The sequence below is a fragment of the Silene latifolia genome, chromosome 9 (genome assembly GCF_048544455.1).
Source record: "Silene latifolia isolate original U9 population chromosome 9, ASM4854445v1, whole genome shotgun sequence".
Taxonomy (NCBI): Eukaryota; Viridiplantae; Streptophyta; class Magnoliopsida; order Caryophyllales; family Caryophyllaceae; genus Silene; species Silene latifolia.
In genome coordinates, this window is record NC_133534.1 from 158833673 (window position 1) to 158905761 (window position 72089).

Consider the following 72089-nt stretch of genomic DNA (forward strand, 5'->3'; position numbering starts at 1 on the left):
GCAAGGAAAAGGAATTAAGACCGCATAATCGACAAAAGGCAAAACTGTCTTGCAAACTTATTCAATTACGATTTCAATTGTTTAAGTCGTGTATAAAGACCACCGTGGACCACCGTATGACCAATGGTGTGGTCGTGTCCTTGACCGTAGTTGCTCCTAGGATCATCCCCTTACTCGCCTGACTTTCCTTGACCGTCGACGACCTTCCTGTTGGAATAAGTGTCCTCCGACAATAATGCAATCACAACTATCGATCATGTAGGTCACACGTTTAAAGTCTCATTTTAAGAATACATGTGGGATGTAATATTTTACAGTCAACTGGTCCACACATATCGGTAATGATTGGCTGACTAGAGTTTGATAATACTGTCGTGCGACGGTGGTGATCAGTTGATCCCCTTAGGTCATACCTATAGGAAAATACTCTTAATTGATTATTTAATTAATCGTATGCCGATACGAGTTAATTAAATTGCTTAAATTTTTTTTTTTTTTTTGCAAAAAAGTTATCATTTCATTTCTTAAAAAGAAAGGAAATTACAATTTGCAAACTATCCACTAGAGAAGTACAAAACAAAAGGAAGCAACCATTTAGAGAGCCTGAATTCTAGCTACAAAAAGCTCAGAATGGCGCATATACATTCGAACCGCAATCTGAAACTTTATCTTACTTAGGAGAGCAGATTGGGAGAGTTTTCCATGAGCAAAGATCCTACTATTTCGTTCAGTCCAGATAGAGTGCACTACTGCAGCAATGGAGATGAGATACCAATGCTTCCTCCATCGTGGCAATGTTACCTGATGAGAAAGTTCCTGATGCAAGGACAGAGCAGGCCTGGTTATATGCATCCATTGAAGGATAGACGACCAAAGTTGATTAGAAAACGGGCAAGAAAAGAAGAGATGAGCATGATCCTCAGCATGACACTCACACAAACAACATCTATTAGCAAGGGAAAACCCTCTTCGTTGAAGATTATCCACAGTGGCAAGCTGACCTTGAACGGCCATTGAAACAATAATTTTATGGCTAGGTAGAATCCCAGAGTTAGTAAGATTAAGGGCCCAGTCCTTAACAGGAGTAGGCTGCCTAAAGAACAAGTAGGGAAGATGTGCAGGGATTTGGGAGCCTGTACACCAAGCACTAATCTGATGCTGAGCTTGCTGAACAGAGCCAGAAAGAGTGATGAAAAGGTCCCTGACTTTGAGGATATCTCTGAAACTAGAAGGGAATTGCCCTTTACTGGTGACTGTCCAAATGGAGTCCTGTTTCAGGACATAATTTTTGATCCAGAGAGCCCATAAACCAGTGGCAGGAAAGGAAAGCTTCCAAACCCATTTCAGTAATAAGGCATGATTCCAGGAGAGAAGATCCTTTATATTGAAGCCGCCATTTTGCCAAGGAGTACAAATAGCAGACCAACTTTTAAACACTAGTCTTCTAGTACCCACAGGGATATTCCAAAAGAAATCCTTACTGATTTTATTAATATGATGAATGATCTCCTTTGGAAGAAGGAGACTAGAACACCAGTAGTTGTCTAACCCAAATAGCACAGAATTCAGGAGCTGAATTCTACCAGCATAAGAGAGAACATGTGAAGACCAATGATGAATACAATTCTGAATCTTAGTAATAAGGGAGTCATACATAGACAATTTAAGCTTAGAAGTTGCAAGAGGAAGCCCAAGATATCTGAAAGGAAATTCTCCAAGAGAAAAACCAGTAGCAGCAAGGATCTCAGTCTCTATAGATGGAGCAACTCCACCAAAGTAGAGATTAGTCTTATCAATATTAGCATGCAATCCAGAAAAAAGAGCAAATTCAGAAAGAGCATTTTTTGCAGCGAAAAGAATGAAGGCACATCTCCCCTAACAAATATCATTAAATCATCTGCAAATATCAAATGAGTGAGATGGAGTCTACTACATTTAGGATGGTAGGAGACCTGAGTTTTAGTGCAAATCCTTCTGAGAGATCGTGAGAGAATTTCCATACTTAGGACAAAAAGGTAGGGAGAAAGAGGATCTCCCTGTCTTATTCCACTTTTACCAGGAAAAAACCCAGATATAGTGCCATTAATCTTGAAAGAGTACCAGGTATTAGTTATGCAACCCATAATCCACTTTGAAAATAAAGGGGGAAACCCTAGAACCTGGAGCATTTGAGAGATAAAGTCCCATTGGAGAGTGTCAAAAGCTTTCTTAATATCCACCTTTATTAAGCATCTGGGTGAAATATTTCTCCTATTATAACCTTGAACAAGGGCCTGAGAGAGCATGATGTTTTCAAAAATACTTCTACCTTTCACAAATGCTGCCTGCTCAGGTCCAACAATTGAGGGTAAAACATGCTGGATTCGATTAGCCAAGATTTTACTTACAGCTTTATAGAAAACTGTACAACAAGAAATTGCTTAAAATTGACGGATAATTTTGTGAGTAAATTTAACGTGTCTTATTCTAATTCGATTAAATTGGATATGGTCAAAGTAATCGAATTATTTTATTACTTAGATAAAATTATTGTTTACGAAACAATTGAAATTGAATGAATAATTTATTATAAATACAAGACGTTGTAATTTATAATTGATAAACCGTTTTGGTACAAGTAATTACGAATTACTAATCGATTTTGTATATGACATATTTTATGAGTATGTTGATTTTTAATATGTTAAAAATACATTACAATTTCATATGTCAAGTAACATGTCACATATGTTACAATTGACAAATGACAAAAATAAAATGGACCTCCCATTTTATTTAAGGGTGCCGAAATATAGAGGGAACATTGGGTTAATGGTGTGTTTTTGATCTTAGTGGAAAACATAATGATAAAAGATTACCTCTAGCCATGCATGCCTACTCTTACCTTGAGAAGACAAAGACCATGCATTGGCTCCCCAATTAGACCCCCCCTCCAACCGGTTTTCATATGGTGTGTGCAACCATATGGATCTCTTGAATTCATTCATTCTTTTTACCTAATTTTTCTAGTGTAAGAAATTGCTATCAAACTCTCTACAATTTATGATAATTCTAGAGAAATAAACTCACAAAACTCTATCTCTTGAACCGAAATTTCAAGAGCAAAATTAATATTTTTGTGTCAAATTTTAAGTAGACTAATCTTAATACTAGATCATATTATTTTAGTCTTTAAGATGTATTCCTTGAGTATTCACTTTTGGGAGAGATTCTATACTTGAATCTATGTTCATCCATTTTAGGAGTGCTCAAGAACAAGTAAGAAGGAGATCTTACTCGTGCCCAATAATCCGAAATCTTCAATGTAAGATGATGATTTCTTCCTTATCCTTTTATTGTTTGCATGCATAAGATTTGTAATTAATTTTATGACTAAATTAATTTGTAACATATAATAATATGTTAAGAAATGAGATATAGGTTTCAAACAAGCGGTATCATGTGCACATGGTTGTTTGCATGCAAATCGGTTATAGTTTTTTCGAGTTATACGATTAACATATAAAACTTGTAAATTTGTGTTATTATGATATATCACGAAAATAGTTTATGCATGTTAAAGTTTCTGATCCTAAAATGTATTTTGGATATTTTGGTTAATTTATGGATTTTTATTGTTCATTTTATTTAATATTGGCATTAAAATGTGATTTTTATGATAAAAATGTCATTTTTGGACGAAAATTAGCTAAACTTCGAATTTTCCAGTGGTTTTTGGATATGTTTTCACATATATTATTATTAGATGATCTGGAAAGTTTCAGAATGTTTGGAGTTTTTATGCTCGAAATATGGATTTTTCATGATAAAAATCGGATTTAGATGAAAAATAGGTTAATATGAGATAAATTTCGAATCTGATCATAGAAATTTAGTATGTTGTCACATGAAATTTTAAGAAATGTGTGTAAAATAATAGGCTATAATGAAGTCTTCACGCATGATTTATGAATTTTTGATGAAAAATAGCATAAATAGTGACTTAATTAGTGAATAATTGCTAAAACATACTTCATGTCTAAGGAAAAACGTCACATGTTACATTTTATTATCTTTTTCAGATCTAAAATTGAAAAGTTGATGAATATAATTTTTTTCATGTTTTTATGATTATAATTGATAAATCCGATAATCCGCAACACAGACCTCTCCACAGACCATGGGGTGCTGGCTTGGTATGGCAACCCACCCTTTAAACGAAAACCTTCTAAAAGCACTCAGCATACCTTTATAATGCCCATGTTTGTGTTCATAACTTGTATGTTATCACCTTTTATAAACAAAACTCTTACGAAATTTTCAAAATAAAAAAAAAAACTTTTCCAAAAATAAAAAACTTTCAAAATGGCTGAAAATCAACAAAGTCAAGTCGAAACCCTGTCAAAATTTCAAAAATATGTGAACCATTTCAAAAAGAAAATATATCAAACTTCAAAATCAACACTCCTACAATCACACACAATGATTGTTTTGGACAACATTTCAAAGTCAAACTTTCTTCTAATTCACATGACACACACGTGTCTTCTTTTTTTCTTATCCTCTTTTTTAGTCAAGGCACGAGTCTTGTTTGAGTAAATGTGCAAATAGTCGAATGTGTCTTGATTCATCGTCGGTTCTTATACTCAGCCCAAGATGGTCGGAACCAACAAAAGTGCAGCAAGCGTCCATGGTCCCGGAGGAAATGGTAATAGTCAAATCCTGGTCGCACTACTCCGTCTACACACTAGTCAGGATGTCCCTTATGCTCGCCTCCAAACGATCGAGAATTGCATAGTGGCTGTAGAAGCCAAACTCCCACCTACAGAGGAACCCATTCTCAACAATGATGACTCTCCACCCTTCATAAACGACTCTTCACCAATCCTCACTGAAGCTGAAAAGCGTCTCCAATACCTAGAAGAGAAACTGATGTATCTCAAAGGAGACGATATTTATAGGGAAAATAGCCGAAAGTATGAAGCAGTAAATGCCCAATTACCAACAAACTTCAACATAACTGATATCCCTAAATTCAGGGGGCACAAAAACCCTCTAAATCATATTAGTGCCTTCAAGGATAACATATCCATCAAAGGCATTAAGGCAGAGATGTTCTTAAGGATCTTTCCTTCATCTCTTGACATTATTCCCAAACAATGGTTCTACTCTCTATACCACAAGAAGATCTCTACCTAGGATGATGTTGCCATCGAATTCACCAAGCAATACGCGGATAATGCCAAAATCCAAGTCAACATGCGCACCTTAGAGGTTCTTACCCAAAATGAAAAGCAAGGATTCACCGACTTCCTAAGTAGGTGGAGGAAGACTAGCACCCAATTAGTAGAGCATCTATATGAAGCCACTCTTGTGGAAAAGTTCGTGGACAATCTAAGGCCTATCTACGCAAATCATTTGAGGTACCAAAACATCATTTCTAATACTACGGTTTTATGAGTCTCTGGGTACTCTATCGAGTAGGCCTTACTCTGTCGAGTAAGGGTGTTTTGCATTTTAAAATAGTTTCTGACCTGTAGGGTACTCTATCGAGTAGCCTTAGGTACTCGATAGAGTAGCCGGCACTCGATCGAGTAGGTTAGTTACTCGATCGAGTAGCCGGTTTACGGGTGATGTTTTGTCGGGTTTTGTTAATAACACGGATTAATATATATAAATCTTTCCGTCATCTTTACAATACACTTTTACAAACCTAATCACATTGAAAAGAGATTCAAGTTACGTTCTTCGCATTCATCCGTGTTACTGACAAATCCCGGAGCTTGAAGGGTCGGATTTCATCGTTCTTTGTATCATTGTGATCCTTGCGTCAAGGGTAAGTCCTACGTACCATTTTTATCGCATTTGGTTAAGGTTGTTTAAACCCTAATTTTGGGATTGGGGGTTTTCTATGTTTATGTTGATGTGGTAGTGATTGTATGATTATATGTATAGGAGAAGGGTTCGTAGAGGAAAAGTTTTGAGACAACTGCTAGATCGTCTGATGTATGCGTTGCATTCCAGGTAGGGTTTCCCTACTCAGTGTTAGCCCCATAATGTGTTGGTGATGATTTGTGATTGTTGATTGTTGTCATACGAGTATTGTCATACGAGTACTGAGTGGAGTCACTTGCGGGAGTGGCTTCACGCCCTAGTTTCGCCCTCCGTGGAACCCGCCACGGGAGGGGATGTGCACATTAATGGGACAGGGTTATCGCTCGGTATGATGAGCGGGGATTTGGTGGGTACGGCTGCGGTCCCCACATCGCGGGGCTGGTCCAGGTGGACAGTCGGTGACGGAGATTGATTGCAGTGGGTGTGATTGTGTGTGTGACCGTTTGAGCTGTGTTGTTTGTTGTGTTGTTGGATTATATAAATTGTGTGATTAGTACTGACCCCGGTTAAATGTTTTAAAAACTGTGGTGATCCATTCGGGAGTGGTCAGCAGTTATTGAGCAGGTATGATATGACGAGTATGGGATAGCTGGTATGAGTCATCACGTGGCAGTTAGAAGTCTTCCGCTGTGTCAGACGATGTTTTATAGCTTTGATAGTTTTAGAAGTAGACCGTCTGAGAGTCTTGTATTTCTTTTTATCGGTTTTGGAGTTGGTATGTAATCACTTTAAACATTATTTACTTTTAAGTATGTTTCGTTATTGTCTTATGATTATCATTGCCTCAGGAAATCGAGATGGTAGCACCTCCATGCCTTAAGTGGTCCTGGTAAGGCACTTGGAGTATGGGAGTGTTACAATCATGTCTTTCAAAGATTTAACAGTATTACGTACAAGGATCGAAGACGATATTCGCAAAGGCTCTTGTCCAAAATGGTAGGACGCGGATATCAAGGGTCAACATCGACTGAAAATCGTTCCTACGGTACCACTAGCAAGACCGACGATGTCAACCTTGTCGAGTCATCCAAGAAAAACATTACACCAAGAAAGTTCACCGACATCGGTGATACATACACAAATGCACTGAACAGGTTGATGAAGCAAGGAAGAATCCAACCAATAGGACCTACACCTGACCTGGAAAAAAAGACCAAGTACTGGGACGATAATGCCTATTGCGAATACAATAGGGGCAATGGACATGACACAGAAAACTATTACAGGCTGAAACATGCTCTTCAAGAGATGATTGAAGATGGACGTTTTCCTATACCTCCCGTAAGTAAGCCTAACAATCCAAAGAATCCTCTTAGAATTCTAACAATCTCAGATGAGGAATCCACCTTGGATTTCTCACACCTTATATCTCCACTAGAAAATGAGATCGACATGGTCGACCATGGGGAAGCCTATTCTACCATTACTCCAACTGTCGCTGGTTTTGTCGCATGGGTAAGGAGTGTGAGTAGACAGGTTGCTGAACTAGAAGATGTCGTGTTATCTTTGCAAAAGTCAAGAATACCATCATCAAGAGCCACGCAAATGGCCATCACCATGTCCTGTGAATCTACGATGCAAGAGGTCCTTACAATAGTTGATGATTTGGTTCGACGAGTCGCTATCTAGAATCTGAAATCATATACCTCGAAGAGCTCAATTCTTTCAATGGCGTTAGGGCTGACGATGATGAAGATGTCTGAAAGGATTCCTTAACCCTCAAATTAAACTCCTTTAATTTTAGATCTAAATAACTCTTTTAGATAGATGTGAATCTTATGCATGCATAACATTAATAAATCAAAGTTTACGAAGAATACTTCTTTCAAAGCGGAAATCGGATTAGGGCACAAGTAAGAACACCTTTCTATATTTGTTCTTGAGCTCCAAATAAATGGATGATGCCCTTAGTCTCAATAGTGTGAGAACCTCCTTTCAATTGCACCAAGACAACCGCTAAATCCAATAATATATGGACTAGATACTATTATTGAAAACCCTTAAAATATAATATAATATTATTTTGTATTACTACTTCTAGTAATTTATAAATTAGATTTTAGAACAATTATTTCTCAATCTTTATTTTAGAGAAAATGTGAAGAGTAAGAAGTAAGAAAATATAATAATGAATAAAGAAAAATAAGAACACTTCTTATTATGATGCAGGGGAAAAACCGGTGTCATGGAGGGGAGAGGAGAGCCAATGCATGTTCTTTTCCTTTTTGTATTTGTTCTTATTAAAGAGTATTAGGGTGTAGATTAGGTTAGAAAGATAATCATTGTGTTTTCCACTACACAAAAGAATTCAACCAAATCACCCCATTTCCTTGCAAAAATCGGTTGCCCCTTGTAATATTGAGTACATTTTATTTTTGTCAATTTGTCATTTTGTCATATAATGTGTTACATGTGACATGTAACATGTTATTAATAATATTAGTGTATATTTAACAATTAAATATCATTACATATATTAATTCAATTATATACAACAACTGACTACTAATTCAAAATCACAAAGAAATAAAATGGTTCACGTTAATATAATCTACAACATATTGCAATTATAATTAACCGTTCAATCTTAATTTAATTGTTTCATAAATAATATTCTAGTAATGTAACATCTTAATTACTAAAACAAATCTTATTTAATCAAATTACAATAAGATTCATATTCTTACTCACATATGTAAGTTTTTCAATTTTAAGGAATTAATTAATCTGTATCGATATACAATTAATTAATTTATCTATTAAGAAAATTGTCCTTTAGGTGTGACCTTAAGGGATCAACTGATCACCACCGTCGAACAACTGTAATGTCAAACTCTAGTAAGCCAATCATTACCGATTAATGTTGATCAGTTGACGTATAAAAATGAATCATCCCTTTATGTATTCTGATTTATGAGTTTTAATAATGTGATCGCACCATTGTTGAGGACACATACTCCAACAATCTTCCAATTGTCCGAGACAAGTGTGCGTTACCAATTCTCTTGTCCTATTACAATCTCCCACTCAATGCAAGGTGTCTTGCAGGTCGTTCTTGCAAGTGATCATATCAAGAGTGGTTTCCTCGATCTGAAGAGTAACAGTCTGACCGGAATTATCTACCGTAGATACCTTCCAAGCGTGGCCACGCATTTTTAGTTCACTACTGCTCGATTGGCCCTGAGATTATTTAAATAACCCTGAAAAGGGGGTGGACAATTCCTATCGCACTATTCCCTTTGTTTAGCCACAGCTCTTCATGACCCAAAAGATGCCCATTTGACCTCGTTTACGAAAATCGTAAAGCATAATTTAAAGTCACTCAGAAACTGTGCCAACTTGGGCGAATAGTCTTTAGTCAAAGAATTGACTCAAAAAAAATACTATAGTAGCTCTCGCCACGACCAGGCTATAAGAATTACCAGAACTCTATAAGCGGTCATTGCCCGACAAAGTGTCTCTTACAGTCTGTCTATGTGATCGACTAGTAATCTCTTATGACTATATGGCACTTGAACTTGCCATCAATCGACTCACACTCTAGTCACTTAGAGATGTCACCTCATATAAGTAACTGGGGGCAATTACTATGTTAGTCCAGTTATCTTTAATAAGGTCTAATATTATCTCAACAACCTATTTGGATAGAACAAAGTAAAAAAATAAAATAAAAGAGTTTAATATAAAACTCAAACGATGAATGCGATTATCATATATGAATAATCAATACAATATCATTACTTCATATCTCATAATCTAATACAAATTGGGCATACGCTTAAGACCCATGGAAGCTACATGTCGGTCATGCGTAGCCTGAGGTAGAACCTTGGTTAGAGGATCAACAATATTATCATCTGTCCCAACCTTACATATCTCTATTTCCTTCCTTTCAATGTAATCCCTAATCATATGAAATTTTCTGGGTACATGTCTAGACTTGTTGCTAGACTTGGTTTCTTTAGCTTGAAAGATGGCCGCTCTATTATCATAATAAACTATGATAGGATCTTTGGCGGAAGGGACTACCCTTAGTCCTTCTAAGAATTTCCTAATAAATACAGCTTCCTTGGCAGCTTCAGATGCTGCAATGTACTCAGCCTCCATTGTAGAATCCGCAACAACTAGTTCTTTGAAACTTCTGCAACTAACGGCACCACCATTGATCATAAAAACAAAGCCAGCCTGGGACTCCAAATCATCGCTGTTAGTTTGGTAGCTCGAGTCAGTGTAACCCTTCACACTTAGCTCGGTATCACCTCCAAACACAAAGAATAAATCCTTAGTCCTTCTTATGTACTTAAGGATATTCTTGACGGCTACTCAGTGACTCTCACCTAGTTTCGCTTGATATCTACTTGTCATGCTTAAAGCAAATGAAACATCGGGACGAGTGCATAACATGGCATACATGATTGATCTGACAGCGGAAGCATAAGGGATCAATTTCATGCGTTCAACATCTTCAGACTCAGTGGGTGACTGAGACTTGCTCAAGGTAATTCCACTACCCATTGAAATCAAACCCCTTTTGGAATTTTCCATGTTAAAACGTCGAAGAATCTTATCAACATAAGATTCTTGACTCAATGCCAATATCCTTTTCGATCTATCTCTATAGATTCCGATACCTAATATGCGTTGTGCTTCTCCTAAATCTTTCATATGGAAACGATTTCCCAACCACCCCTTGACAGAGGTAAGCATAGGTACATCATTTCTAGTGAGTAGTATGTCATCCACATACAAGATAAGGAAGATGACATTGCTCCCACTGAATTTCATGTATAAACATGGTTCCTTGACACTTCGGGTGAAACCACTCTTTTATCACATGATTGAAATGATGATTCCAACTTCTTGATGCTTGCTTAAGACCATAAATGGATCGCTTCAGCTTGCATACCTTGTTAGGATTTTTCGGATTTACAAAACCCTCTAGTTGCAACATGTACACTTCCTCCTTTAAATACCCATTTAGGAAGGCGGTTTTCACATCCATTTGCCATATTTCATAATCATGAAATGCAGCAATCGCTAACATTATCCGAATAGATCTAAGCATGGCCACAGGGGCAAAAGTTTCATCATAGTGTAAACTATGAATTTGGGTGAAACCTTTCGCCACTAACCTTCTTTTGTAGACATCATCATGCCCTTCTATGCCATTCTTTATCTTAAAGATCCATTTGCATTGGAGAGTTTTTATACCCTAAGGCAAATCAACCAAGTCCCAAACTTGATTTTCATGCATAGAATTTATTTCGGATTGCATGGCTTCTTGCCATAAAAGTGAATTTGTACTAGAGATTGCGGCTTTGTAGGTTACAGATTCATCACTTTCTAAAAGTAACACGTGTAAGTTGCCATCTTCCTCGATAATACCTATGTATCTATCAGGTTGGCGACTGACTCTCCCCGACCTCCTAGGTTCGGAAGGAACAACGTTCGGGTTACACGAGGAAGGAACATCTTCTTGCGTCCTCTCTTCCGTTTGTGGCTCTTGAACTTCATCAAGTTCAAATTTTCTCCCACTCTGTCTTCTAGAAATAAACTCATTTTCTAAGAACACAGCCTCACGAGCCACAAACACTTTGTTCTCGTGACGGATGTAGAAGTAAAAGCCATATGTTTCCTTTGGATAACCTACAAATGTACACTTTTGAGATGTTGCGGTGTAGGAGTACCATTTGGTAGATTATCCTCGGTGGGTACGGAGTGTGACGAGAATTTTGGCATTGTAGGTGGATTTTGTGGGGTATTGTGTAATGGGTTTTCTTCTCCTTCTATTGCGAAAGGATTGACAAACTCACTAGTGGGTTGAACAACTTCACCAACACCTCTCAAATTCCTCCTAACAAGTCTCCTATTGTTCGTCAAGGTTCTTTCGATTTCACGGTCAAAAGGTAACAAATCACTTTGTAACATTGCTCTTCTACTATGATATGTACAAAGGCCTTCTAATCTTGTCTCTCCTTGATGCTTGGTCATTGGATTCGATCAATTTAGTCTTATTTTGCCATGAAAATGCAAGATTCTTACTTCTTTCCTACCAAGGGATCAAAATCTCAAAGAATATGCAAAACAAAGAACTAAAGATAAGAAATGACCCAAATAAGCACTAAAAAGCATGGAAACAAGGCTAATTCAGGGGCTAAATATGCGCCAATTATGGTCACATCATTAACATAAGCACTAAAAGTAAGGGGAAGTTCAAGAAGAATGGGAGGAAGGGTAAGAAGCAAGCTCCCACTTTCACCAAAGCTAGGACTTGTGAAGCTAGCACTTCAAAAATCAAGAAGGGTCCTCTTGATAAATGCCATTATTGTAATGGTATGGGACATTGGAAAAGAAATTGTTCCAAATACCTTGGTGATATTAAGGCTGGAAAGATCACTCCAGTAGGTAAATGACTATCCTTTCTTTTATATTTCTAATTCAACTATGGTATTGGGATACAAAGTTGTGATAATGTATCTCCCTTTTTTATTGTAAATAGGGCCTCCACCAAGCAAAGCCAAGGGAAAAGAAAAGCAAGCATAAGATACCATCAAGAAACTAGGAATAGCTTTCATGGAGCTTTGCTTTTTATTGTCTTATTTTATTCATGTTTTGGATTTTAGAACCTTAAGTTTCCGTGTTTGACATGGGAAGGTATTTTGGATAATTTGTTGTATTTTGGATAATGGTGACTTGGTTTGCAACCCAAGTCACCCGTTTTATCATTTTATCCTTTTGCTCTAAAATTCATGATTAAATGCTTGTTCTTAGAAACATATAACTTAAAGTGATCTAATAGACAAATATAATGACGGGATTCATTATATGTCCACATGCTTAAGGCTTGTGTATGATCATTTACAAAGTAACCTTGAGTCTACGAAGTCTCTTAAAGGTATGTCAGTCACCAAGTACACATATGAAATCTAAAACTATTAGTCAACCTATGAGATAGTTCTCCTTATACTTCAAATTCATTATTTGTGTCTCATATGCTATCTTTGAATCTCTAGTGTATTTATTCTAAAGATAGAGTGGGAAAAAAATGAGGACACAACACACGAGGCAAGATATATTGTGTACTTGTGTAAATGAGATCTACGCAAGGTAGAATGATTTGAATGAAGGGTATATCTATTCACATAGTATACACAATAGATGAGATCTATGGTCTCAAGTAAGTTCTATATGACTATAGAAACCAAGTGAAGTAATCATAAGAGTATGTTCTCAAGATAACTACACGAGGAGACCAAAAGAAAGTTTTGGAAGAAAAATGACTAATGTAAAGTCTTAACAAGAGTTTTGACTAGTTTATGAAAATTTTGACCAATAGTTTCAACCTTGATATTTACTTAAGAGCCTAAATGAACCAATGTAACATCCTAGTAATAAGCGATATTTATGACTAGAGGTTGCAAGGATTGATATACCGATATCTTCAATAGCCAAAGTTTTAAACCACGCAGATGTCATTACTTAACCTCATTATGAAAATGAATTGGTTAAACCTCCTTCTAAAAGGGATATTTTGAAGGACGTGTATTAGATATTACTTATATTTAAACAATGACATTGCTACGAATCATTATGACATGATTGAGTTAGAGATTGAAATCTCTTTCCATAAGGTTAAGATGAGACCTCTTCGAAACAGGAATTTTAAAAGGATATGATGGGAACATATATGGCTTCATCTTAATAACTTTGCAAAGCATCATACATTCCAAATTTTGAAATGTGTTCAATTGAGTAATCAATTTCGAAACATGTGGAATTAAGTGGGAGCATTAGAAATTATCATGTGAAGACATGGAATTTAGTGGGAGCTATCATCCTTTGAATGTTTACAACTCATTACTCGTTAGGAATGACGAGCTAATATCTTCTTTCACAAAGAAGTATTTGAGTTTTCAATTCTGGATGAATTTGGACTATGATGAATCCAATTACGTCATGAAATATTGGATTAGTATTAAGAGATACACATCATATCAACATACACATAGGTTATTCATGTAGATGAAAATGGAATTTCCATTAGCAGTCATGGTCGTTCATTGAACCTATGAACGGTTGATCTCATGATTATTAGTAACTAATGTTTCCGTCATTAGAATAATCATGCACATATCCAATAGTGAATCATTTGCATGAAAGCATGATGATTCATTGGCAAGCCATACAAGAAACGTCATGAATTCTCAAGGAGAATCCGATGAACGATTTCAGTGTTTGACAGAATACTCTATTATGTGTTAAGAGGTTGCACATATTATAGAATGTCCGAACACACGTAAAGATTTATGAAAATCCTAAACTTTTCAAGTCAAAAGGAGAAATAAGAAGTTTTGGAAAGATACTTTTTTTTTTGGTGAAAATGTGAATCTCATTAAGATCAAATATAGCACACCATACACTTATCATAGTCCATCATAAAACTAAGGTACTAAACTAGTACATTTTGTAGCCAAGCCTTACATTTAACACTCCCCTTATCAAACTCGCCTTTGTTCACTCGTATTTTAATCAGTTGCTGCACTCCTTTCACAACTTGTCGAGGTTGGGTAATGTAATTCTCCAATCTACATTTGTTCCTACAGTTCCAAATACTGTAAATGAGACCAGAAATTGCAGCCATTACCACCTGTTTTTTCATCAAAGATCGACACCTCCATCGAATAATCCAATCCATAACATCTCCTTGCCAATGAACTTGTAGCCAAAACTAATCTTTCATAACTATGCTAGGACTTGTAAGAAGTGCTAGGCTAATCATCTTGTCAAATTGTTGCAAGACTCTACAAAACATATACCTAGTGCATTGTGTGTGGATGGAGTACTTGATCAGTACAAGTTATATCATTCACCACAAATTCGTTCGTTATGTGATAATCGATAAGGAAGTTCTTTCAAGATAAAGAACCCAAACCAAGGTCGGGAACCTTGATGTGTACTTGGTAAGGTTCATGCTATGAGTGATAACGTGAATATAAAGGATAATACGATTAAGAAGTTTGAACACATGGACACATGGCATGTTAAACTTCTATTGCAATCAATAAGTGTTTACACTTACGATATGCATCACAAGGTTGTAATATGGTATTGACTACCCGAGTGTGATGTCGACATTTGTCGTTTGAGTTATTATTAACTCACCTTATACATTGCTATATCCAAACGGGTTGTGAAGACAAATTGAACCCCGTTAAAGTGAACATGGATTAACATTGTATTTTCCCATAGTCACTTGTATGAGGTGACGTCTCAAAGTGACTAGAGTGTGATGCGATTGATGGCAAGTTCAAGTGCCATAGAGTCATGTGAGATGACTAGTCGATCACATAGGCAGACTGTTAGGAACATTTTGTCGGGCCTAATGACCGCTTATAGAATTCTGGCAAATTTATATAGTCTGGTCGTGGCGAGAGCTGCTATAGTATTAAAATGAGTCGATTCTTTTGACTAAAGACTATTCGCCTAGGATGGCACAGTTTCAGATTAACTTTGATTTATGTTACTCCGACCTTCGTAAATGGGGTCAAATGGGCATATTTTGGGTTATGATGGCTGTGGCTAGTTGAAGGGAATGAGTGCGATAGGAATTTTCCACCCCTAGTCAGGGTTATAACAATATCTCAGGGCCACTCGAGGAGTAATGAACTGGAAATGCGTGGCCACGCTCGAAATGTATCCATGGTGGATAAATCCGGTCAGTCAGTTATTCTCCAGATCGAGGAAACCACTCTCGATATGATCACTTGCAAGTACGACCTGAAAGACACCTTGCATTGAGTGGGAGATAGGAATAGGACAAGAGAATTGGTGACGCACACTTGTCGAGGACAAGTGGGAGATTGTTGGAATATGTGTCCTCCGACAATAATGCGATCACGACTGTTGATTATGATGATCACATGTTTAAGTCTCATTATAAAGAATATAATTGGGAAGTAATATTTACTGTCAACTGATCAATATATATCGGTAATGATTGGCTGACTAGAGTTTGACATTACTCTCGTGCGACGGTGGTGATCAGTTGATCCCCTAGGTCATACCTATAGGGCAACACTCTTAATTGATCATTTAATTATCGTATAACATTACGAGTTAATTAAATTACTTGAAAATTGACGGAGGATTTTGGAAGTAAAATTTACGTATCGCATTGGAGTTTGATTAAATGAGATACGGTCTGAGTAATCAAATTGTATCTTTACTCAGATGAAATTATTGTTTAAGGAAACAATTGAAATTGAATGAATTATTATAAATACAAATTGTTGTGATTTATAATTGGTAAAATATTTTGGTACAAGTAATTATGAATTACTAAGTCGGTTTTGTATATGACGTATTTTTATGATATGTTGATTTTTAATATGTTAAAAATACATAGCAATTTTATGTGACATGTGACATATTGACAAATTGACAAAAATAAAATGGATCCCATTTTACATATATGTACCGAAATTAAGGGAGGATTAAGGATAATATTGTGTTTATTATTTGAGTGGTAAACATGATGATTACCCTAGTCACTAGCCATGCAACCCTAATGCTCATTGTAAAGAACAATTCAAGCATGCATTGGCTCCCTCTAATCCCCCCTTCCACCCGGTTTTATGAGATGAAAAACCACTTTGGTTTTTCATCTTATTTTACCTAAAAATACACTAATATGTAGTTAGTGCATTATTCATTATTCATCATCTAAAAATTTGAGTTTTAGAGAGATAAAAAGCTTCCTTCTTCCTCCTCCCATAAAACCGAAATATTAAGTGTCCTATAATATTTTTGGGTCAATTTTTACAAGATTAATATTGTACTAGTATTTATAATATTAATTTTAATCAAGAGTGTGCTTTGGGTATAAAGCTTTGGGAGAGATCCTATACTTGGATCTTAGTTCTTCCACTAAGGAAAGCACAAGAACAAGAGAGAAAGGTGATCTCTCTTGTGCCCATTTAAACCGAAAATCCAATGTAAGAATGGATGTTTCTTCCTTATTTTGTTTGTAAGTTTGCATGCATAAGATCATTTAATTAATTTTATGACAAATTAAAATAAAACATATATGAGTATGTTAAGTATATAGATCTACTTTTCCTTCAATATGGACTAGATACTATTATTGAAAATCCTTAAAATATAATCTAATATTATTTTGTATTACTACTTCTAGTAATTTATAAATTAGATTTTAGAACAATCATTTCTCAATCTTTATTTTAGAGAAAATGTGAAGAGTAAGAAGTAAAAAAATGTATGAATGAATAAAGAAAAATAAGAACAATTCTTATTATGGTGGAGGGGGAAAACCGGTGGCATGGAGGGGAGAGGAGAGCCAATGCATGCTCTTTTCCTTTTTGGATTTGTTCTTATCAAAGAATATTAGGGTGTAGATTAGGTTAGAAAGTTAATAATTGTGTTTTCCACTACACAAAATAATTCAACCAAATCACCCCATTTCCTTGCAAAAACCGGTTACCCCTTGTAATATTGAGTCCATTTTATTTTTGTCAATTTGTCATTTTCTCATATAATGTGTTACATGTGACATGTAACATGTTATTAATAATATTAATGTATATTTAACAATTAAATATCATTACATATATTAATTCAATTATATACAACAATTGACTAGTAATTCACAATCACAAAGAAATAAAATGGTTCACGTTAATATAATCCAATACATATTGCAATTATAAATAACCGTTCATTCTTAATTTAATTGTTTCATAAACAATATTTTAGTAATGTAACATGTTAATTACTAAAACGAGTCTTATTTAATCAAAACAATAAGATTCATATTCTTACTCACATATGTAAATTGTTCAATTTTAAAGAATTAATTAATCTGTATCGATATACAATTAATTAATTTATCTATTAAGGGAATCGTCCTTTAGGTGTGACCTTAAGAGATCAACTGATCACCACCGTCAAACGACAGTAATGTGAAACTCTAGTCAGCCAATCATTACCGATTAATGTTGATCAGTTGACGTATAAAAATGAATCATCTCTTTATGTATTCTTATTAAAAGTTTTAATAATGTGATCACACCATTGTTGAGGACACACACTCCAACAACGACTACCTCAAAGAGCATCATTTGGTCAAAAGTTTAGAGGATCTTGACATAGATCACCTAACTCGATCTGGTCGCCCATACCAAAATGCCACTCTAGTGCAAACAAATAGTTCAACTACAAATGGGAATGCCACATCTCCAACAGAGAATAATGAAGATTCAGTTACCGACCATTTGGTGAAGCAACTGCAGAAGACAAAGGCTGATCTTTCAGTCTGGCAACTAGTTGCTAGCTCATTTCCACATCACTAAGCCTTGTTACAAGCTTTGGCAAAAGTCAATGTGGCATATGACTCTACTCCAGATGATGTGGTAAACCTGGTACTGTAGGACTCGATCAAGCTATGTAACCCAATTACTTTCTCAGACGAAGACTTACCACCTTTCGGCATCACTCATAACCTAGCTTTATACATTACAGTCACATGTCTCAAAAAGAATGTACCCATGACACTAGTGGATGATGGTTCCGCAGTCAATGTCATACCACTAAAAATAGCTGACAAGCTAGGCATGAAAGAGTCAGGCTTGACTCCAAGTAACCAAGGTGTTCACGCGTACGATAGGACATGATGCAAAGTGATAGGCCGCATCACTCTTACTATAGCCACTGGACCAATCGAAAGAAAGGTCAACTTCCACATAGTAGACATCAAGGCATCCTTTAACATACTCCTAGGAAGGCCATGGTTTCATGCTTCCAAAGCTCTGACATCCATGCTTCATCAAAAGATATAAATCCCTCTAGATGGTCGAATAGTGACTATCACTTCTTCACCCATCGAAGCCGTCCTCGAAAAGATGTCCAACAATAAAGTTATGTCAGATCCAGTGCACGAATTGGGAGGATTTCAAATCATCAACCTTGTGGAAAGTCAATTGACACCTCTATACTTCAACCCCTACTCCAATTTGGTGATCAACCATATACTCATATCCCAAGGATACTTCCCAGGAATGCCACTCAACCCCTTCCGAAACAGCACCCTCCCACCATTTAAATAAGGCCATTCCCAAAATATACCATTAGGTTTAGGATAAAAGCCTACTGTGTCCGAGGCCGTCGAGATGCTTACTCAAATTTATGAACGCAAAGATCAAGGAATACAAATGCGGCCATATCACCCTACGCTGAATGGGTACTTCGTCTAGGAAGGGGACCATGAATCTTTTCAGGGATTTCTCGAACCTTGGATGTTCGAAGGCAACAAGCTAGCTGGAATCGAGGTGTTCCACGATTGCTATTTCATTCCCCAGGAAATGGTTCCTATCATCATAAATCGTCAGACAACTTGTCTCGACGAACAAGCCGTTAGCCTCTTATTCGAAGAAGACCGATTGTTAAGGCAGCCCAAGATAAGATTATTACCATGATACTTCGAGACGAGCATTTCAAGCCCGCAACACTTATCACAGATGCAACCCCAGCTAATCAGCAGAAAGGATGGAGAAAATAAATCAAATAGACCAACAATAAAGGAAGGCTCTTCAAGCTTACAACTAGAGAAGGAAAGATGTTCAAAGGAGAACCAGAAGACGACCAGTTCGAATATGATTCAGAGTCGGAGTTAGAAATTAAGTCTAAGTTTAGGGAATTCATTAGAGAGTCTCCTCCTGTTGTCACTCTCCATCCCTTTATTTCTTCTAGCTTAGCAACGTCAAGTAACAGTAGTTCGGGGAATGCCCCAGCAACTGTCCCTTTACCGCCACTAACTACAACACAGATGGCTTCTTTGTTTCAGCTATTTTCAAACATGAATATGAATAAAGTCGATTCTGCTTACTCTTCATGTTATCTTAATTTCAATTCTTTTTATCATGATACTGAGGATGATCCTGACCCAGACTTAATTGAACTACCACCCTACATAATCAAAGATATACTAGAGGAGGCTAAAGGGGCACCTGTTATAGAGAACACTAAACCTATCAATGTAGGGACAAATTTAGAACCCCAAGAACTTAGGACAGGGACGACCCTGGACCCATATGAAAAAGCTCGCTTCATCGACCTTCTTCAAAAATTCAAAGACGTCTTCGCTTGGTCCTACAAAGATATGATAGGGATAGAGAGGGATATCGCAGATCACTGAATTCCAATCAAACTAGGTTTCCAGCCCATGAAGCAGAAGCTTCGTCGAATGAGAACAAAATGGGCTCTAAAGATCAAGGAGCAAGTAGACAAACAATTCAAAGTCGGGTTCATCAAAGTTTCCGAGTACTCAGACTGGGTGGCTAATATAGTCCCCGTACTTAAAAAGGATGGACAAATTCAGGTTTACGATTTTGTGACCTAAACAAGGCTAGTCAGAAAGACCACATTCCACTCCCGAACATAGATATATTGGTAGATAATACAGCTGATCACGCACTCCTCTCTTTTATGGACGGATATGCCGGGTATAACCAAATCAAAATGGCTGAAGAAGGTATGCACAAAACAGCAATTGTCCCTCAATGGGGCACTTACTGCTACACCGTTATGTCGTTCGGATTAATCAATGCAAGGGCAACATATCAATGCACCGCGACTACCTTGTTATATGACATGATGCACAAAGAGATAGAAGTATATGTCGATGACATGATTGTCAAGTCCAAAGATAGGAAAAGTCACATTGCCAACCTTCCCATGTTCTTTCTCAGATTGCGCAAGTACAACATGCAGATTAATCCACAGAAATGCGCATTTGGAGTAACATCCGGCAAACTGTTAGGATATGTAGTCAGTCAAAAAGGTATAATGATTGATCCATCTAAGATCAAGGCTCTAATCAAATGCCACAACCACAGACAGAGAAGTAGGTTTGCGGTTTCCTGGGCAAAGTACAATACATCGGTCGTTTCATTTCAAAGCTCACTATGCTTTGTGAACCTATATTCAAGAAGCTCAAGAAAACAGACCACACCATGTGGGATGACGATTGTCAAAAGGCATTTGACATAATTAAGGAGATTTTGGCTAGACCACCAGTTCTAATGCCGCCACAAAAAGATCAACCCTTATCCCTGTATCTCACAGGTCACAGAGAAAGCCATGGGGGCTGTGCTCGCGCAGGTTGTCGGAAAGGCAGAAATAGCTATCTACTACCTTAGTAAGAAGTTCTTGGAGTATGAGACTAAATATACACCACTTGAGAAGACATGCTTCGGTCTTGTGTGGACAACTAAGAAGCTACGCCATTATATGCTTAACTACTCCGTCAAGGTATATATTCAAAGATGGATCTTGTCAAATTCATTTTCGAGAAACCTGTTTTAAATAGACGCTTGGCGAGGTGGACTTTTATGCTCTCGGAGTTCGATCTCAAATACGTGTTGGAGTGTCCCCGACAATAATGCGATCACAATTGTCGATCATGATGCTCACATGTTTAAATCTCATTTTAAGAATACGTAAGGGATGATTCATTTTTTAGTCAACTGATCAACATTAATCGGTAACGATTGGCTTGCTAGAGTTTGACGTTACTGTCGTGGGACGGTGGTGGTCCGTTGATCCCTTAAGGTCACACCTAAAGGATGATGCCCTTATCTATAAAGTTGATTAATTGTATGACGATTCAACTTGAGAAGAACAAAAGGAAAAGAAAAAGACCATGCATGGTCTTTCTTATGTCCCCCCACCGGTTTTGTGATAAAAAAAAAGGAAAATTTTTTATTCTCTTCAATTGCACTTGTATTGATACACATGCAAAAACTCTCTCTCTCTCTCACATATTCATTTTTCTCCTTCATCAAAACATGATTTTTGATTGAAATTGTTCATAGAGATTACTAAAATTATTAATGTAATATATGAGTGTTAGTAATCATTTTTAAGGTAAACTACTAAACAAATATCTAGCAAATATTATTTACTGGGGATAAGGGATAATCTTGGTTGCAATCAAGAGGAGAATCTCTACTTTGGGATTTTTGGAGGATCATCCTAATATTCATTATAGCTCAAGAACTAATAAGTAGGAGATCTTGTTGGTGCCCATAAGACCGAAATCTTATAGTAAGAACAATGATTTCTTCTCTTTTAATTTATGTTTGCATGCATAAGATTTGTAATTAATTTTATGACTAAATTAATTAAAACATATATGAATATGTTGTAATAATGAGATAAAGATTTCTAACAAGTGGTATCAGAGCCTAAAATGTCGTGGGACGGTGGTGCATGCAAATCGGTTATAGTTTTTCCGAGTTATACGATTAACATATAAAACTAATAAATTTGTGCTTATTATGATATATCACGAAATTAATTATGCATGTTAAAGTTTCTGATCCTAAAATCTATTTAGGATATTTTGGTTAATTTATGGATTTTTATTGTTCATTTTATATAATAATGGCATTAAAAATATGATTTTATGATAAAAATGTCATTTTCGGACTAAAATTAGCTAACCTTTGAATTTTCCAGTGGTTTATGGATATGTTTTCACATATATTATTTTTCGATGACCTGTAAATTTTCATAATTTTTGGAGTTCTTATGCTCGAAATTTGGATTTTTCATTATAAAAATCGAATTTAAATGAAAAATAGGTTAATATGAGATAAATTTCGAATCTGGTCATAGAAATTTAGTATGTTGTCACGTGCAATTTTACAAGATGTGTGTAAAATAATAGGCTATAATGAAGTCTTTATGCATGATTTATGAATTTTTGATGAAAAATAACATAAATAGTGACTTAATTAGTGAAAAATTGCTAAAACATACTTCATGACTAAGGAAAAATGTCACATGTTGCATTTTATCATATATTTCAGATCTAAAATTGAAAAGTTGATAAATATAATTTTTCTCATGTTTTACGATTATAATTGACAAATCCGATAAACCGCAACATTGTTTTTCCCGATAAATTTTGAAATTTTTAACCTAAGTTTTTGAACATTATGAGTGTCATAGTATTTTTCCAGAATGTTCATGAGTTTAAATTTAAAATTTTGAATTTATTTGAAATTTTTATGATTTATTTGAAGTTTATGGCATTATATTGTAATTTTATGTCCATTAATGAATAATTTTTAAGAAATATAAGTTAATTATTGTCAATATGTTAGTGGAGACTAATTTTGAGTCCTAAGTTGGTTAGGGTAATTAACTTGTGCATAAATATGATTTTATGTAATTTATTGTGATTTTAAAAGGTTGAATCACGCAAATCCGTAAAAACGGTTTACTATACGATATTGGCTCCTTAAAGGCGATTTAGCATAAAATTGGGTATGTTTATACATATTATAATGCTGCATTTTATTATGATTGTCATAAGTTTATTTTATGTAATTTTTGAATTATGTAATTTTTACTTAGTATGGCCTTAGTTTTTAATTGGTATTACCCGAAATGTATGGGAATATCGATTCGGTTGTAATTTATTGTAATCTCGTATCACCGACTTGTAATTTAATAGATTTATTTTATTTTAATTACAAATGTATAATAGGAAATTATGTAATTTGTTATGTAATTTGTTTATTCCGGAGTTCCTTGAAGACGATGCCACTCAAGAAGGCGATACATTAAAGACGGAGTTACCTCGAGATGCGTGCCAAAACCGAAATTCAAGTGACCAATGGAGTTGGTTTCCGAATATGTAATAGTTAATTAGATTTTCTATTTTAGGAAGGCCATACTAGGATTTATTTTTATGCTTTGCATTTTATTTATATGTCGCATGCATCGCTAAATCGCCATAACTAAAACATGCATTGTCTTTTTAATCGAGTTTATCGACCGTGTCAATTATAATTATTGTAGTTCACCGCTTTAGTTCACTTAAAACGTGATAGATAATAAATTGACATGACCTCTCGCTAAAATAATCAATTGAGACATAGCCTTACCAAAAAGTAGAAACCATGAAAACCTATTTCGTGAGGGAGTGCACTCGGCCACACCGGGGTACAAACCTTGTTACGTAGGGGAAGTGGGTGATAAATGTCTATCCACCAAATTTATGTTAATAAAGGGTATTTCAGCAAACCGTGCCCTAAGTTGATATGAGTTTGGATCATGGACACATTTATTCGAAATTTGGGTTGACCTCAACGAAAGTATTCACGACGATTTCCGGATGCGTTTCGCGCTAGAGATAAATATTAATGTAATTTTATCGACCAAGAGTTCTAAAAGTAGAATCGATTAAAGAGTTAATCCACCGAGTTATATTAATAAAGGGTATTTCGGCACACCGTGCCCAAAGTTAATATGAATTTGGATCTTGGAATCATTTATCATAGTTGGGTAGAGGTCACTATATGTAAATGCTTTACTTGTTATTTACAAGTATTGTTATAACGATGAATGTTTTGTTTTCATTATTCCGTTATCATATTGTTCTATTTCTTTACCACAATTCATATACGATATCATTTCGATTTTTGATTCAAATCTCCATTAAAACATCGTAACTAAAGACAAATATGAATTTGCTTCTAAAACCTCAAATGAACCATTGCTAAGGATCTCTTGTAAAGAGTATAGATTAAAGTTATTCATTATCAAACAGGTTTTTGATTATTGACTAACACATCTACTTACAATGGATTGTTTTTCCATATACTTAATTGAATTAAGTGTGGGAAGTAATCTGTATACTTCCCTTATTATTAAGGATTATAACGAATTTAATGAAGACGATACTAGTCATAAAATAAAAATACATAAACAAAATTAAAGGATTCAGAAATAACCTTCGGTCCTAGCAAATACGGCCTAAGAACAATATCAAAATAGATATTCGCCTATCAGTTGCACCCAAGACGATATGAGATATGCCCTATTGATTATGCTAGAATCGATCTAAAATTTTCTGTAAAAATTTAGGTTTTTTTTGTGTTTTTACTGATGAGAAGAGGCAAGAGAATGAGTAGAAAAAATTAGGTCTAAAATTAATCTCCCTCTAACCTACTTAAACCGTGAATTAGGTTAGTAATAGGGTAGATATTTTCTTCCTTATTTTCGGCCCATATAACCGAAATAAGGATTATTATTTCCTTATTTTGGTTATTCCAAAAATGTATAAAATGTGTTAAATTGTCATCTAGTGAGGATCGAACCCATGACCTCTTGGTTTGTGTACCCTCACTATTACCACTATGACACATTCATCTTGTTGATATTAAATATAACCGATTACATTTAATTACGAATTAACAGATTAATTCGTCCAAGCTAACATTACATACATTTAATTAAATATAAATTATTATATTCAATTTACGAATTGACAGTTAATTCGTGTCAACTAATATTATTTAATCTTCATTAAATAATTGTCTCATCAACACATTGACTAACTGTTTAGTCATATTAGGCATCAATGTGATCATCTTTCTATAACCACATCTCTCAAACACATCCTATAGGTGTGACCTTTAGGGACCAGTTGATCACCGCCAGCTGTATGATAATAACGTCAAACTTTCTAGCAAGCCAACCGTTATTAGGTAAACGTTAATCAACTGATTAAATATACGAAGTATACCCTTGTGAACCTGTAAGAGATTTAGAAATGTTATCACACTAATTTGTGGAGGACACAAGCTCCAATATTAAGTACCTTGAAGCGATAAATTGTTTTGGTAATTAGTTTTGTCAGAATTCGTAATTGACCAAAATAACGCAACCACTTCAATGAAAGTTTTAAGACTAAAACGATCGAAAGAAGAGTAGTCTTCATGAAATTCAATTTTGCTTCCCTAAGCAAAGATTCATTGAAATGAGTGGGAGAATTTCTTAAACCGTTAAGAAAGGGATGAGGTTCAAAGAAGTAAAATTAGAATGGAATTGATACAAGGTAATGTTAAAAGTAAAGTTATTGAGAATAACGATACTAAACCTATCAATCCCGACCGATAAAGTTTCCATTGTCTTAATTGTTGGACGCTAGAAAGGAAACTACCCCAAATTATTGAAGAATCAACAAGTTAGTTGTGGGACATCTAATGGGACCTTTTTCTTTAAATGTTTATTTGATTGACATAAATTTTGCTAGTACTACTTCGTCAATATTAGAAACCAGTGGAGGTTTTCATCATTGTATTTGATACATAGGATGATTAGAATATGACGACTTGCAACAATAATGTTGAGAGATAGAGTCATTGTGTACTCAATCTAGTTTTTGGGCTTAGAGTTGTACTTAATTGTGACTATTAAGTGCATAAACTCTAAATAAGAATATAAATTTGTTAAGATAGAAAAGAGGTTTCACTTTTGTGACCCTATACACCACGATTTGATGTATGGCTAGCCCAATATCAAAGTGAATATATTCTAAACCAAACTAGAATGATACATCATGTAGATGATGAAAGACTCAAATTGGTATCCCAAGATTAAACCTTAAATTCTGGAATGATGAACACAAAGAGTTATCGAGTACTCTTGAAACCATTAGGTTGTAGATATTATGGTATATGCGTATCTTGTATTCAAAGCAAGATGTCTCGTGCCTTTTGGTTGAAAAGGAGATCGAGGTTGTAAATCATTGATCCAAAATAGGTTGATCATTTTCTTTTACCAACGATTTAGATTGACACTAATGTGTTTACTTAATAAGGTAAATAGAGAAATCTTTGAAGAAGTTCAAAGAGTTCAAAGAATCACGCTTTAGCCGTGATGGGATTATCAAAGTGAAGACTTTGATATAAGCCAAAGGAAAAGTGATATAGTATCACAAATTAATCTCTCTTAGCACGCATTAAGGGATAATGTGTGGTTGGATAAATAATTCAAACTCCATTCGATATGGTTTGGACTTTAATCAAGTTACTTTGAGTTACTTGATCCTTTTGGGGATTTTATAATTTTGTCTAAATTATTTTTCCACTAAATCTAAAACGAATCATATGAGATATGAAATGGTAGTGTACCATATTTGTAAGTTCTTCAAAAGAAACAAATGCTCATCTTTCCTTACTATAATCACGAGTACAACGGGTTTGTGGCTCGTAAAGCTGTCTTTCTAGAATACAAGTTTATTTCTAGAAGACAGAGTGGGAGAAATTATTCAAAGAGCCACAAGGAATGTTATGTTGCAATAAACTGGTCTTTCTTGGCTACATGAGACGTTTTGTGTAAGACGTTGTTTCTTCAAAACCTAGGAGGTTAAAGTCATCACTTGTTGAAGACGATGAATTAGTGTTACTTTTAGAAAGTAAAGAGCTTGCAACGTACAAAGAAATTGTTTGATTCAAACTTCTGGAAAGTAATGAACATTTGACTTACATGAGAGTGTTTAAGTCACAACTCAATACAAGGCTTAGAGCTATGAAAATCCGAAATTAATTCCAAGTGAATTATTAGATATCAAAGCTTGATTGGTTGCAAAGGATTTTGCACTAGTTAAAAGTCTTAAGTCTATTTGGATCTTCTTAGGGATTGTGTTCCATTATGATGATATACATATAGCAAGTGAATCTAAAACCCACTTCTTCAATTAGAAGGAATGTATTCAATACATGTCTGGAGTTTTGTAGATTCTTGCCATCCTAAGATAATGTGAAACTTAAGAGAGGATCTTAAGTAGGACATCAATGAGTTGGAATCAATGTTTTGATCATGTGATAAAACTTTTCTCAATAGGTTGAGAAGTTGTGTTTATACATGAAGTTTAGTAGGAGTTACGGTAATTTTAATAAGTCTTATATGTGGATGACATATTGATCGTTGGGAATGATTTACGACTTTTGGAGTATTATAATACATCTTTAATATTCGGATTTATGGAGATAAATCTACGTGATATTAATGTCAAATAATAAGTCTTATGTTGATAAGATTCATGACTAGTTCAATCGAATTGAACATATTTGATTGATTCCATTTGCTTCCGCTGCCGAATCAATTAAATAGCAAATGATGTATGACACTTCATATACTTTGAGTATGATAAATTGTTTGGAATCGAATTTATGTAATATTCACCAAGTGAGCCATAAAGATTACCCTTAAGTGCTTGCAGAAGCGTTAAGGATGTAATGCAAAGTGTTTTTGATGCAATTTTGTGAAAGGTTGTTACACAAATGACAATTGACAATTGCGATTGCGCATGGTTTCTAACAAAACCATAATCAAAATATATCAAGATGGTTAAGTAACCATTGTGGCTATGTTATTTAAGAAATAGATTTTCTAGAATCGTTATAGGCAATAAAGAACAATGAGAAATATTTACAACGGAAATTGAGTACACTTGCAATCATGAGATGTGCAAGAAGGATGAGTCCCACACACTGTGAAAACAGTGGGAGCTATTCTAAGGCTAGAGGGCCTATGTCTTGATTGGATCTCGACACGTACTCAAAAAGTTTTGTAATGCAAATGTATATATTACAAAGGAAAACAAGTATTTAGTAAGGTTGAGTTAGGTACAAGAAGTTGATAAAACCTTCTAACCAAAGCCTTTTCATAGGCTTAACATGATGAGTCATCCCCACTAAACTAAAAGAATAAGAAAGCTCTAATATTTTCCCGCCTAAATGAATATTCTATATTTGGGCTTCATTATATCCTATCTACAATTGGGCCAAACTGTTTAATTCCATATAATTATGTTCCCTTTACACATTTACATGCCTACAACTGGGCCAGATTAATTACATATAATAACTAACCTACTACAAGATAAGAGCATTCATATATTGTTTTTACTTCTAAAACGAAAAAATTGCCAATAATATATATTTTTATTACACTTTAATTTAATATCTATTTCTACTCTATACAACGTAAACATTTAAATTTTGTAATTTTATATTTTTTTTGTTTTATAATATACATAAGTTTATTTATCACAACACGGATACACACAATATAGTTTCAGCAATTTTATAGAGAGTAACAGCGTTGAACCTTCTTTTTTCTATTTCTTAATACAAAACATTGCTAATATTAAGTTTTATTCTACACTAAAATTTCAAATGGAGTTAAAATAAGTTAAAAATAATTAGATAATAGTTAAATTCTCTAATATTCCTATCTAAAAAACCGCGTGTGCGCGGGATTTATACTAGTGTTATTTCATTGGATTAAGATTAATAACTACATAAAAGATCAAAAGATAATAGAAGATGAAATAGTAATCAGGTATTGACTATTCATATGTGATAATCACGTTTGTCGTTCTAGTTTTTAAGCTGGAAAACTCCTTTTATACTTTGTTACATCCAAACGGGTTGTAGAGACAACATTGAACTCCGTAAAAGTGAACCCGGATTAACATAGTATTCGCCCATAGTCACTTGTATGAGGTGACGTCTCGAAGTGACTAGAGTGTGATGCGATTGATGGCAAGTTCAAGTGCCATAGAGTCATGTGAGATGACTAGTCGATCACATAGGCAGACTGTTAGGAACGCTTTGTCGGGCCTTATGACCGCTTATAGAGTTCTGGCAAATTTATATAGCCTGGTCGTGGCGAGAGCTACTATAGTATTCTAATGAGTCGATTCTTTGGACTAAAGACTGTTCGCCTAAGGTGGCACAGTTTCAGATTAACTTTGATTTGTGTTACTACGACCTTCGTAAATGGGGTCAAATGGGCATATTTTGGGTTATGATGGTTGTGGCTAGTCGAAGGGACTAAGTGCGATAGGAATTGTCCACCCCCTTGTCTGGGTTAAAACAATATCTCAGGGCCACTCGAGGAGTAATGAACTAGAAATGCGTGGCCACGCTCGGAAGGTATCTATGGTAGATAATTCCGGTCAATCAGTTATTCTCAAGATCGAGGAAACCACTCTCGATGTGATCACTTGCAAGTACGACCTGAAAGACACCTTGCATTGAGGGGGAGATAGTAATAGAACAAGAGAATTGGTGACGCACACTTGTCGAGGACAAGAGGGAGATTTTTGGAGTGTCCCCGACAATAATGCGATCACAATTGTTGATCATGATGATCACATGTTTAAATCTCATTTTAAGAATACGTAAGGGATGATTCATTTTATAGTCAACTGATCAACATTAATCGGTAACGATTGGCTTGCTAGAGTTTGACGTTACTGTCGTGGGACGGTGGTGGTCAGTTGATCCCTTAAGGTCACACCTAAAGGATGATGCCCTTATCTATAAAGTTGATTAATTGTATGACGATGCAAGTTGATCAATTCCTTAAAATTGAACAATTTGATTTGTGAGAGAGAATAATTATCATATTGTAATGGGATTAAATAAGATTTATTTTAGTAATAAAATACTTTGTTACTAAAATTGTTTATTGTTTGAGAAACAATAGAGATAAGAATGAATAGTTAATTATAATTGCAAGATATTGTGAATTATAATTACATGACCCATTTTATTTATGTGATCAAGTATCACTAGGCAATTTATTGAATGTAATTTAATTAATTCATAAAATGATATTTATGTGATAAATATGCATTAAATTAATTAATAACATGTATCATACTACATGTGACATATTGTGTGACTTTTGACAAATTGACAAAATAAAATGGAGGTCCATTTTATTCATATGACCGAAAAAAAAATTGGAGGGATAATAGTGGATTGTCGGTTGTATTATTTTATGTGATAAGTAATATATTATTAAGGCTATTGTAGACTAGCCTTAAAAGCCTACACTACCTCTTACAAACCTATTGACTTGAGAAGAACAAAAGGAAAATAAAAAGACCATGCATGGTCTTTCTTATGTCCCTCCACCGATTTTGTGATAAAAAAAAAGGAAAGTTTTTTATTCTCTTAAATTGCACTTGTATTGATACACATGCAAAAACTCTCTCTCTCACACACATATTCATTTTTCTCCTTCATCAAAACATGATTTTTGATTGAAATTGTTCATAGAGATTACTAAAATTATTAATGTAATATATGAGTGTTGGTAATCATTTTTAAGGTAAACTACTAAACAAATATCTAGAAAATATTATTTAGTGGGGATAAGGGAAAATCTTGGGTGCAATTAAGGGGAGAATCTCTACTTTGGAATTTTTGGAGTATCATCCTAATATTCATTATAGCTCAAGAACTAACAAGTAGGAGATCTTGTTGGTGCCCATAAGAGTGAAATCTTATAGTAAGAACAATGATTTCTTCTCTTTTAATTTATGTTGCATGCATAAGATTTGTAATTAATTTTATGACTAAATTAATTAAAACATATATGAATATGTTGTAATAATGAGATATAGATTTTTAACAATGCGTACCTCTGAAGGTTATTAAGGGACGAGCCGTAGCCGAATTCTTCACAGACAATCCCATTTAGGACACCGAGGTCATTGATACATGGTCATTTCCAGATGAAGACATTTTGCACACCGATGCAGAATTTAAGATGGTACAGTATAAGAGTGTTGCTCATTTCTCCTGAAGGAGAGCACACACCAATTTCCGTCAAACTTGACTTCGAGGTGACTAATAACGCGGCAGAGTATGAGGCTTGCCTCGTTGGTCTACAAGCAATAGTCAGTTTAGGCATCAAAAGGCTTCGAGTCAACAGAGACTCATCTTTAATCATCAATCAAATCACTTGGTCTTGCAAAAATTCGAAGTGAAAGCCTTGTGCCATATCAAGCCATGATAGATCAAGTGGCTCACTTTTTTGACAAAGTCATTTACTTACATTTACCTCAGGAAGAAAATCAGCTTGAAGACGCTCTTGCGAAATTTGCATCCTTGATCAACATGCCTGACGAAATGATAGAAATGTCGTTATGTATCGAACGACGATCAACAAGAGGAGCCTTGGTACGAAGCCATTCTAAATTACAAGCTTAACGGCATATACCCACCTGACATGGATAAGAGGGGGCAATGAACGATTCGTTTATTAGCATCTCAATACCTCCTAAATCAAGGGGAGTTATACAAAAGAACGCCACAAGGCGTCATTTTGCTTTGCCTTGATCATTCAAAAGCAAAGAAAGTTATGGAAGAGGTCCATGATGGAGAATGCAGTCCTCATATGAGTGGGCCAATGATGGCAAAGAAAATCATGCGCCTAGGATATTATTGGACAACGATGGAAACGGTTAGCATCAAATACGTAAGACATTGCCACAATTGCCTGATCTTCGGGAACGTACAGCATGTCCCACCATCTCTTCTATATACAATGACATCTCCTTGGCCATTTTCCACTTGGGGAATTGACATCATTGGAAAAATCACTCTAGCCGGGATGGGTGGTCATTGTTTCATCTTGGTAGCTTTCGATTACTTCACAAAATGGGTCGAAGCGGCATCCTATACTACCTTAACCTCTAAGCATGTGGCTATGTTCATACAAACCAATATCATCTGTCGATATGGGTGTCCGCATGAAATAATCAGTGACAATGGATCCCATTTTCAAGCTGAAACCGAGCAGTTGTTGGCCAAATACAAAATCAAGCATCATCATTCCTCGCCCTACCGACCTCATACTAATGGCGCATTAGAGGCAGCTAACAAAAATGTCATCATGATCCTCAATAAAATGACCGATAATTATCGAGACTGGCCTAGGAAGATACCCTTTGCCTTATGGGGATATCGAACCTCAGTCAGAACGCCCACTGGGCTACTCCTTTCTATCTAACGCGTCCTCTTGGATGAACAAAGAGTGCTTGGTTTACATAATGTTCAGACATATCAAGCACGAATTCGAAGAGCTTTCAACAAGAAAGTTAAACCTCAAAACATCAAGGAGGGAGAGCTAGTGCTTAAAAATGTTCGAGCTCTTATACCAGTCGACCCAAGGGGAAAATTCAATCCTAATTGGGCCGGTCCGTATTTAGTCAAAACCATACTCTAACGGGGTGCGATTATAATTACGGATTTATGTGGAAACGAGTTTTCAAACCCGACTAATCTAGACAAACTCAAACGGTACTACCCTTATAATAAGACTAGAAATGCGCCACGCGAGACTCACGTGCTGCTCTTGCGACACCAAATTCACGACCCTGGCCAAAGATTCGTGCCACCTTGCTCTTGCATTTTGGCCTTATTTGTTTTTCATCCTATGTGTCATCAATCTAAATTGCATTTTCTAAGAGTAAGTATAGCACCATGCTTATTCCCTATATTCATTACAAGCTCTTGCTTCGAACATTTATTCTTTTACATGTTCTATTTTCGAACTATGTTCTGGGTTTGTTTTCATTTTCAATGAATACGTAGCAATCTTTCACGGGACACAACCCAATTAATTTCTAAATCAAATATAAATAGAAGAACATTTGCTTTGTCACTTGGATTCGAAAGAAAAAATAAAGGGAGTTGAATTTAGGTTCTTAACTAAAAGCAATCGACTTATTCATCAATTAATAATACGCCAAATAATATATGAAATCCTGAAATAAAATGCTAGATTAAGATTCTAAAAATCTCGCCGTTTATTACAAACAATAGTAATAATAATAAATGATATAAAGACTCGGGTTATTCCTATTCTTCCATCTTCCCTTTGTCTTTGTCATTTCGACCATACTTCTTATCTTGACCTCGAGGGGGACGCTCTTGCGTAATCTCCGACCGAATCACCAACGGTCTTTCTCGTGGTCTAGTCAACCCATTTTGATCCACAATCACCTTCTCAACAGGAGCATTCTTTGGTTTCTTCTTCGGGCGGACGACTCGGAATCCAGCTTGGTCCACTTCTTTAGTCAAGTACTTCTGATTCTCCTTCGCAACCTCGCGGATCTTGTAGTCAATCGGCTCTTGCTTCCTCAGTTTCTCGCGCTCTTCTAAGGTGCTAGCCTTGACTCACTAGAAATAAGAGTCTGACACCTATGTTGGAAATCTATATCTCATTATACACAACATATTCATATATGTTACATTTTAATTTAGTCATAAAATTAAAACTAGATCTTATGCATGCAAACATAAATTACAAGAGATGAGAAAACATTTTCCTTATTATGGGATTTCGGTTTTATGGGCACCAACAAGATCTCCTTCTTGTTAGTTCTTGAGCTTTCCATGAATATAAGGATGATCCTCCGAAATTCCCAAAATAGAGATTCTCCTCTTGATTGCACCCAAGATTATCCCTTATCCCCACTAAATAATATTAGCTAGATATTAGTTTAGTCGTTTACCTTAAAATTGATTACTAACACTCATATATTACACTAATAATTTTTGTAATCTTTTATGAACAATTTGAATAAAAAATCTCATGTTTTGATGAAGATTAAAGAGAGAAGAGAAAATTCATGAACTTTTGCATGTGATATATTAGAATGAATGAATAAGAGAACTAATTCCCTTAAAAACTAGAGGAGGGTTCACGGTTGGGACTACCAACATAAGGGCATCTTACTTTCTCTTTTTGTCTTCACAAGAATTAGGTGTGTAAGATGTGTAAGAGTAGGTTTAAGGCTAGTTGTAGGTAGGTCATGATTAGGTTATTTTATCTCATAAAATAATTCACCCACTAACACCTTCCACCTCCATTATTTCGGTCCATATACATAAAATGGACTACAATTTTATTTTGTCAATTTGTCATTTGTCACACAATATGTCACATGTAGTATGTTACATGTTATTAATTAATTTGATACATATTTATCACATAAATATCATTTCATGAATTAATTAAATTACGTACAACAAATTGACTAGTGATACTTGATTACATAAATAAAATGGGTCATAAAATTATAATTCACAGCATCTTGTAATTATAACTAACCATTCATTCTTATCTTTATTGTTTCACAAACAATAAACAATTTTAGTAATAAAGTATTTCAATTACTAAAATAAATCTTATTTAATCCCATTATAATAAGATATCAATATTCTCTCTCGCAAATTGAATTGTTCAATTTTAAGGAATTGATTAACTTGTATCGTCATACAATTTATCAACTTTACGGATAAGGGCATCATCCTTTAGGTGTGACCTTAAGGGATCAACTGACCACCACCGTCCCACGACAGTAACGTCAAACTCTAGCAAGCCAATCGTTACCGATTAATGTTGATCAGTTGACTATAAAATGAATCATCCCTTACATATTCTTAAAAATGAGATTTAAACATGTGATCATCATGATCGAAAATTGTGATCGCATTATTGTCGGAGGACACATATTCCAACAATCTCCCACTTGTCCTCGACAAGTGTGTGTCACCAATTCTCTTGTCCGATTACTATCTCCCACTCAATGCAAGGTGTCTTTCGGGTCGTACTTGCAAGTGATCATATCGAGAGTGGTTTCCTCGATCTGGAGAATAACTGATTGACCGGAATTTATCTACCATAGATACCTTCCGAGCGTGGCCACGCATTTCCAGTTCATTACTCCTCGAGTGGCCCTGAGATATTGTTATAACCGTGACAAGGAATGGACAATTCCTATTATTGCACTTGTTCCCTTTGACTAGCCACAGCCATCATAACCCAAAATATGCCCATTTGACCCCATTTACGAAGGTCGTAGTAACACAAATCAAAGTTAATCTGAAACTGTGCCACCTTAGGCGAACAGTCTTTAGTCAAAATAATCGACTCATTAGAATACTATAGTATCTCTCTCCATGATCAGACTATATAAATTTGCCAGAACTCTATAAGCGGTCACTGCCCGACAAAGTGTTCCCAACAGTCTGCCTATGTGATCGATTAGTCATTCTCATTTGACTCTATGGCACTTGAACTTGCCATCAATCGCATCATAATCTAGTCATTTCGAGACGTCACCTCATACAAGCGACTATGGGCAAATATCATGTTAATCCGAGTTCACTTTAACGGGGTTCAATATTGTCTCTATAACCCGTTTGGATGTAACAAGGTATAAAAGGAGTTTTTAGATTTAAAAACTCGAACGACAAATGTGATTATCACATATGAATAGTCAATGCCTGATTACTACTTCATATTCTATAATCCAGTTTGATCTTGAATGTAGTTGTTCATCTCAATTCAATTGAAATGACATGACTCATCATGTTAAGCCTATGAGAAGGATTTGATTAGTAGGTTTTATCAACTTCTTGTACCTTACTCAACCTTACTACATACTCGTTTTCCTTTGTAATGTATACATTTGCATTACAAAACTTTCTGAGTACGTGTCTAGATCCAATCTAGACATAACCTCTCTAGCCTTAGAATAGCTCCCACTGTTTTCACAATGTGCGGGACTCATCCTTTTGCACATCTCATGATTGCAAGTGTACTCAATATCCGTCGTAAATATTTCTCATTGTTCTTTATTGCCTAGAACGATTCTAGAAAATCTATTTCTTAAATAACATAGCCACAATGGTATCTTAACCATCCTAATGTGTTTTGATTATGGTTTTGTCGGAAACCATGCGCAATCTCAATTGTAAATTGCCACTTGTGTAACACCCTTACACAAAATAGTATCAAAAACACTTTGCATTACATCCTTAATGCTTCTGCAAGCACTTAAGGGTAATCTTCATGGCTTACTCGGTAACTATTACTTAAATTCGATTTGAAACAATTCATCATACTCAAAGTATATGAAGTGTTATACATCATTTTCTATTTAACTGATTCGGCAGCGGAAGCAAATGGAACCAATCAAATGTGTTCAACTTGATTGAACTAGTCATGAATCTTATCAACATAAGGCTTCTTATTTGACGCTAATATTATGTGGATTTATCTCCATAAATCCGGATATTAAAGATGTATTATATTACTCCAAAAGTCTTAAATCATTCCCAATGATCAATATGTCATCCACATATAAGACTAATTAAAATTTCCGTAACTCCCACTAAACTTCATGTATAAACATAACTTCTCAACCTATTGAGAAAAGTTTTATCACATGATCAAAAATGTTGATTCCAACTCATTGATGTCCTACTTAAGACCCTCTCTTAAGTTTCACACTATCTTAGGATTGCAAGAATCTTCAAAACTCAAGGCGTGTATTGAATACTTTCCTTCTAATTGAAGAAGTGGGTTTTAGATTCACTCGCTATATATATCTCATAATGAAACACAGTTCCTAAGAAAATCCAAATAGACTTAATCATTTCAACTAGTGCAAAACCCTTTGCAACCAATCAAGCTTTGAAATCTCTCTTTATTAGTGCAAAAACCCTTTGACACTAATCAAGCCTTTTATTTCGGATTTTCATGGCTCTAAGCCTTGTATTGAGTTGTGACTTAAACATTCTCATGTAAGTCATATGTTCATTACTTTCTAGAAGTAATCAACTTGAATCAAACATTTTCTTTGTAAGTTGCAAGCTCTTTACTTTCTAAAAGTAACACTAATTCATCATTTTCAACAAGTGATGACTTTAACCTCCTAGGTTTTGAAGAAACAACGTCTTACACAAAACGTCTCATGTAGCCAAGAAAGACCAGTTTCTTGCGACATAACATTCTTTGTGGTTCTTGAATAATTTCTCCCACTATGTCTTCTAGAAATAAACTTGTATTTTAGAAAGACAGCTTCACGAGCCATAAACCCGTTGTACTCGTGATTATAATAAGGGAAAAATGAGCATTTATTTCTTTTGAAAACTTACAAGCATGGTACCCTACCATTTCACGAGCCATAAACCCGTTGTACCGCTTGTTGGAAATCTATATCTCATTATACACAACATATTCATATATGTTACATTTTTATTTAGTCATAAAATTAAAACTAGATCTTATGCATGCAAACATAAATTACAAGAGATGAGAAAACATTTTCCTTACTATGGGATTTCGGTTTTATTGGCACCAGATCTCCTTCTTGTTAGTTCTTGAGCTTTCCATGAATATAAGGATGATCCTCCAAAAATCCCAAAATAGAGATTCTCCTCTTGATTGCACCCAAGATTATCCCTTATCCCCACTAAATAATATTAGCTAGATATTAGTTTAGTAGTTTACCTTAAAATTGATTACTAACATTCATATATTACACTAATAATTTTAGTAATCTTTTATGAACAATTTGAATCAAAAATCTCATGTTTTGATGAAGATTATAGAGAGGAGAGAAAATTCATGAACTTTTGCATATGATATATTAGAATGAATGAATAAGAGAACTAATTCCCTTAAAAACTAGAGGAGGGTTCACGGGTTGGACTACCAACATAAGGGCATCTTACTTTCTCTTTTTGTCTTCACAAGAATTACGTGTGTAAGATGTGTAAGAGTAGGTGTAAGGCTAGTTGTAGGTAGGCCATGATTAGGTTATTTTATCTCATAAAATAATTCACCCAATAACACCTTCCACCTCCATTATTTCGGTCCATATATATAAAATGGACTACCATTTTATTTTGTCAATTTGTCATTTGTCACACAATATGTCACATGAAGTATGTTACATGTTATTAACTAATTTGATGCATATTTCTCACATAAATATCATTTCATGAATTAATTAAATTACGTACAACAAATTGACTAGTGATACTTGATCACATAAATAAAATGGGTCATAAAATTATAATTCACAACATCCTGTAATTATAATTAACCATTCATTCTTATCTTTATTGTTTAACAAACAATAAAAAATTTTAGTAATAAAGTATTTCAATTACTAAAATAAATCTTATTTAATTCCATTATAATAAGATATCAATATTCTCTCTCGCAAATTGAATTTTTCAATTTTAAGGAATTGATTAACTTGCATCGTCATACAATTAATCAACTTTACGGATAAGGGCATCATCCTTTAGGTGTGACCGTAAGGGATCAACTGACCACTACCGTCCCATGACAGTAACGTCAAACTCTAGCAAGCCAATCGTTATCGATTAATGTTGATCAGTTGACTGTAAAATGAATCATCCCTTACGTATTCTTAAAAATGAGATTTAAACATGTGATCATCATGATCGACAATTGTGATCGCATTATTGTCGGAGGACACATATTCCAACAACCTACAGTGAACCAACCGGGGTTGGATTAAACCACATGTTCCTTTGAGTCAAACGCAAAGCCCACTGACGGCAGGTTTCAGACGTATGTGCCAAAGCCACCTCTGGAACTGTATCAAGCTTTAGGATCTTCTGCTTCATACCAACTTATCTCATTAGCCTCTCTGGGTAGATATGGACCATGAACTCCAAGCCTGGGACACAAATGGATCGAATGGGATCCAGGGTTGATACTCATGTAAACGCCCTATGATGCCACCAAGGGATAATCAATCTAATCAGCGGGCCTTCTTCATTCTTTAGTTTATTCTCCCAGTTGTTGAAAACTTGAGTGAAATCAACCATATACAACCTCGTCCTCATCACGATCGATCGTGATCGATATCTAGGTACGTCAACTGGGGGCTCGATTAATCGCAGGCTTTCCATCAACCAAATCTGCAAGAATGATGATGAGTGTTAATGTCTCCAATATCGAAAAGGAAAACAAACAAAAAGAGAATAAACGAGAGCATTTTACCTGTAAAATAATAGGACTTCCAAGATAAGGGAGCTCACTATTGGACTTCTGACCATCCAACCCCAAGATAGTCTCTCCTAACACCAGACAAGCTCGGCGCTTACGCAGCTCCATTTGCTCGATGATATCTAAAAACCGCGGGTCACCTTACATCTCCGCGTCAACATGGCCCTTCAAGATAAAACAATGAAGAAGGCAAAATCCAAGGGCTCTGCGCCTCGCAGCATAAGAAAAAGAAGGGTCTTCCTTGTCTATGAAACGGTCAATAAATTCGAAAATCCGGACACCTTTGGAAGTTACAACACGGTCAAATTCAGCTTTTGTTAACCCAAGAAGATACCTAAACTTATTCTTATACCCTTGAGACCTTCATGGCAACACCGGGAGACTTTCGGTATCCCATCCTCCAATTGCTGCAAATTCTTTGGGAAAAGGAAAAATTTCACCTCCAGGAAAGGCGAAAACATGATACTCCGGATTCCAATATGCCAGACAAGCATCAAGAAAGGGAATTACCACCTTCACCCGTTTAAAATTCATAACGGACCCGAAAATACCCATACCATACTTTTCCACGCTTGAAAGCTAATAGGCCCATTCCTTGAGTCGGGATTCGAAAGCATCAAATTTTTTTGCGAAAGATCTTTTTTGAGAAAAATATTATGTTTGAAGATTTACGGAGTAATAAAAGTGATTGAGCGTGTCGTTGCCCGCTCTCAAACACATTTATACCCAACTACTAGCATAGCAAGCAAGCCGGGGTCGAACCCAAAGGAAGAGGTATTTGTATTGTTCAATCTAATCGTAGTTGCGCTAAGGGTTGTCATAATTGATTGGAATTGATTGATTCTTAACTAATGAAAGCAATAAAGTAAATAAGCAATAAAGAAAATAAAGATTTAAATAAATAATAAAGGATACTAGGATGTCATGGGATCATAAGGGAATCATGGTAAGATAGCATAAATGAGTTATATAGATGCAAGCAATTTATTATTGTTGGAATTAAGTTAGTTCATGTCAAATAATTCATAAGAAGATTTAGGTCCCGGAGCCGAGTCATTTGTGACTTTACAACACCTACAAGTCGACTTAATTCTTGCTATTAAACTACATGCATGATAAACCAATTTCTAGGGAAACTTACGTCTTGGAGCCGAGTCGGTTAAGACTTTACAATACCTACAAGTCGACTTGGGTTTTCCCTATTCAAAAATATGCAGGTCTAACAAGGCTTGAGTTGGTTTATATCTTACAAGCCTTGTTGGAAGGATAACATAAACATGCTAGGTTGTCAATCAAGCATTTCATCAAACATGATATATGCACAAGTTGAAGAACAATAAGCAAGCATTCATATGAACTCATTAAGCATAAATCAATCACATGATTAACTCCCCTAATCCCCCACTTGTCCTAGTTTAGTAATTACTCACTCATTATCATGGAAGACATGTTATCAATGGTGTTAATCATCACAACAAGTATAAACATGATAAAAGAGTGAAGAAATAAGCAATAAAGAGTAAAGAGTAAAGGAATTATACCGAACATAAGATGAACAAATGGAATGGAAAGAATAATAGAAGAAAACTTGATTGATTGATGAAGAGTTGTCAATTCCCCAATAATAGCCAAATTAATCTTCAATTACCCAATAATAAACTTGAACAATAATTAAGGAAAGATTAATGTGTAATTTTGTGGAATGATTAAAGGATAATCTATTCTAATCTACTCCTAATCTAATCTAAGAGAGGTTTTTATCTAGGAGAAAATTGGTTCTAAGATTGATGATAATCTAGGTAGTACAATAGGTTATTTATACTAAAATTAAGTACAAGGATTAGGGTTAGTAAGGGCTTAAATGACCCATACGACCCTCAGAGAAGCTTGATGATTTTCAAGTCTCGTAGGGACACGCGCAAGCTGAGTAGCAACTCCCCAGGGACACGCGCATCCTTGCTTGATGTATGCTCGGGTCTGTAAGGGGATCAGCTCGAGCTAAGCCTTAGGACGCCCGGATCATGGGCCTGGACGCTAGTCCTGAGCTCGGGACGCCCGGATCCTGGGACAGGGTTTCTCCTCCATTCTTGAGTATCTAACAATCCGCTCGTCCTGGCTTGGGGATGTCCGTCTTGAGCTTGGGGACGTCCGTCCTGAGTCTGGGACACCCGGATCATAGGTCAGCTTTTCTATTTGAGCTCGGATTTTAAAACGGACGTCATTTCCTCATCCGGACTCCTATTGGAGATATTCAAAAATCTAGACCACTTGATTTTTTGACTCCATTTTATCTATCATAGTTTCAGAGCTAAACAAGCAACTCTTGGTTTGGTTCCAAGAAATTTCCTCTTGTAATGGCTTCCTTCTCGTCATCCTTGCTCAACAACTTGTAGAGATTGATTCTTGGGTCATGGAGGTTGTCCTTCATTACCCTGAAACTTTATTTATTGAACTACGACCTTTAGCCTTGGTCTCCTCTTCGATGCTTGGTCGTTGGATGTTATCAATTTAGCTCCGTTTCACTCCGTTTGGGTAAGGTTAGTACTCCTGTTCTACAAAGGACACCAAACCTCATAGAATATGCATAATAGGAAGCTAAAGACAAGAAACGACCCTAATACACAACAAAAAGCATTGGAACTAGGCTAGTTAAGGGACTAAATGTACGTAAATATGAGTCACATCAAACATCCCCAAACCGAACCTTTGTTCATCCCAAGTAAAGAGGTGACTAAAACTATGACCTTTATTTATACTAATCCAATAATATAGCCGATGTGAGATAATTAGCGGGTCTCACTCCATCCCTTCAACTCACAAGAAGACATCTATGAGGTAAGATGCCTTCTTGTAAGGCAAGGTGGGGCTTGCCAAAATGAAGACACATCAAAGCATTAAGCACACAAAACAAGTTATGAATGCATCTAAAAAAAGGAATAGCCACTTTCCACATCTTAGTGGCGGAAATTATCTAAAAGGGAATCAATCTAAGGGTACACACTCCATCATAGATATGGTTTGTTCAAGTCACTAAGCCTGGGAGGATACCAACAAATCACCTCCAAGTTGTGTCAAGCTAGGGTACCTTTATCCCCAATCGCTAAATGCTTTTGTCAAGAGTAGACTCCTTATGGTGTTAGAAAAACTGTAGGATAGCGGAATTCCCCTTCTTGCCTAGACAAGAAGAAGGGTCGTCCCCTCTCCAGCATGCAGAAAAGTGGAATCAATGGATAAAGGGATCAATATGATTTTGAGTTTCATAATGGAGTTTGCTTTTGATTTGTTATTCCCCCCAATTTCTTGTGGCATTTGACATTTTAGAGAACAATTTCTTGCCATTTCTTTGATGTTTGGCATTGATACTTGGCAAAATTTTCAATTTTTGCATTGTTTGAACATTTTTCAAAGTCACGCTAATTTGTAACGAGGGTGCTTTAATTGAAGCATATGATTTCTCATTTTTGTACTCCTCTTTTCTTTGATGCAATTTTTGTGCAAACTTTTAAATTTTCACTTTGATGCTTGAACTTTAATTGAGAATTTTTTTGCCCATTCCCTATTTGCGTGAAAGATATGATAGAAGTGGAAGATGGTTGCATGGTTTCAAGAGTCACCTTGGAATAAACGGTAGCCAAGGAGTCATCACACCACAAGGTACTCTTGACTAGGCCTTAGTCCATAGGTCAAAGGATACTAGCATGATACATCCTAGGGTGTTTTGAAGATATTCTAATGAGCAAAGTTTCAAGAAGAAAAAGTATCTACAAGGGCCTTATATACACTTATCAAGCGTCCCAAATAGATGTTTTTACAAATTTTTTCCTAGAATGCAACTAAATGCCATGATGCAACTAACATATATACAACTCTAATACATATGCTTCTATCAACTATTATACCAAATAAACTAAATGCAATCCTAATATCACATAGGTACAAACCACATCAATCAAAAAGAAGCCATATTGTCATTAACATATAAGAGGAAAACGGAGATTTGGAAAGATCATACCATGCGGTCTTCATATCCCTTGTATTTTTGGAATATAAATTCCCATCCCATGCGGTCTTCATATCCCTTGTATTTTTGGAACATATAAGAGGAAAACGGAAAATTTTCAATTTCTAGTCGGGGTATGAATAAAACGACAACGACAAGCAATCAAACACCCACTTGTATTTTTGGAATATAAATTCCCATCTCCCACTTTATTTTAGGCATTGTCCTCAATGTACATGTAGGAGTAGGAATACAAGGAAATATATGTTTTTAGATTTTTGGATTTATATAAATTGAAGTACAAATGCAAATGATATGAATGCATGCTTTAAGTAAATGCAATTCTATATGACATATATAACAAATGAATGCAATCTAAACTACTCTCTATGATGCAAGTTATATGTAGATGCTTGGGTCACTTATGATCAAACCTCCCCAAACCGATTTAAGCACTATTCCTAGTGTGGAAATGAATAGGATTGGTCATTAGTGATTATGCATGAATGAAAATTTAACTATATGCAACTAACTATATGAGACATGTGAGATATATTACAATGCAAGCTATGCTATATGAACTATGTAATGTAAGTGTAATATGGAATATAATACAAATGGAAGATGCCACTCATGGTTAAACCTCCCCAAACCGCTCGAAACATCATCCAAAGTACCAAAGACGGAGGTTTAATCGTGAGGTAACTAAATGACTGTAAGCTAAATGTAAATGTATATAACTAAATGCAAGTATAAATGCGATGCAAAGTCAAAGGAGAGGATATCGTACAAACGGTGGTTTGAGAGAGAACTCCACCAAACTCATTTCATGTTTCCATGTTTATTGATGTTGTCCATGTTGCTCAATACTCTCAATAACCAGTCAAAGGCTTCGGCACAATCCTCAAATAAGCAAAGATAGAACCATGGCCACTTCAAAATGGAATAAAGCCAATCCTCCACAAGGGGCTTTTCATTGAAATTTCTCCCCTTCACCTTGGCCTTTCATCATAGCCTTTTTGGCTCTCCCAATTAGCAAGCTTAAAATTCTTGTCATCGGGAGGTTTCCATTCTCTCCCGTCTCCCTCAAATATGGTGATGATGATAGCATTTGGATTTATCAATCCTTCAAGAATAGAAGGAGAATTCTCATAACATTGATGACGGGATAGCTTAGGAATTGAGATTGTGGGTGCCATGTCTCCACAAGTAAGCTCATTCATAGCTTTGCTCTTGAAATTCTCCACCAAGTACCTTTTATATAACAATTTGACCTTTTGGAGAAGGTTTACTATATCATCTCCAGCAATCATAGGTTCCATGGTGGGTGCGAAAAGGTCTTCATGGTCAATAGGAAAGAGGCATTCATCTTCTTCATGGAAGCATACCTTAAACTTCTCAAGGATGGGCTCCTCAAGTGAGGCAATCTCACAACTCCATTCCTCTTCTTCATTCCATAAGTCCTTGCAAGACACATTTTTCGCATAAGCTTCTTTTATAGTCTTGTCATCATCGCTATCTCGATACAAATCATATATAGGGGCTTCACTCCTCTTCATTAACTCTTTCTCCAACACCTTAATGTCCACATCAAATGACACACCTGAAAGGATTCAAAAACCCTCAAATTAAACTTCATTAATTTTAGATCTAAATAACTATTTTAATTAGATGTGAATCTTAAGCATGCATAACATTAAAATGTAAAGTTTAAAAAGAATACTTCTTACATAGCCGAAATTGGATTAGGGCACAAGTAAGAACACCTTTATATACTTGTTCTTGAGCTCAAAATAAATGGATGATCCCCTTTGTCTCAATAATGTGATAACCTCCTTTCAATTGCACAAAGACAACCCCTTAAACTACTAATTAATTAACTAGATTATCTTAATAGTTAACCTTAAAATTTGTTATAATATTATTTCTATTACTACTATAATAATCTATAAAATGAGATCTTTGAACAAATATTTTCTAAAAACTTATTTTAGAGATATGAGTGAAAAGTAGTTGTGAAACAACCACAAAACATAAGAATGAATTCAAGAGAAAAACCGGTGGCTTGGATAGAGGCAAGAGCCAATGCATGTATCTTTGCTTTTGTAGAGTTGTTCTTCTCAAAGAATATTAGGGTGTAGTATAGGTTCTAATAGCAATCATTATGTTTTCCACTTATTAAAACAATTTAACCATTCACCCTAATCTACTCTAAAAAACCGGTGCCCCTTTATAAAATGAAATCCATTTTATTTTTTTCAATTGTCATTTTGTCATATAATGTGTGACATGTGACATGTAACATGTTATTAATAATATTAATGCATATTTAACAATTAAATATCATTACATATATTAATTCAATTATATACTACAATTGACTAGTGATTCACATTCACAAGTAAATAAAATGGTCGATGTTAATATAATCTACAACAGATTGTAAATATAATTAACCGATCATTCTTAATTTAATTGTTTCATAAAATAGGTATTAGTAATATAACATTTTAATTACCAAAACGAATCTCATTTAAAGGAATTACAATAAGATTCTTATTCTCACTCACACATATAATTTGTTCAATTTTTAAGGAATTAATTAATCCGTATCAACATACAATTAATTAATTTATCTATTAAGGGAATCGTCCTTTAGGTGTGACCTTAAGGGATCAACTGATCATCACCGTCAAACGACAGTAATGTAAAACTCTAGTCAGTCAATCATTACCGATTAGTGTTGATCAGTTAACGTATAAAAATGAATCATCCCTCCATGTATTCTTAACATGAGTTTCAATAATGTGATCGCACTATTGTCGAGGACACATACTCCAACAATCTCCCACTTGTCCGAGACAAGTGTGCGTCACCAATTCTCTTGTCCTATTACAATCTCCCACTCAATGCAAGGTGTCTTGCAGGTCGTCCTTGCAAGTGATCATAGCAAGAGTGGTTTCCTCGATCTGGAGAGTAACTGTCTGACCGGAATTATCTACCGCAGATACCTTTCGTGCGTGGCCACGCTTTTTTAATTCACTACTCCTCGAGTGGCCCTGATATTTTTAAATAACCCAGACAAGGGGGTGGATAATTCCTATCGCACTATTACCTTTGTTAAGCCACAACTCATCATGACCCAAAAGATGCACATTAGACCTTATTTACGAAAGTCGTAGAGCATAATTTAAAGTCACTCAGAAACTATGCCAACTTGGGCGAACAGACTCTAGTCAAAGAATTGACTCAAGAGAATACTATAGTAGCTCTCGCCACAACCAGGCTATATAAATGTTGCCAGAAATCTATAAACGGTCACCGCCCGATAAAGTGTCTTATACAGTCTGCCTATGTGATCGACTAGTCATCTCTTATGACCCTATGACACTTAAACTTGTCATCAATCGACTCACACTCTAGTCATTAGGAGACGTCATGTTATATAAGTGACTAGGGGCGAATACTATGTTAATCCAATTCACTTTAATAGGGTTCAATATTGTCTCGACAACCTATTTGGAAAACAATGTTTTATAAGCAAAGAGTTTTAAATAAAACTCAAACGATGAGTCCATTATCACACATGTAAAATTGATACCATATGAATTACTACATAATCTATAGTCCATACTTAATATTGTATGTAACTATACATCTCAACTCAATTGAAATGGCATGACTTATCATGCTTTGCTTGTGAAAAGGCCTTGGTTAGCAAGTTTTAGCAACATCTTGCACTTTCCTAACCTTACTATATACTTTTTCCCTTTGTTATGTATAATCTTTATTATAAAATCCTTGGGTACGTGTCTGGATCTAATCTAGACATAGGCTCTCTTGCCTTAGGATAGCTCCCACTGTCCTCACAGTGAGTAGGGATAGGACCTTCGTTTAATGGAACGAACTACCATAGTTCCTCCAATACACAAAACCGAATCCTAATATCACCCCTTCCTTCTTGCATACCTAATTATTGCAAGTGTATTCAATTTCCGTTGTATATATCTCATTGTTCAACTGCCTAGGACATTTCTAGCAGATATCCTCCTTAAAATTCAAGCCAAGATGGTTCTCTAATCATCCTTATGTGTTTAGAATATGGTTTTTGTGTAACTCCTTGCACAGAAAAGCATCTTATTTCTAAATGCTTAGCTTCATATCCTTAGTACATCATAAGTACTAACTAATGAACTATGTGGCTATATAGAGACTTCTCTCAAAGATTCGATTTGTAATATCTCGTCATACTCCAAGTATATGAGGTTTAAGAATAGTGTTACATCTTAGCGTAATGAATTAATCCTGCAGCGGAAGCATGTGTATTCAATTTCTACATGTTCAATACTTTTGAACTTGTCTAGACTCTTATCAATATAAGAATATTCATTTAACGCTAATATCCTCTTAGAACTATCTTTATAGGTCTAGATACCTAAGAAATGTATTATTCCTCTCCTAAGTTTTTCATCATTCACAGTGATCAATATGTCATTCACATATAAGACTAATAATACCACCGTACTCCCACTAAACACCATGTATAAACAGAACTACTCGACAATTCGAGAAAAGTTTATCACATGATGAAAACATACAATTCAACGTTAAGATTTCTTCTTAAGTTTGTATCCTACCTTAGGATAGTTGCGATTTACAAAACTCATGCAAGATAATTTTAAAATCCAACTATATCAAATCATATCCGAATACAATGAAGCGTTGTTGTTGCGTGCAAAACCCTTTGCCACCAACCAATCAAGCTAAATAAACATTTTCATGTTTATGCTTATTTCGGACTCTTGTGGAGTTGAGACTAGATAAAGCACCTTAATAAGTTACAGGTTTGTTACTTTAAAAAATTACATGACTCCTGTCCACTTAGGTTTCGAATCAACACTTTAGGTGATGCGTGTATTTTATATAAGGTTTTTACCTCATTGTTACACGCATTTCTTTGTTATTTATGTGGCATCTAGCTACAAATTCCCCTTGAATAGTCTACTTTGGGTTTGTCTTGTATAAATTGCAGGTACGAACCAGAAAGGAGAGAAATCGAGCCTAAACTTGTCATAATTCCATGCATTCTGGAGAACAAGGAATCTAAGCTCGGAATCTGTCACTTAGAGATGCGTGAAGTGGCCTCGGAAGGTGTCAAGGAATTCACCCGTGTTTATATAGCTCGATCGACCTATTTTGCTTCTCATAGTGGTCGATCGAATGCTTTATCCATCAAGAATCACTCGATCGAGCTCTGCCTTTACTCGATCGATATGGCTACCCACTGAAGTCTTCGATCGAACTCCATCTTCACTTGATCGAACGGATTGTCAAGCATTCTCCTCGATCGAGTGGTTTCATTTTACTCGATTGAGCGCCTAAGTGTTTTAGGCGGAACTTGAGATGAGTTTCAAGATTTTCTTTTGTAATTTAGAATATAAGGTTATGACGGCGGTCATAAGACGTATCCTCTTCTTCTCTTCTCCCTTCCTTAGCCTCTACTTTCTCTTACGCTCTTACAACCCTTGCTCTTGAACCCTAATCTTTGGATTTTTCCTCCTTGTAATCGGTACTCTTTATTCTACTCCAAATCTTTAATCAATTACTGGTTCTATTGCTTATCTTCTCTTTAATCTCTATTGTTGAATATCTCTTTTCTTACTTTTATTATGTTGAATTTCTATAGTGCATGTATTGTTATTGTTTGCTCAATCATTATGCATAGCTAACTCTCCCCTGCTAAGACATAGGGGAACCATGATTTCAAGGAAATTGTGAATAGGTGATTAGGCTTGATGTGAATTAGATCTATGTTGTTAATCGCTGCATATAATTGTTCTTATCTACTTGAGTCTGTTGGAAAATGTGTCCTCAACAATAGTGCGATCACATGATTTAATATCATAAGTAAATCGCATATTAAGAATACGTGAGGGATGATTTATTATATAATCAACTGATCGTCATTAATCGGTAATGATTGGCTGACTAGAGTTTGACATTACTGTCGTGTGACGGTGGTGGTCAGTTTATCCCTTAAGGTCACACCTAAAGGACAATTCCCTTAATGGAGAAATTGATTAATTGTATGACGATACAAGGTAATCAATTCCTTTAAAGTGAAAAATTTACTTGTGAGAGAGAATATTGATATCTTATTGTAATGGGATTATATAAGATTTATTTTAGTAATAAAAATGCTTTATTACTAAAATTGCTTATTGTTTGAGAAACAATAGAGATAAGAATAAATGGTTAATTATAATTACAAGATGTTGTGAATTATAATTATATGACCCATTTTATTTATATGATCGAGTATCACTAGTCAATTTGTTGTATGTAATTTAATTAATTTGAAAAATGATATTTATGTGATAAATATGCATTAAATTAATTCATAACATGTAAAAGACTACATGTGATATATTGTGAGACAAATGACAAATTGACAAAATAAAATGGTAGTCGATTTTATGACATATGGACCGAATGGAGGGAGTATTATGGGTGTAAGGATGACATTATTTTATGTGACAAATGAAAAATCATCATAGCTAGTGCATACTAGCTTACACACCTAATATTTTGAGAAGACAAAAAGGAAAAGTAAGATGCCAATTTTTGGCACCTTCCCCTTAACCCCACCGGTTCTCCCTCCTTCTCTTTATGAGAATTTTGTTCTCATTTCACTACTTAATTACTCATTCATTCACATCTACATGCAAAACTCTCATCCTTCTCTCTAGTTTTCTCAAACACGTTTTTGAGATTCACAAGCATTTGTTCATCCATTCTAATATCACAATAACATTACTAGTGTAGTAATAGTAATATTATTAGAATTATTTTAAGGGTACTAGTATAATAATCTAGTTAATTAGTATACTAGTTTAAGGGTAAGTCTTGGGTGCAATCTAAGGAGGATTTCTATACTTGATATCTTGGAGGATCATCCATCACATTAAGCTCAAGAACAAGTGAAGGAAGGTGACCTTACTTGTGCCCTATATTTCGAACCATATAACAATGTAAGGGACATTGTTTTTCCTTATAAATCTTTCATTTTGTTATGCATGCACTAGATATAAAGAACATATAATAAATAAGTTAATTAGTTCACCATTAGAGGAGTCTAATAAGAGGTATATGAACCCAACAAGTGGTATCAGAGCATAAGGATGTTGCATGCATAATCGGTTATTGTTTTTCCGAGTTAAAAAGTTAACATATAAAACTAAAAGTTTGTGATTAATAAGTATAAGCGACGAAATCATCATGCATGTTATATATTCTGGTCCTAAAATGTTTTTAGGTCATTCTTTTGATTTATGGAAATTTATTGCTCATTTTAAGGATTTTTTGTCATTTTATTACATTTTTATGACTAAAATGGGAATTAAAATGCTAAAAATAGTTAAACTAAGTTTCTGACCTTGAAATTTTATATAACCTCACATGCATATTTTACAAGTTGTGTGTAAAATCTAGTATTAATTGGATTAATATTGCATGATTTATGATTTTTATGAGATAAAAATGGATTAAAAGAGGTTAAATGGTTAAAAATAGTTATACTTCGAATTGGACCATGATGTTTTAATATGTTGTCACATACATAATTTACAGAGTGTATGTAAATTTCGAGATTAAATTATCTCATTTAGCATGATTTATGAATTTTAGAGTAAAAATGGCATAAATAGTGACTATTTTAGCATAAATAGCTAAAACGATTTGCATGGCATGAGAAAATTATTTTATGTTGCATAAATATCCCACTTATCAGATATAAAGTTGTAAAATTAATGGGAATAATTTTTAGATACTTTAGATGTTTATGAGATAAAACCGATAAAATGCAACTATATTTTCTCAAAATTAATTCGAACATTTTAACCATGATTTTTGATATTATGAGTGTCATGGAATTATTCCAGAATGTTCAAAATTTTAAAATTCAAATTTTGAAATTTTTGTAATTTACTTTGGATTTATTTCATAAATATTATTATTTTAAGGTAAAAAATGAGCATAAAATTAAATCAAGTTCAATTTTTGTTGAGTGATGACTAATTTTTGAGTCCTAAAAAGTGTTAGGATAATTTAATTGAGCTTAGATCTAATTTAAGTGTTAATTTGTGATTTTAAGAGGTTATTATCACGCATTTCCGTAAAACCGGGTTATATATACGACATAAGTTAAATAGGGCGATTTGGCACATCATTTGGCATGATAGGTACATATTATAAAGCTGCATATTTCAATTGTTGAATATCTTTTATTTATATAATTTTGAATTATGTAATTTTATCTTAGTATGACCTTAGTTTTAATCGATATTACCTGTAATGAAAGGGAATATTGATTCGGTTGTAATTTAATGTGATCTCGTATCACTTATATTTTTTATTTTATTAGTTTTTCCATTTTACAAATGTATAATAGGAATAGCTTTGTATTTTTATTATTATTTGTAATTATGGAGCATCTTCAAAGACGGTGCCATTCGGAAAGGTGATCTGACGAAGACGGTGTCTTGGGAAGCGTGCCATTTGAAGATTCAAGGGACCAAAGGAGTTGGTTTCCGAATATGTAATAGATTATTAGATTTTCTATTTAGGAAGGCCATACTAGGAATTTTTATTTATTTCTTAGCATTTCTTTTAATATGTTACATGCATTGCCAAATCGCCATAACAACACTTGCATATCATATCGAGTCATCGACCGTGTCAATTATAATTATCCTATTTTACCGCTTTAGTTCACTTAAAACGTGATAGATAATAAATTGACAAGACCTCTCACATATAATAATTGAGAAATAGCCTTACCAAATAGTAGAAACCATGAATCCCAATTTCATAAGGGAGTTTAGCCGGCTTTACCATAATACAAGCCTTGTTACGTTGGGTAAGTGGGTAATAAAATGTTATTACATCGAAATTTGGATTGAGCTCAACGGAATTATTCGTGACCGTAGTCGCATGTGTTCCGGCTAAAGATGAGAATTAGAGTAATTTTTATCAACCGAGAGTTCTAAAAGTAGAATCGATTAAAGAGTTAATCCACCGAGTTATATTAATTAGGGATGAATCGGCTCACCGTGCCCGTATTAATATGAATTTGGATCTCAGAATCATTTATGTTAGTTGGGTGGAGGTCACTACATAGATGCTTAAATAGTTGTATTAAAACATACGAGTTCTATAAAATGATAGATGTTCATTAATTCCTTCATTTCCTATTTTGTAGTCAAATTTGTTTTATCAACCGCAATGGCAACTCCAATCACGTCCACATCCACTAGTTCCACCACGCTTAGTAATGTGTCATGGCTCCAATCCTTCATGGATCGATGTCAGTTAGAAAAGAATGGGTCTAATTTCGCCGATTGGGACGCGCAACTTCGCTTGGCCGCGGAGGGTGACGACAAGTTTCGTTACCTTACCGAGACATCTCCCACGAACCTAATGCTAGGTCCACCGCCGCCGCTAGGCAAACCTATGAGGTTTACCAAAAGGAGTCGGCCGCGATGAAAAATGTGTTGATCTTTGCTATGGAGGCCGAACTCCAACGAAGTGCTATAAAGATTAGCACCGCTCATGATATCTACATGAAGCTTGTGAACTTGTTTTCACGAGCTCCTAGTGTCATACAATATGAGGCGGCCTCTGTATTCTTTGATCTTAACCTCAAGGAGAGCCAAAAAGTGAGCCCTCATGTGCTCAAGTTGATGGAGCATGTGGAGACCTTGAAAATGCATAAGGTGGAGATCCCCGATGAACTTGTGTTTGATCGCATTCTTCATTCGCTCAACAAAATCAAAGCATATGTTCAATTCCGGGTGAATTTTAATATGCAAGATAAGAAGGTTTCCCTTAATAAGTTGCACAAAATTCTTGTGCAAGCCGAAAGGGATATGGGGCTAAGTGTTAGCTCCACCAAAGATGTGCTCAATGTCAATCATAAGAGCAAGGGAACCTTTAAGAAAGGCGGGAAAAAGGAAAATAAGCGAACTCCTAACAGGAACAAAGCTAAGACTTATGAAGCAAGCTCCTCCAAACCCAAGTACAATGCCTCCACCGGGCACAAGTGCCACTATTGTTGTGGTGTTGGGCATTGGAAGAAAAACTGTTCCAAATACCTTGGCGACATCAAAGCTAGAAAGGTTATTCCATATAACTATCCCTATCTTTTATGTTTCAATCTAAACTTTGGTATGTTGATACAAGTTGTGATGATTACCCATTTTATTGTAAATAGGGCCTCCTAGCAAGGACAAAGGCAAGGAGAAGCAAGCCTAGAGGATCATGTGGGAAGCTAGAGTAGCCGACCGTGGTGATGGATCAATGGAAGCTTGGCTTTAATTTGCTTTGTCTTTAATTTTATGATGTATTTGAAGTTTTTAGAACTATTTTAATTTCCTTGTGTGACTTGGAAATTGGTTTGTATCCTTTAAACACGGGTTGTATTTTGGATATTGGTGACTTGGTTTGCAACCCAAGTCACTTGTTTTATTATGTTAGTTGTTCTAAAATCATCATCATATACTACATGCATAGTGAAACATTAGATTAACAACTCAAATTGATCAAATAGACGATTATGATGATTGGATCATTATATGTCCATAAGCTATGAATTTGATTCTCCTTATGTCATTATTACTAAAAGTAACAACTTACTTATGTAAGATCAATTATAAAGTTGTAATGAGCTTTTGAACTCATCAAGTAGGGAATTTACGATACCATATGGACACATTATTCTAAACGGATGGTCAACCAGGAGATATCTAGAATAGAGAGTCTATTAAACAGATGACATGAATAAGACACGTATATTATCAAGCTGCCATGGTAGGATGGCCTTTTGAAAGCTAATACATAGTCTAGGTAAACTCCTAATACTCCGTTAAATATATATGTTTGTGACTCACAAAGCTATCTCACAAGAAGATAGATGTATTTCTGAGAGATAGAGTGGGAGTAGATTGAATCGTCACAAACATCTCTTATAGTTGAAATGCTACTTTGTGAAAGTAATAGAATTATAGAGTGAGAGTGTAGTTAAACTATAGTCTATGAAGATAGAATGAGAGCATAGTTCAGTGGGAGTTTATCGCACATGTCTTATTGTTTAAAAATATTACTTTGTGAAAGTGATAGTATTATGACCCTGATACATACGATCCGTAGCATTACAATCCAAAAATGGTTGCTCATGAGTAGATTTACTTTAAAGTGATGGTCTCTTTAAAGGTAAATAGAGCTTCAGAGTACAAAAATGCATAAGATTTACATGAAGATGTTGAACAAGATAAATTGTGTTAGGAATTGCCGTATTTTATTCCAATGAAGAATGGCAAATAAAATTCGCTTTTCTAAAATGGGAATTTAGTGAAGGAAGTGTTTGAAACACAAAACCATAGATAAAGATTTAAGTGTCCTAACATCTTATGCGTAGCTTTCTTAAGTGAACTTAGGATGGTCTTAAGCAAGCATTAAAGGATTATACTTTTCATGTCTCTTTCTCAATATATCTCTCTACCAACCTTCCGTGACCCTGGTGGCATTGAGTACATCCTCAGTGTCTTAGGTCAATAATAGTGATTGGTTTCATTCACATGATTCAAGAATCATGATTATACATGAAGTTAAGTGGGAGCCAGAATCATGTTTCCATGTCTTATATATATTGAAGACATATTACTTATTGAGAATAATATACCAATGCTCTCTTCTGGCAAGAGTGATTGAGAGACTTGGAATGAGATGCAAAGTATTCTAGATTTTTGAATCTATGTGAGAAGAATATTGGCATAGAGTACAGAGTCTTATGACGATAAGATCTTTCATACCTGATGTACAACAACAAGGTCGAATAGGCTATTCATGTTGATAAAAGTGGATATACTATGATGGAGTCATAGTCATTCACTGAATCTATTAAGTTGTTGATCGCATGAAATCGATTACTAATGTTTCCGCCATTAGAACAATCATGTATGCCAACAGACGCACATGCCATGATGTGATATATGCTAAGAACATGATAAGTCAATAACAAGATAATTCCCATGATATGGCTTGTGAAAACCTTAAAGAACATCCTTGATATTCTTGAGAAGAATTAAGGATTCGTTCATATGTTTGGATGATAAACTAAGTTTTGTGTTGAAGGGTTGCACAAACTTTAGTTTCCAAACCAAAAGGGATTTGTTGAAATCCTAGGGTATCTTATTGACTAAGGAGTAAGAGACTAGAAAAGTGTTTTAGTTTCGCACATTGAAAATTATACAAAAGGAATCTAAGTAAATTGTGGTAAAATGGCCAACGTAGGGATTAAGGGTGAATCCCTCTACAAATGACTTTATCACAAGTTATGCGATAACAGTGGGAGCATCTTTCAATTTAAAGAGTCCAAGTCTAGTAAGAACTCTAGACATATACTTAGATAAAGTCAAGTCATTAGAGATGACATTGAATGGAAGGAAATAGCAATTAATAAAGTTGGAATATATGGATATAGGGTATATCCACTTGCCAAGCTTTTATTGCATCTAAACTAGTGTTAATAATACAGTAAAGATTATAAGATATGAAGTAGTAATAGTGTATTGACTATTCATATGTGATAATCGCATTTATCGTTAGAGTTTCATTAAACTCACCCGCTACCTTGTCGTATCCGAATGGGTTGTAGAGACAAATTGAACCCCATTAAAGTGAACTGGTTTGACATGGTATTCGCCCCTAGTTACTTATATGAGGTGACGTCTCAAAGTGACTAGAGTGTGATGCGATTGATGCCAAGTTCAAGTGCCATAAAGTCATATGTGATGATTAGTCGATCACATAGGCAGACTGTTTGGGACACACTGTCGGGCAGTTACCGCTTATAGAGTTCTGGTAATTCATAAAGCCTGGTCGTGGCAAGAGCTACTATAGTATTCTTATAAGTCAATTCTTTTGACTAGAGACAATTCACCCACGTTGGCACAACTTCTGATTAGCTTTGATTTATACTCTACGATTTCGTAAATGAGATCAAACTGGGTATATTTTGGGTTATGATGGACTATAGCTTAACAAAGGGAATACGGCGATAGGAATTGTCCACCCCTTGTCAGGGTTCTTTGAAATCTCAAGGCCACTCGAGGAGTAGTTAACTGGAAATGCGTGGCCACGCTCGGAAGGTGTCTATGGTAGATAATTCTGGTCAGATAGTTACTCTCCAGATCGAGGAAACCACTCAAGATATGATCAAATGTAAGTATGACCTGCAAGACACCTTGCATTGAGTGGGAGATTGTAATAAGACAAGAGAATTGGTGATGCACACTTGTCTCGGACAAGTGGGAGATTGTTGGAAAATATGTCCTCAACAATAGTGCGATCACATGATTTAATATCATAATTAAATCTCATATTAAGAATACGTGAGGGATGATTTATTATATAATCATCTGATCGTCATTAATCGGTAATGATTGGCTGACTAGAGTTTGACATTACTGTCGTGTGACGGTGGTGGTCAGTTGATCCCTTAAGGTCACACCTAAAGGACAATTCCCTTAATGGATAAATTGATTAATTATATGACGATACAAGGTAATCAATTCCTTAAAAGTGAACAATTTACTTGTGAGAGAGAATATTGATATCTTATTGTAATAGGATTAAATAAGATTTATTTTAGTAATAAAAATGCTTTATTACTAAAATTGCTTATTGTTTGAGAAACAGTAGAGATAAGAATGAATGGTTAATTATAATTACAATATGTTGTGAATTATAATTATATAACGTCGTCAACCTAGTCTTCCAAGACTCAGTCAAGCTAAGTAACCCAGTTACTTTCTAAGATGAGGACCTATCTCCTTTTGACGTCACTCATAACCTAGCTCTATACATCACAGTTACATGCTTAAAGAAAAACATACCAATGACTTTGGTGGATGATGGCTCTGCAGTCAATGTCATACCGCTAAAAACCGCATACAAGTTAGGCATGAAAGAATCAAACTGGACTCCTACTAACCAAGACGTTCGGGCATACGATGGAACGCGACACAAAGTAGTGGGGCTAGTTAACCTTACTGTGGCCATTGGGCCAATCGAGCGAAAGGTTAATTTTCAGATAGTGGGCATAGAGGCATCTTTCAATATACTTCTAGGTAGGCCCTGGATTCACGATTCCAAAGCAGTGACATCCACCTTGCACCGAAAGATCAATATCCCTCTAAATGGAAAGGTAGTGACGATCACTTCATCACCTATCAAGGCTGTAATAGAGAAAATGTCAAGCAACCAAGTAACTACAGATCCAGTGTACGAGCTTGGAGGATTTCAAATCACAAACCTTGTAGAGAGCGAGCTAGCTCCCTTGTACTTCGACCCACATTCCAACTTAGTGGTGTTGGAATATGTTTCCTTAACGATGGTGTGATCACATTATTGAAACTCATGATAAGAATACGTAAGGGATGATTCAATATATATAGTCAACTGATCAACATTAATCGGTTATGATTGGCTAACTAGAGTTTGACATTACTGTCATTTGACGGTGGTGATCAGTTGATCCCTTAAGGTCACACCTAAAGGACGATTTCCTCAATTGTAAAGTTAATCGATTGTATGACAATACAAATTGATTAAATCCTTAAATTGAACAAACACTACTATAAATCCAGGCAACTACAATGCCCCTTTAACAACGCTTATTCACGAAAATCACCATAAGACGTTGTAGAACGGATGGCGCGAATTTTACTAAAATTAATTACAACGGTTATGGTTCGATAACCGTTGTTATAGGTTTTAATAACGGGTCAAACATGCATAACCGTTTTTAATAATTTGGCGCAAAATTGGCGCAAAGTTAGTGAAAAGTAATTACAACGGTTATTTATAAACCCGTTGTTAATACTTTTTAACAACGGTTTACTATGTACCTGTTGTTAATATATTCTGTAAGGACAACAGTTTTTTGTTTAACAATCGTTGTCTATACTTTCCATACTTTAAACCACACAAACACAGATCAGCTACCACCACAAAACACAAAGCTAACACAAACACAAAGATACATAAACACACACTTTCTCATCGTCTCTTTCTCTCTTTCTCATCGCCGCTTTATCATCTCGCCGTCACTGTTGGTTTCATCATCTCTTACTTTCTCTAATTATCAGGTAAATATGCATGGTTAAATTTAGGTTTTGTCATCTCAGTCGTTATTTTCTTTCTCTAATTATTTCATTTGCATGTGTTTTTATCGATCATTATGTTCTTTCTCTAAGTACTATTCGCTTAATTAGTTTTGTCACTGTTGTTTTTCTGCGTTTATTAGCTTGTAAAACAAATTAAATGAAATAAAACAAAGAAGAAGCAAGATGATAAAGAGGAATACATGATAAACTTAATTAATTAATTAATATATATATATATATATATATATATATATATATATATATATATATATATATATATATATATATATATAAATACATAAATTAAAAACCGAATAACATTGATAAAAATGCAATTCTTATATATGCATAGAGAGTCTTATTCTCTTCTATGATATCCATCCTCTCCTCCTTTGCTATTTGGAGGTTTCGTTCAGCAGTTGCTATATCGTCATATAGCTGCAACAACTGCTACTCTGTCAAGCCATTTTTTTGGCGTCCTTGAGTGCGGGTCGAGCTTCATCTAAGTAGCTCTTGAACCTCTCCTCGATGTCCAGCAACCGGCGGATGAAACTCCTGTTGTACTCGGTCATAGTAACAGTCTTACGGATGGTATCATTCATTGTTGATGAAGTTTGGAGTTTGTATGAAAGATTTAGGGTTTGGAGTTTGTTTTAGTAGTTTAGGGTTTGGAGATAGTGAGATAATGGAATGGATAGTTAATTATTGAGATAATGCATGAATTTATACTAAGTAATGTGTCGTTTGAGTTGTTTTTTAATTAATATATGATTAGGAAGTTGTGCCATAATATCTGCTTCAAATCTTATAACCCTTCTCATTACATATATTGTCCTTTCATATGCAGTGATTTGGCAGTAATAATGCATGCATCTAGTAATATATAATTTAATTTTTTTTTTTAAAAAAAAACAACGGTTATTTAAAAAACACCCGTTGTCTTTAGTTATAACAACGGTTTTTTATACTGTAACCGTTGTTATAACTTTCCCACCAAAATTTAGTCACCCTTTCCACAACGGTTTTTTATACTTAATACCGTTGTTAATAGTTTTAACAACGGGTTTCTTAAGAAAACCAACCGTTGTTAAAACCTTTAACAACGGAGGCGTTAACAACGTCCGCTTTTTTATATAACAGCAATTTTTAACCGTTGTTATAGCCTGTATCTATTGTAGTGAAATTGATATATATATATATATAAGAGAGAATATTATATCTTATTGTAATATGATTAAATAAGATTCAATTTAGTAATTAAAATGTTATATTACTGAAATTGATTATTGTTTATGAAACATTTCAAATAAGAATTATTAGTTAATTATAATTACAAAATGTTGTAGATTATATTAACTAGACTTAATGTGACCCATTTTATATACATGTAATTGTGAATTACTTTTTATTTTGTTAAATGTAATTTATTTAACACATAATGATATTTAATTAGTTAAATATGCATTTATATTACTAATGACATGTTACATGTCACATGTCACAACATATTACAAATGATAAATTACAAAGATAAAATGGAGTCTATTTTACATAAGGGGTGCCGGTTTTTTAAGTGGGTTATTTAGGGTTTATGATTTATTGTTTTTTAATCAAAAACATAATCATGACTGAAAGATTCATTAACCTCTTATTAAAAACTTCTATTAATTTTACAAGTTTAGTTTAGTCATAAACTAATAAGATGTAACACCCCGTAATTTTGGACCGTTATTATTTTGCGAAAGTAATTTCTTAATCAAGTTGAATTTAATATTAATGTATTTGAAGTAATAATAATATTGTAATACCCCGTAATTTTGGACCGTTATTATTTTGCGAAAGTAATTTATTAATCAAGTTGAATTTAATATTAATGTATTTGAAGTAATAATAATTCAACGAAATGTAATTCTATTATATTTTGAAGTAAATTATTTAATTTGATAGTTTCGAAATGTTTAAAAATAGTTTAAACCATGTAAAAACCTTTTATATCGAGATAAGGGCATATCGGAAAAAAATGACAACTCTTTTGAAAATTGGGCAAACGATTTTGGAAATGGGTCATATGAGTACTCAATCTTCTTGTAATCTCGTGTTTAAGAACTTTGGCTTGTCGGAATTTGCATTTGACAAGCGGTTCTAATTATTGTCGAAACGAGCCAAAACCGACTCATGAAATTCCGCCACATCCCGCTCCTTTCCTCTCCTTTCCACGGCACCTCCTCTTCCTCCTTCCCATTTCTTCCTAAAACTTCTTTTGTTCTTCTTTTGTGCCCTTGACCGAAATCCACAAAAAAAAAAAGAGATCAAATAATCTTTTTATCGTAATTTCATCATAATTTCTTCATTTCTAGTCCGATTTTCGCAAAATTTATATTTTCGGAATCCTCTCTTCAAGATCTACAACCTAGTATGTTTTAATTTCAGTTTTCTTTATGTCGATTTAAGATGATTTTGGGCATAATTTCGGTTTTAGTGCTTATAATTGTGTTTTTATTGTTTATTTAGGTGAAGATTTAGAAGACGAGTTTGGAGACTCGTATATAGTTGAAGATAGTGGTTAGTTAGCATATTAGGGTTTGGTGTTCAAGGTGCTAGTTGCTCATTTTGTTGCTAAAGGTAACATATTTCGAGTTACTCGACGAATTAATGTCACATTCTTTGCTTTTTGTGTGATTTTGTGCATGTTATTTGAGTGGTTTACTTCATATGATAAAATGGGTTAAATTCATGTCTAATTCATGTCTTTTGTATGTTTAAGTTCACATATTAGTATGGGAATGAATTGGGAATACTAATTGATGCTTCGACGATGTTAAACTGAACAAAAATGGAGAAATGGAGGGTTTGGGGTGGCGGCCCACTAGGCCCAGCAGGCCCAGCAGGCCAAGGTCGCCTTGGGGTTGGTCCGGGTCGGCCCGTTGCTTGTTTCGCGGTTTTTCATGCGTTGTTCGTCGTTTCGGGTTAATTAATGTTATATTTAGTATAAGTAGTAAATGTGTAATCATATGAAATGAATAATGTTAGTAGTGGATATAATGATGTTGGTAAAATTATGCTTATATTGGTAGTTTGCACATGTTAAGATAGGTTATGAGATGAAATTGGAAAGAATAGGCTTAAAATGAATTTTTATAGCGATAATTGTAATGTTTGGATGATTATGCCGAAAATCGAGCCTTGGTCCCTTTGATCAATCGATGTCGACAATAGTGTGATTGGTTCACCGATTGAACCCGCACTGTCGCGGGTCAGGGTTGCGGGTAAAAATTCGGTTGGATGAAATTATTGTGTTAATTGGATAATTGGCCTTATTCTTGTTTTAGGCCATTTATTATGTTTTTATTTCACATATGTTGTTGGTTGATTTGAATGGTTTCTTATGTTGTAGAAATGGCCCTAGATTCACTGGAACCTTTAATATTGTCAAGTTTGGACTCTTTGCCTCTCTTTTGGTTAATTGGGTGTCTTACTTGTCTTGTGTGGTGTGGGCTAAAGTATTCAAGATGGGACCTAGATTGGTTTTATTTAGGTCCTAGGTGAGTGTTTCGGCCTTCATCATAGATAGGCCATTATAGTCTTTGACGAAGGTATGTTCACTGCTTGATAGCCTCTGTGTTCCTGACTTGGTGGGATTATATCCAAGTTGGGGCATGACCTCGTTACTTATTTTGATAGTAAGTGGTCAGCTTAAGTACTAGCCAACCCTTTGGTGGACTCCTTAGGGTACTCACTTTATTTTAGAAAAATTGTGGGTCTTGGGTGCGGTGGTGTGTATCCGCATGTCTAGGTCTGCGCAGATTTTAGGCTAGGGTTGTGTTGTGTCTTGGCCATGTTTTGATAGAACCTCTGAGCCAAGATACCGGTTCGATTACCTTCCCTACCTCGTGGTATAAACTCGAGTTACAGAGTGACTATTGACCGTACTAACAACTTATGCCTGTCTTTGATATATTGTCCTTTCTTGTATGGTGATTCTATGAATCATAGAAGGTGAGATGCAAGCCGGCTATGGTTGATAGAGTTTGGATTCCTGGATGTTATGTGATTCACATGATAGTGTAGTATGAGTCGGTCTAGTATTCCCATGCTAGGACTATGTGTTGTTATATTGTTGTTCACATGATAAGCACGATTGTCTAGCATCTATATGCTAAGGCTATGTGTGATTCGTATTCATATTCTTATGTTTACATGTTACATTAAATATGACATTTCGTGGCTGGGAGGACTCAAAGTTACTCCCCACTGAATTATGGCTTTCGTGTTTGTATAAAATGCGATTGACAGGTTGATGATGATTAGATGGGGTCACAGACGAGCTAGTGAGCAAAAGAACCTTGGACTTAGTTTGGTTATGTTTTGTAGTAAACCTTTAAACATAGGGTTATGTTTATATTTTGGAGGGACATATGTCTCCCTCTCTTACTTTGGTTTGTATCACTTTATTTTCGCGACTTTAGCATTGTTACGTAAATTAGTTTGTTAGAATTTGCAGGTTTTGGAACTCTCCTTTTGGAAATGTTTGTGAATGGTTTAGAAAAGTTTTTAAAATTACAGGTTTTATCTGGTTGAACCAATTACAAACATATCCTGTCAATTTTTCTGTAGGATTTTACGTGTTTATTTTACGCTAAAAATGAGGGTGTCACAGTTGGTATCAGAGCTTGTTGCTCCCGACGCACGTTTGTGCACCCCAATATAAATCACTTGACCTTTAAATAATAAACTTGAGAGATGGGTAGGATGGGTTGATTTAGGATTTTATGTGGTAGTCTGTTTGTGATTGCTATTTGTTTGGTTCTAACAAATATTCTCTTTTGCAAGATGGCTCTCCAAGAAATGTAGATAATGCAATCTTACAAGCTAGGTTTGTTGATTGTTAGTTATTAATTTTGGTGCTGTTAAAGATTGGTTATGCCAAATGAAGAATGCTTCCACTTTCTCGATATTTCTTTCCGTATTCTGTGTATCTTACCTTAATCTTCCAATCTCGTTGTTTATTCGTCTTTCAAATTCCTCTTCTCTCGCCTTGGTAACTATTCTTCAATTCTTTCTCCCGATTCATCCTTGGTTCGTTCTCTTCTTATAATAAGAGTCCTTGTGGACACCTTCCTTTTATTCCGCGGGATAGTCCCCTTGTTCCAGAGAACCCGGTTTTGAGGGAATGTATCATTGGAGGGCGTGAACGAGTTGAGAAATTGATTGTTTAAGGTTTGAGTTGTATAGGAGAATATAACTTGGGATCCTTTGGTTAGTCTTGTTAGTTGTGCTTGATATGAGAGTCTAGTGGGTTGAGAAACACCTTGGGATTTATGTCTATTGAGAGCTTGTTCGTTATAGATGATTGAGCATGGGTACTACCTTAGCACATAAGATGGAATGAACCTAAGCTACTTCATTTGAGAGTCTCGATGTTTCTTGTGGAGAATTAAAGGAATGATAGTTAGCCCAATCCTTGTAGACCTTGAAAGGAATACAATAGGATGTTGACGTTGCTTAATGGATTGGTATCGTACTTTGGAATTAGTTAGTTTGTTAAACCTTTCGAGTTGACCAAATCTAGTATAGAGTAGCCCTTGTTGACCTTTTGAAATTTGAGAACACGTGGTTGACCTTATTAATCATATCTGAATTTGGGAATTTTGGTGGAATGTTGTTCGATGTAGTTCGTTAGTTCAAAGATGTGATTCTAATTTATGGTATCGGAGACTAGAAGTATTAAGTGGTGAGATGATGGAGTAAACCAGCCATGGTATTTGGGGATGACATAGTAAGTGAAGTTCAATGACGAGAATTGTAAAGGAGATACTTTGGGACATGGATGGTAACAAATGAATTTGTGTGGTGAATTGATTTTGGCTCTTAGAACCAATTGAGTTGAGGAATACCTACCATTGTGGAGTCCTTGTTAGTCCTATGATTTGGTAGACTTTTGGGGCTTTGTTGAGCACCTTAGTGATGTAACCTTGTCATATCGATCATAAGCTTTGATGAGTGTTTGGTAAGCGGTAACCCTTTCTTTATGCCGCTTCTGTTCTCCTTTCCTTCTCTTTAACGTTCGTTGAACCCTGTTCTTATGCCAAAGTTTACGTATCTTCTTCTTGCCCGAGATATCTTCTTAACTCGAATACCTCTTATTTTTGTCAACCGTTATCTTTACGGTCCGACTCCTTATTTCCTAACATGTCATTTGTTCCTTGCTTATCCTTCCTTAACGCCTTTTTATAATACTATCTCTTTTGAGAAATGTTGGCCTTGATTGGACATCATGACCTTTGAAGGGATTGTTGTGTTTAACCCTTTCCTAGTTTTGAGAGGATTTGATATTGGAGAGACTTAGGTAGTGTGATGAGACATACTTGATGGTTCTTATACCTATAGATCCTTGATAAAGTGAGTACGTTGGATTGGTGGATTTTGTGTGTCAAATCTGAGTTGTATTGGTTACTAAGGTTATGGAACATGGCATTGTTGTTTATGTTTGGGTACTAGTGCCTAGTACTTGACTTAAAATGGATGAAACTGAATGGTGGATTTGAGGATATAGGATTGAATAAGTAGACGAGTTTTTGATTGGCTTCCATAATCACTTTGGATATGAGGGTTTGATAATGTATATGTTACCGTGTGAGAAATGTTAAATGTGGGATTATTAGTTGGTTTTAGTGAGTGATATTGATTACTACTTGAGCTATGGTATATCCACCATTATTGGGAAGTTTTAGCACTTGTTTTAATAACTAGAAAGGGTAATGGTATGGTTGACACCAATTGCTAGGTTAAAAAACATAGTTTCAATTTATGGTTTTAGGATCTCTGAGGTGATAAAGTGTTGTTACAATTAAGACCTTGTTTCTTGGGAATTTGATGGTAAGTAAGTTTTAGGATGTCAAATTCGAAAGAATACTCCTTGGAATGTTGATGACCATAATGGATTGGTGATGTGATTTGGTATTAGTTGGCTCTTGAGAGTTCTTGAGTTGAGAGAGACTTAGTGTCGAGAAGAATTTGTTAACCCTATAGACTTATAGACCTTGAGGTCGCATTGAGTACTTGAGATGATGGGATGATGTTGTAGCTGAGTGTAGATCCGCTTTTGGAAATCCTTAATAAGTAAAAGGATAGAGAAACTTGAGATCCTATTGATTTTTCAGATTTTGGGGTTGGTATGTGGCTACCTTGTTTTGAAATGAGAATCTTGTGGTATATTTGAGGAACTTTCTCTTGGAGTTTATAGCTTGGTATTGGGATTCTTGATTAAAGGTTTATTTGTTTTGAGGAAACCATAGTTGACACTAGTTGGATACGAATATAGCTTTTGATACTGTCGTTTCGTACCAAAAATAAAATACCTAAGTACTACTAACAGAAGTCAGCGGTAAGTAGGGTCGATCTCCACAGGGAGGCGGTGTACTATCTATTTGTCGATTTATCTGTCTAATGTCACTGATGGGGTTTTGATTGTGTTGATTTAAACTAAAGAGACTAAAACAAGAGAAATAAAAAAAGAGAAATTAACAGAAGAAAAGGGAGTATGCTAGGAGTCGGTCCACCGTGGCAGCTATCAGATCTTATACTATCGGGAATATTAAGGCGATTAGACTATTGATAAGAAGAGCTATGGTCGTCACCTTTCGGTCCTTAGACCGCCCTAGAGCGTAAACAACTTAACTTTCGCCCTCACTGCAATACCCTATTGTAATTAAGCAAGCCTTCCCTTCCAATCTTTCGATCTAGGTCGGGGTTAACTAGAATTATGGTCTCCTGCATGCATACATTCGACCGGATAACAATTAAATTGCCTAATACAATTCCTATCGCAAGACTAATCTATATAAGTCAATTAAAACATCGCTACCACGGCTTCCCTAATCCTAACATACTACGGGAATTAGCTACGCATAATTAAAGGAAGAACAAGAAATAAAGGAGAAACAATAAATAACATTAAGAAATTAAAGAGAAAAGGGAGAGGAATTACTGAATTAAATAGTCCGGAAATGAAAGAACAAAGTAACAGTGTAAAAGTAACAGTCTGAGAAAAATGATAAGAGAGCCGGGGGAGAAGAGAGGAGGAAAAAAAGTAGTGAAGTCCCGTCTAACCTCCTATTAGATTTTATTTATAGTGTAAAACATAAAACCTAATCTAAACTTCACGTGAATAGAGGCCCAATAGCTTGTAACTGCTCGATCGAACAGTTAAGTCACTCGATCGAACAGTTCCTGCGTCTGTTTACTCGATCGACCAAAGATAAGGCTCGATCGAACAGTTGTTCACTCGATCGAACAGTTCTTCCGTCTGTTCACTCGATCGACCAAGAGAAACTGCTCGATCGAGTGGTTCCTGGCTCCAGCTCGTGTTGGTCTTGTAATTTGGTCTTTGACTTGTCCTTTTAGCGCCCAAAACACCTTCACGCATCCCAAGACAGCAATATTTCCCGCTTCAAATCGTCTCTTCCTCCAAATGCAAGCTAAATGGACGGCAAATGGCTTAATTTCACCACTTTTGGGTTCATTCCTGCAAATAAGACAAAATAACCCAAAGTAGCATATTCGGGGCATTTCGTAGCATAAAACTACGATAAAAGCATAGGAATACGTGCATAAAATAGGCTAAAAAGACTATATAAAATGCACGTATCAAATCTCCCCAAACCAAACCTTTACTCGTCCCCGAGTAAACTAAAATGCAACTAAAGGAACGGAAAAAGATAACTCAGAGCCAGCTACAAATGCTCACTTAAGCCAATTTAATGCAAGCAAACTAACACTTATAGCAGACAGTCAAATGCAAACGAGTTGTAAGATGTTTATAAATAAAGCTGAACCGTCGACCTTGCAAGACCTTTAAAATCGGACTCTCACGGGTCACTCTTCTCTCATGAAGCAAAGGCAAGCATATATATGTAAGAGAGAGAAAGAAGAATAGTCGCTCACCTAAACTACGACCCACATAAACATGCATGCAGCTAATATGATAGACAATTCTAGCTACCGCACATACATTCCAACCAAACAAGGTCCTCACACAGAGGGCTTACAAAAATATGGTAAAGTGAGGCAATGGGTAAGAAAAGGCAAAACATTTATGGGAATGTGGAGGTATAGGCGGCCAAGCTAGTACCTAAACAAAACCATATGAGACATATCCATTTCCAACTCAATTATGAACTAAATACAATACCCTTCACTTGGCATAAAATCTCACCAAACCAAACTAAACATACTCCTCAAATAATGTAAGATAGAACATAGGAGCAGAAACCGTCAACTAACAACATCTTTTTTCTTTTCTTTTTCTATTTTTTTTCATTTTTCTTCTTTCTCATTCCTTTCGGTTTCTTCTTTTTTTTTTCGAATTCTTTTTTTCAACTTCTTTTTCACGTCTTTTTTCAACTCTTTTGTTTTCTATTTTCCTCCTTTTCTTCATAAATTACCAACTCCAAAACAATAGATATGAGCCAAACTTGATACAATAGACAATATACCGCAGAACAATCTAAACTAGCTTGACAAGGCAGGCTAAATTTGGTTGTAGCTAAGGGTCAACTGGCAGATTTGGCTAATGTGGAGTTTATGGGTAAAAATGAAAGAAAGGGAAAATGTAAGCACCTCCCTGCATGTGACACCAACCACTAACCCGAATGTATGAAGGCAGAAAGCAATTGAATTTCATATATGTGCAAATTAATGATACATGATATGCAAGGAGTAACTACTCACAATCCTACATGAAACTGGTCACAAATGACACCAGTTTATAAGGCTCTAATCCTTAGAAATTATAAGTAGGTTGCCAAAATCTCAGGTCAAGTCTATTCGTTCAGCTAAATTTAAACATTAACTCGTAGATTATGCGATAAGACAATGCTAAAAGATAACAGTTCAATGCAAGGCTTAAGCAAAAAGACAAATGTAGCACAATATCATCATGGAAATCTACTGTTCCGACTCAACCTATATGCAAAAAGAAACGTGATTTTTTGAATTTTTAAATTTTTCTATTTTTATGTGATTTTATAACTTTTAGCAAAAGTAAACAACAATGCAAACATAAATTAAACATGATAACAGAAATGCAATAAAAACAAGATGCAGACACAGATATGGATGCATAACCTCCCCAAACCAAACCGTACAATGCCCCCATTGTACCAAAACATGGAAAGGAAATGCAAACTAAAGGAAGAAGAGAGTGAATACGGAAAACTTACAAGATAGCGCGGAATAAGGGGACCTCCCCAAACCGACCATGAAATGGGAGGTTGCTAAGGTCCGGAAAACCGTCTCAGGAAGCTAATCCAAGTCAAATACACTCGATATCCGTCCAACAAAGGGTCGATCGAGTGACATGGGCGCTCAAGATCGCTCGATCGATCGGAATAGTGGTCGATCGAGTGGTTCTCTAATCTGCAGGTGGTCGATCGAGTAACATCTTCACTCGATCGAGTGGATTCATCAGCAAAGGTACTCGATCGAGTAGAGAAACTACTCGATCGAGTGGATCTCAGCGTGTACCTGCAAAACACAATGAAAAACAGCCCGTAAACTAACTAGACAAGCAAACTGATAAAGTCTATGGTATAAAACCATTTATTACAACTGAAATTAAATAAAATGCAAAATAAAATCTCCGGGTTGCCTCCCGGGTAGCGCTAGCTTCAGTCAGGTCCCAGCTCGACCTTCTTTTTCTTCGAGCCTCTATGATTAATCGTGATCAAAACAGCTCAAAGCGCGCAGCAACCTGTCAAAAAGCTGCGCATGTGCTACACAACAGCATAAGTAGCACCATAGTGGAATAGCAAAGTAGGAAATAAAGATATGTAAACATTTAAGTCTAACAAATTTCCTATGGGAGCTCCTAAATTTATCCACAAAATATAGGAGCGCGGGAGCGATTGTCAATAAAGTAGGGATTCGTTCTAGATTAACATTATTGGCATGATAGGTAAGGTGAAAGGCAGTCAAATTATACGTCCACATGGGAGGGGGCGTAGCATTAAAAGAATTAGCATGAGTTAAATAAGGTAGCTTACTCTGAAAATTAACAATAATAAAATTACCGCTAATTACCTCAGGTAGGTTGCTCTCAATGGAATCATTGATAAAAGAGTGTAATACCTCATCCGTGCTAGGAGCAAATACCGACTCAGCTGTCCTTTCGTCGCCCTCAGTGGAATTCGTCCCGTAAATCTCGGCCTCAAGCGCATCTAACTCGGCCTTGAATAAGGGGGATTCACCGTAACCGTTATCATCGTCAAAGTCGTCATCTAAATCAAACCCAAATGACGAATTACACTCCCAATGACCAAATCGATCGATCGAGCGAATTATTACTCGATCGACCAATTTCTTCCCGCATTTCACTCGATCGAGTACAAACATCACTCGATCGAGAACTATCCTCCTGCATGTCACTCGATCGAGAAGGGATATTACTCGATCGAGGACTGTCTTCTGGAAAATCACTCGATCGACCAATAATTGTCACTCGATCGAGTGATTCCTCCTGTACAGCGCTGAAATCTTCGCGTGGGGTAGTGAAATATGATAGGAACTCGTCGTCCGAGTCATAGAAGTCATCCTCATCATTGGGCAACACGGTTTCCTTAGGAGAAAAACCGCTCTCAAAGAAGATAAACCTCTTCTTCTTGCATCTCAGCTGTTAACTGAGCTATTTGTGACTTCAGCGCAAGGATTCGAGTATCCATATCCCTATCACTCTCTTGCATTTGTGACACAAGCATTCTCATTAAATATGTTAGCTCCGCGATCTCTTCTCTCTCCATCTCAGCTGCTAATTGAGCAACTGCAGACTCGAGCTCATCAAATCGCGAGACATATTCTTGCACTTGGAATGCAAGTGCCTCCATCAAGGATTTCAGCTCCGCAATGTCTTCTTCTTGTATATCAGGGGAATCTTGTTGCGGTGGCCATTGATAGGGCGGATGTGGCGGCACAACTACAACTGCATTGTGCTCAGCAGAACCACATCTCCCGTAGCAGATCACCGGCTGTTCCATATAATGGGACATCGGTGATGGGTCAAAGGTACTCAAGCCTTCCCTTTGAGTGTCTTTCACCTAGAACTGTCTAGGTAGTACCTGTAAGGCCTATCAAAACAAAGACACTAAACAAAAGATTAAAACGGCCTCAAGGAAAGATCCCCGAGGCTAAAAACAGATAAAATTAAACAAATAAATAATAGATTGCCTCCCCGGCAACGGCGCCAAAATTTGATACTGTCGTTTCGTACCAAAAATAAAATACCTAAGTACTACTAACAGAAGTCAGCGGTAAGTAGGGTCGATCTCCACAGGGAGGCGGTGTACTATCTATTTGTCGATTTATCTGTCTAATGTCACTGATGGGGTTTTGATTGTGTTGATTTAAACTAAAGAGACTAAAACAAGAGAAATAAAAAAAGAGAAATTAACAGAAGAAAAGGGAGTATGCTAGGAGTCGGTCCACCGTGGCAGCTATCAGATCTTATACTATCGGGAATATTAAGGCGATTAGACTATTGATAAGAAGAGCTATGGTCGTCACCTTTCGGTCCTTAGACCGCCCTAGAGCGTAAACAACTTAACTTTCGCCCTCACTGCAATACCCTATTGTAATTAAGCAAGCCTTCCCTTCCAATCTTTCGATCTAGGTCGGGGTTAACTAGAATTATGGTCTCCTGCATGCATACATTCGACCGGATAACAATTAAATTGCCTAATACAATTCCTATCGCAAGACTAATCTATATAAGTCAATTAAAACATCGCTACCACGGCTTCCCTAATCCTAACATACTACGGGAATTAGCTACGCATAATTAAAGGAAGAACAAGAAATAAAGGAGAAACAATAAATAACATTAAGAAATTAAAGAGAAAAGGGAGAGGAATTACTGAATTAAATAGTCCGGAAATGAAAGAACAAAGTAACAGTGTAAAAGTAACAGTCTGAGAAAAATGATAAGAGAGCCGGGGGAGAAGAGAGGAGGAAAAAAAGTAGTGAAGTCCCGTCTAACCTCCTATTAGATTTTATTTATAGTGTAAAACATAAAACCTAATCTAAACTTCACGTGAATAGAGGCCCAATAGCTTGTAACTGCTCGATCGAACAGTTAAGTCACTCGATCGAACAGTTCCTGCGTCTGTTTACTCGATCGACCAAAGATAAGGCTCGATCGAACAGTTGTTCACTCGATCGAACAGTTCTTCCGTCTGTTCACTCGATCGACCAAGAGAAACTGCTCGATCGAGTGGTTCCTGGCTCCAGCTCGTGTTGGTCTTGTAATTTGGTCTTTGACTTGTCCTTTTAGCGCCCAAAACACCTTCACGCATCCCAAGACAGCAATATTTCCCGCTTCAAATCGTCTCTTCCTCCAAATGCAAGCTAAATGGACGGCAAATGGCTTAATTTCACCACTTTTGGGTTCATTCCTGCAAATAAGACAAAATAACCCAAAGTAGCAT